Below are 68,376 nucleotides of genomic sequence, written 5' to 3'. Positions count from 1 at the left end.
AGAAGATGATGATGCTGAAGATAATGGTGATGAAGATGATGATGATGATGTGATGAAGATGTTGAAGATGCTGATGAAGATGATGATGGTGATGAAGATGATGATGAAGAAGATGATGATGTGATGAAGATGATGATGAAGAAGATGATAATGATGATGATGATGATGGCAGCAAAAGGAACCAGTTTGCAGTGGTGTAAAGTAACGGAGTAGAAGTACTTCGTTACAGTACTTAAGTAGTTTTTTTGAGGATCTATACTTTCCTTGAGTATTTATATTCATCAGGACTTCTACTTTTACTCCACTACATTTAAAAGAAAAAATATATACTTTTATTCCGTTACATTTTCATTGAACACCTCGTTACTCGTTACAAATAAAAATCTGCATATAATTATAATTGTCTCTCATCGCGATTGGATTATCCGGACTGTGCGTGTTTGCGCGAGAACCGACGGTGTCTCGCGAGGATAACCTGAGGGCGGCACGGGAGATTAGCCGTCAACCCGACTACACCGGAGTAAACCACCATGGCTACCTCATCCACCGCTGATGCTGAAGACACGGCCGAAGAACCAAATCCACCACACCCGTGGCCGTATCTCGCGACCATGTTTGCCTTCGTGGGGATACAAGATACATCCTATCGAATGAAGTGCCTCTTGTGTCTACCGAGGGAGACGGAAATAATGGCGTTTCAAAACTCTCCGTCGAACCTCAAAAAACACATTCAGGTAAGTGAATTAAGTAATGGCAGCCAGAGTCATGTTATGTATTGTGCCAGGAATAAGTGCAAAAGTCTCGCTGGTAAAATATAGTTTGCCAACAGAACAGATACAGTTGAGCATTTTACTTAACATGCTTAACAATGTTAAGCTACAAGTGGGAATAAACAACCGCTTTGGCCACATGTCAACAGACCCTGAAATGGTTGCCGCTGCTGTTCTCCTCCCTAAATTTAGAACTGCATGGACAAAAGATATTGCTACAATCAGAATGGGTAAGACAAATGAAGATGATCAATGTTGAAATTTGTAAACGAAAATAATATGTGAATGTACATGAAATCAGGGTTAAAGGTATTTCAGCTGTACTAATTATATTTTGACCCTCCCTGTATTTCAGGAATGGACTACATCAAGGAGCAGATCGCGGATCCTTCCTTGTCAGGAGAAGCCACCAGATCCAGCTCATCTGATGAGGGAGACTTCTTCTCTTCGCTGAAGAGCTCTCACGTTACTCAAGACAGCTCCAAGCAACTAGATGGATACCTGGCCCTTACAGCAGATCAGATGGATGTACTGAAGACGTTCCCTGCTGTCTGCAAGTTGTCTGTTAAGCTGAACACACCTCTGCCTGCCTCTGCAGCCTGTGAACGACTATTTAGCATTGCAGGACTTGTCTTCAGCCCTCGAAGAGCTCGGCTGGATTCACGCAATTTTGGGAATCAACTTCTGCTAAAGATGAACCACAAGTTTGTTGACTTTTAATAAAGCACTATGACAAATTAAAGTCATTATAGGCGTTTCACCATGCAACTACACAACCCAAACCTCTACCAAAGTTTAACCACTGCGTTGAGTTTTTAGGTCTCTTTATTTCAAAATTGTAAACTTTGGTATAGGTTTGGGTTGTTTAGTTGCATGGTGAAACGGGTCTCAAAATCAGACCTTATCAATCACTGTAAATATAAACAAAAAGGAAAAAAACACTGTTGGGTTTTGTAATTTTATGCATTGTCAGTTCATGTTCTACAAGTGTCGCTTTAAGACCTGTTATATGGCATGGTTGTCATGGCACGGTAACAATACAACCCGACATTTTTTGTTTAAAGTGGTTAAAGTTCTTTGTTAGAAAGTGAGAAAATGTTATTTAATATTTATTTTAAGTTTCATCACTTCCAATTTCACTTGTTCATGTATGAGTTCTATATTATTTTATAAATAATAATTGAAATCAGTTGAAATAAAGTCTGAATAGAACAATTTCGGTTGTTTTGTTTCTGTGTAGGCCTACTATAAAAAGCACTTTACATTTTTAATTTGATACTTGTACTTTTACTTTTGATACTTAAGTACATTTCAACACCAGATACTTTTGATACTTAAGTACATTTAATATGAGCTACTTTAAGACTTTTACTCAAGTCATTTTCTGACTGGTGACTTTTACTTTTACCGAAGTCACTTTCAGGTAAGATATCTGTACTTTTACTCAAGTATGGCTTTCAAGTACTTTGTACACCACTGGCAGTTTGAATGAAGACAACTGACACCCATTCAGAAGGAACTTTATTTTGAAACCGAAAATACAGGAAGTTGAAAAGATACGCTTTTGTGTCTCCATCAAAAAAGAATCAATAACTGATCAATATCTCACTTTAAAATAAAAGTTTAACATTTCACAGAATTAATTAACATGACGGGCTGGGCTAATACAGGCTGTTACATCTGAGGGGCGGGGTTAATATCAGCAGGTTAACAGGAAGTGTTAAAATGTTTTAAACCAATTTTACAGTGTAATGTGACATCAGTCTGTAGAGCAGAGCTTTACTGTGACATCACAGGGATGTAACACCTGGAGCATAGGGTGACATCACAAATGCACTTGTTTTTCATTCCCACAGGAAGAATTATTTTCATCCATTTATTTATAACCATTAAAAAGTAAAATTGTGAAAAATAAAACGTGTTGAATGTTAAATAAAACATTTTAAACACTAACATTAACCCTTGATATCTATTTGTCAGTCAATCTGAAAAATAAATGAATAAATCATAGAAACCTTTTATCACACATTTAATCACCGTGAGGAATAAATAGTTAAATCAGAATTTTAGTAATTTTCTTAAGGGTTAGGGTTATGTATCAGTTTCTTGTTATTGATTAGCTCACTGATCAATACTGATTGATTTACTAAGTAATCAATTTAACTTTGATGTGAAATACTTTTGACAGATTTTATGAAATAAAACTGAAAACCTAGTCACAGTCAGACTGATCAATAATCACAACAAATAATCAACATCTTTATTAAACTCATTTGTCTTATGTCTGATCTGAGTTTGGGATCAGTCTAATATATGATCAAACCTTCACACCAGTCGAATATGTGCGGGTGTGGCTGAGGGGTAGGGCGGTTGCCCTCTTACCAGAAGGTCTGTGGTTTGATCCCAGTTTTCCTCATTTGCATGCTGATAGATGCACTGTATGATTGTGTGTGTGAATTGGTTAATCACAGGAACACTTTACTTGTTGGGGTCTAATATATGATTGTAATTTTTTGTTTTGTTTTGACTAGCATGAGTTGACAATCGTCTGTGAGCTGATTGGTCGAGATATCTGAAGCATTACACTGTCAAATGAAAAGCTGTTACCACACTTCCTCTGAGCTCTTTCCTTTACATCACTTCCTGTGGCGAGATGTCCTCATTGGTCGATTACTGTGCTAGACTAGACGACTACTCTGCACAAAGCCTACAAGATATAGACAGACAGGTAGAGAGAGAGACAGGTACGTTAGAGCAGGTAGAGTGAGACAGGAGGTTAGTATGCAGACGACTACCCTCCGATTATATCCAACCTTAATAAGTTCCCAACCCAACTTTAATAACAACTGATTGTCAATCAGTTGTTCGGATGTTTAACAGATTATCTGACACCAGTTCAGTCAGTTACTGTTCAGCAGCCTCTTATCAATGACATTGATTATAGATATGGATCAACAAACAGAACCGTTGGATCAAATCTGCATTGCACAGTGCCTGGTATAAGACACACACACCCTAGAGGTGAGCAGGTGCATCACACAGGGGTGAAGAGTTCTGTGACATGAAGAAGCATCTGAGTTTAACACAGAGTTTTCTGAGCGTCAGATCTCGAGGAGCTTGGTGGACAAATGATGAGAGAAACCCAAACCCATTTCCTGTCACTAGTGAACTATGTCACCATTTTGAAAAGCATCAAATTGAGTCCAACAACAATCGTGAATCATACATTTTTCATTTTGAAATTCTAATTTTCTAACATGCTTCTTACAAAAGTGTCGAACCTGACATTGACGTTGTTGTTATGCCTACATTAAGTGATTCGGCTGATTCGCTAAGCTGTCGTGTTTTGTTGTAGAAGAGTTTGTGATGTCACTGAGGCACTTGACGAGTTTAAAGTGTCCTCTCACGCAACAGATGTAAAGAACCCTTTGTTTACAGGATTCATCACGTTAATGTCAGCACTTTGTAAACCACTAGAGGACATCATTCCTGATTATGAAGACTCAGTATTGAGACATCTTGATGAATAAATAGACAAATGTCTTTGGTAGTATTGCCACCAAGTAGAAATTCAGACAAATTATACATTTCATCCTCTTATCACCAACAATGTGACCGCTGTCATGTCATGTGACTCAGTGAAGCCTGATGATGAAGAGAAATCCTAGATATTCATAAAACAGCTCTTCAACAAACAAACAAACAGACAGGCTGCTGTAACCACAGCAACCAATGTGTTGACAATCAGAGGTCAGAGGTCACATAGGTCATTAAGGGGGAGGGATCACATTAGGTTGAAATAAGAGAAGGTTTGGGTCGTATACAGGTGGGATGTCATATGCAGAGGTCATTTAAAGGTCATGAAGAGTCAGATGTAGGTCATGGCACCTTTAGCGCTGGTGTCCAGGAAGACTTTGATATAAGAGGTAGGGACATATCCCTCCTCCTCCAGATTCCTCCGTACTCTGGTCCAGCCATCTCCTTTGTCTTCCTCCACCACAGAGAGTAGTTCTCCCTCCACCATTGAAAGAGTGCCTTCGTTCTGACCTGAAGAGGAGCAATAAAATCAGAAGAGAACTTATCACTGATCAGTCAATTAGAGCAAAAGAGTCTTCATCTGCTGGTCAGATGACTAACAGTCACCTGACCCCCTCTGTGACACCGGGTTTATTATACAAATATAGTAAAACAATCAAATACCTTGAAACGGGTACAGAGACCTGCAAGTGGCAATGCTGGGTAACGGTTCTTCATCATCGAAGTCTTCATCAAACTCTGAACTACGAGACTTAAAGTGAAGCTCAGCACTGTGGTCCTCAGTGTAACTGCCGTCGGGACTGAGAGACAGACAGGTAGAGAGATCATCAATAATCATGACAAATTAATAATTAGCAATGATTATCAATATTCATCAATAATATTTGATCTTTAATAATTAACAGTTATCAATGATTAGTGGCGTACCTCTCTCTGCTGGCTGGACTGCGGTTGTCCAGCTTTTTCAAGCTGCTGCTGCCTGGCGTTGTCGCCTGGGAATTTAACCCACAACCTCCACTCTGTCTTCTACTGCTCTGATCAGACAGGCTGCTGTCCACCTCTGACAACCACGCCTACAGTAACATGAACACACATGTAAACACACATGCTAACGTGTACTTTAATACACATGCTAACATTCTCATTGACCAAGAGCTGATGCTCTGTCCCAACACCCTGCGCGTCCTCTACTCGGTCGAATTGACAGAACCTGCAAAGCTGTAATTTTTCCTGTGGACTTTGGCTCCAGGGGTTTTATTCCAACATCCTGCATCAGGCTGCTCACGAATCTGGGGATCAATGGACAAGCCACATGGCTTTCATAGTAATAATAATAATAACTTCATTTATATAGCTCTTATCTAAACAAGGTTACGGAGTGCCTTACAAAATACATGGTCAAAAAATAAATAGAAATAACATTTTGGCTAAAGAAAAATCTGACTGGGTTATGGGTACTACTGGGTTTGTATCAAATACAAATAAAATTTGATTGATGATTGATTGATTGACTGGCAACTGGCTTGTATGGCAGCACTATGAAAGTACTATGAAAGTACCATGAAAGTACTAGGAAAGTCATGTGGCTGCTCAGTAGATCATCAGCTCTGTGTCTTTTTAAACCAAACACTGTCACAGGCAACAGAGTCAGAGCTGTCCCATTTAACAAACTACATCAAATGTGATAGCAAGTCAAAGTAAAATGAATGTTAGTGCTGCAGCTATCGATTATTTTTTTTAATCAAGTATTCTATCAATTATTCCAATACTTTTGCGTGTGTGAGTTGACCCGACATCGTGATGTCCCCCCCTCCTCCCATTACAGACAAACAGCTGCAGACTGCCATGCACAGACGTCAATTTACAGTCTACTATAACGTAGAAATATATATTTATTACTTGTTTGCAGGGATTTCCCCAAAAGCGTTACTCCCCTCTCACCGATCAACAGAAACTAGCCTCGGAGCTCGAGCCTCCGCACTTTGTTAAGCCTGCACAACATATATCTTATGAGTTCAGCTACGTCAGGATAAAATGTGGGGTTAGGGTTAGATGTGTGTTTGTGTTTGTGTGTACATTGTGCGTTAATAACCTGATTCCTCTGCAGCTCGTCGTCAAGTCTTTGAAGATTCTCTTTCACTTCCTCAAGTCGAGAATCTAAGCTGCTCAAATCGCCTTGAGGAGTGTGTTCATACACACTTTTCATCTTCATCAGAGCCGTCCTGACACACACACACAGAAAGAGCATCACACAACTGCAATTCACAACCCTCACATACAATAAACCAGAATTAGCTGTGGTTGTTTTCAGCATTTTTCAGACAGAAAGTTAATAAAATCAAGTCTGTTCGACTTTGAGACAACAGAACATTTGTGTCATTAAGCGCCCACGGGTATGCGTGAAGTGCACAGTAGCATCTCTACTTCCGGAATGGGAAATTTATGCTAACAACAAGCACAGAAATCTAGTACTTTACTGAACACAATCAATCTCTCATCATCATCAGGATGTGCCACAGTCCTTTAAACTAGATATAATCAAACCCCTTATTAAAGAAAACACCCTGGTTTTTAACTACAGACCAATATCTAACCTCCCTTCCTGTCTAAAATCTTGAGAAGGTTGTAGCCAATCAGTTGTGAGACTTTCTCCAGGAAAGTAATGTGAGGACGTTCAGTCGGGGTTTAGAGCCAATCACAATGTCCTGTTATATCTCAGTGCAGCATTCAACACAACTGACCATCACATTTTATTAGAACAGTTCATTAGCATTAAAGGAACCGCCCTAAACTGGTTTAAATCTTATTTATCAGCTCGATTCCAATTCGTGCAAATTAATGAGTCATCTGTGCGCACCAAAGTTAACCATGGTGTTCCACAGGGCTCTGTGCTCGGCCCAATTCCTTCTCATTATATATGCTTCCACTAGGAAACATTATCAGGACACACTCTGTAAGTTTCCACTGCTCTGCGGATGAGATCCAGTTTTATGTATCGATAAAACCAGAACAATGTAATCAATTATAAACATCATCATCTTCAAGGAGATAAAAACCTGGATGAGCTGTAATTCTCTTTTATTAAACTCATATAAAACTGAGGTTCTGATACTTGACCCTAAACACGTTAGAGACACATGATCTAATGATGAAGCTGCTCGAGACGACATCGTCTTTGCTTCCAATGAAACATCAGGAACTTGGGAGTGATCTTTGATCCTGATTTGTCCTTTTATTCTCACTTTAAACTAATTTCTAGGACCGCCTTCTTCCACTTGCGTTATATCTCAAGCATCAGTCATGTCATTTCTCAAAAAGACGCAGAAGAACGAGTCCAGGTCTTTGTTCGATCCAGATGTGATTATTGTAATTAATTATTATCCGGCTCCAGCAGGAAGTCGTTAAAGACTCTGCAGTTTGTCCTAAATGCTGCAGGACGTGTCCTGAAGAGAACCAGGGACAGAGACCACATGTCTCCTGTGTTAGCTTCACTACACTGACTTCCTGTTACATCTAGAATAGAATTTAAAATCCTCCTCCTCACCTACATCAATAATATGTCAGCATCAAACCTTAAAGAGCTCATCGTACCTTATCACCACTAGAGCCCTGAGCTCCCAGAATCCAGGCTGTTGTCCCTAAAGTCTCTAGAGGAGGAGCCAGAGCTTCAGCATCCAGCTCCTCTCTGTGGAATCATCTCAGCTTCAGTTGTGGAGGCAGACTCCCTCTGTACGTTGAGGATTCAAACCTTCCTTTACAATAAAGCTTCTAGTCAGAGCCGGTCCAGGTTTGTCTTAGACCTGATCTCAGTTCTGCTGCTATAGGTCTAGAAGGTCGGAGTCACATGACACATGGAGCTTCTCTTCCCAGCTTGTCCTTCCTCTTCCTTATCCTTATCTCATCAAAGATATTAATATCACATCAATACATGTTACTGACTGGACTTCTTCCTCAGAGTCCCTTTGCCTCATCGTCCACAGATCCACATCCTGGATTATGATGTAGATCGAGAATCAGAACCAAATAATAATAAATATGGATATCAGGGTGGTAGATCTCGGCTTACGTTTGGAATTAAAAAGTGATCTTGGGTTTGAAAAGGTTCTGTCCATCCTGGGAGACCGATCCCCACGTGTCTCTCTGACAGAGGATGTCTCACCTTGTTAAAGCCCTATGCGACAAACTGTGATTTGTGAATATGGGCTATACAAATACACAACTTGGTGTAAATGAAATAGTTTCAAGTTGAATTTGAATCGGGCTTGTGGATACTTGATAACGCCACAGGAACAGTATGGAGGCGTGTTGTGTTTCTGTTGTTTTATTACAATGGGACCATTTTCTGGTCCCATTGACTTCAATTGTATTTGAATATGCTCTAACAAAGTTTACCCCTGTGAAGTGTTTGGTGGACTCAAACACTACTACCCCCCCCCCCCCCCCCCTATTAGTGCTGATGACATAATGAGGGACTTTAGATTTTTGGTGAACTATCCCTTTAAGAGCGTCCTCAGACATCATGAGGACGACCTGAACACAAAGTGCCTCCGACCACTAGGTGTCACTGGTGTGTGTTACCTCTGCTCTCTCTCTCTCTGAATCTCTTCGTTGATGTTGTTGATTTTGGTCTGAAGTTTTTTCCTTCTATGTTCAGGAGAAAGATGACTACAGTCTGCAGGACTTGAGCCCTGAAACAACACAATCAACAAAATGTAACACAAAAGCACAAACACACACGGGTGTAAACATCACGTGGTAACACACCTGAGACAGGTGAGGTACTGACCAGTTTGAGAGACAGCTGTCCACAAGGAGCAAGAAGGAAAAAAGACAACATTAAAACATACAAATATGTGTGTGTGACTGTGTGTGAGGACCATTTTAAGCATAGACCTACAGAGTGAGGACATTTTGACTGGTCCTTCACTTTTTCAATGGGCTTAGTCAGAATTAGGGTTAGGTGGTTAGGGTTAGTGGGGGTTACATTACATTACATTATATTCAGCTAACTTACAATAAGTGCATCAACCATGAGGGAACAAACCCAGAACAACAAAACATTACAGTACATTAGCTTCAAAAAGACAAACTACAACTGCAACTACACAGAATGGATTTTGTAGGGCTAGGGATTGCATTATGTCCATGAGCGTCCTCACTAAGATAGAAGTACAAACGTGTGTACCCCTCTCTTCAGGCTGCGCAGACACTGCTTCCTGGTTCTTGAACCAGAGGTCATGAGGTCATTCAGTCGCTGTGTGATTGGGTCTCTTGAGGCAGGGGGTGGAGACTGTGGACAGTTAACCACGTCCCCAGGTGAAGGTGAGGCTGGGGGTGGAGGGGGGGGCTGCCGGGGGGAGGAGAGGAGGGTCAACAACTGGAGAGAGAGAGAAAGAGAGAGAGATTAAGAGACAGACAGGTTAGGGGGACAGGTATGCCTGTTTTACATACAACTTCACCAATGATGAAGAAAATAATGCATACTTTGTTTTTCCGTAAGAACGGCCACAACTTCCTGCCATGTCTCCGCCCCTCCGTCCGGTTGTCGAGGTAACTGGATTCAGAGATGCTCCTCCTCATGGTGGCGCTATAGTCCTCAAACTCGACATCACCTGGAGGGTCAAACCCCGATTTGAACACTTCCACCACTTGACGGGTGTCCTGCGCACACACACACACACACACACACACAGATGTGATCTCTGACCTTTCATCATCTTCTTCAGTGGTTGTAGAACTCTGTTGTTATGAAGATAGTTTGGTTGTCATAGGAACCTGATTTCTTTCACAACCAGAACCAGAACCTGAGACCGAAACAAGCCGAACACTGAACCACACATCAGAGCCAGTTCCTGATCTGGAACCAGTTATTTGTGTTTCACAGCCAAAGTACTAAAGTAGCATCCACCTGTTGAAAGGGTTAGGGTTAGGGTTAGGCCTGCGTCAGGGGCGGGGGGGGGGGGGGGGGGGGTGTGACCGATAACATCAAGCATGACTTCTTACCACTCTGTGTGTATAGGTTAGAGTGAGGACATTCTGGCTGGTCCTCACTTTCTGACCCACTTTGAATGGACTGGTTGAGGGGTAAGATTTGGTTTTAGACTTAGGGTAGAATTAGGGGACACTTAGGAACACGGACAACAATTTTACGTAATATCTACTGTACGTCGTTTTTATATATGGTTGTATTACGGCCTACGAAGATATCTTAATAAATGGGTTATCGGAAGGGTAGGGTCAGAATGAGGTTTAGATTAGGGTTAGAGTTAGGGTTAGGGTTAGACATTTACAATGTATTACCCCTTGTTAGCACAAATGTTTCTGAGAAAATCAGGCATGTAGACGGTGACATGTACAGTGATGACATGACGTGGTGTACGTACAGCACTGCGTTCCCATGTGTCCGTCTCCGTCCAAACGCAGTAGCATATATCGTCCTTGAGAACGAGCAGAACAATGTGCAGGGACTCGGGTCACGTCTTGTTCCCATGCAGAACCCTGAGTTTCCATATTCAATCATATTAGAACTAACCCTAACCCAAAGTACGTGTGATAAAAAATTTTGACAAAAGTCACAGTTAATTAAAAAACGTCAGTCTCAACACATCCCACAGAACACTCACCATCCTGGGCTGGATGCTCTCCGCGGCGTCCATCATGGCGTCCAAACAGCCACTGACCACAGGAAGAACCTTTCTTTCAGCTTCTGCTGACGAACGCATCGATTCACAGATTCTCTCGATCCGTCGCTCCTCCATGTCCTGGACACGCTAAGAACACGGAACAGAACTCACGTTGAAAAACTGTGCCCTCAAGATATCCATGGTACTGGTACCACTGTGTGGAACTATTGGTTTACCTGGTATATGACTGGTACCAGTGTGTGGTAGTGCTGGTGCTGGTCCTGGTTAAACTGGTTTAAACTGGTCACGTAGTCTTTCCTGGACTCTTCAGCTGCTTGCTGTTTCTGTTGAGCCGTGTGACGAGCCTGAAACCAGCAGAAAACTATAACCACCGTCCTGTGGTTGTTCACCTGGTCTCTGTGACCTTTGACCTTTGTTTAACATGTTAACCTTCATGCTTCTCAATGATTTACAAGAATGAAGAAAACTCACCTTGAGTGAACAACGCTGAGACAGACAGAGAGACAGACAGAGACAGAGAGATAGATAGAGAGAGAGAGAGGTAGACAGAGGGAGAGACAGAGAGAGGGAGAGAGAGAAGGATAGAGAGACAGAGGGAGAGAGGGAGAGAGAGAAGGATAGAGAGACAGAGAGAGAGACAGAGGGAGAGAGAAAGACAGAGAGAGAGGGAGAGAGAGAGACAGCTCAATTTAGTTGAGTTTCATCTGTAATGTTGGATCATACAATACATGTATTGATTGGTCAGCATTAATTATGTATGAACACTCAATTGTTTTGAATGAATAAAGTTAGAACAAACCTTCTGTCAGTCATTGCTTTTATATTTATATAAAATGGTAAAAACCTTTTCTCCGTCCGTCTTGTTGTCCAGGTCGATTCTGTCGGTGACCTGTTGAGCTCGTTCCGCCTCTTTACAGTCACGCTCAAACCGACGTTTACTCTGATCAACAAGTAAACAACAAATCAATGAAGCCATCATTAGTGTTTCTGTCGTTACTTCTGAATCTGAAGAGAGAATACAACATTTTTACTTGTTTCTTCTGAATAAACAGTAAAGGTTTCAACTTAGTTTTGTTTTTTGTTTTTTTACAAGTGGGCGGGTTCATAAAGGTCAGGTATATGAGGGGTCAGAGGTCACTCACAGACTCCAACTGTTTCCACGAGCTCTCAATGTGCTGCTGGGCACGGCGGCCATCTTGGAAATGCTGCAAGAGGATACGAACCATTAAGAAACTGGTGACGTTTGTACTTCCTGTTTGACAACCAATAACAAGCCAGAGATCCACTGACCACCAAAGTAAAAGTCTCATACATTTTCTACCTAAAGTGTCTGAGGTGTAATCAACTTATAAAAAGTCTAAATAAAAATAAAATCTGTGAATAAAACAAATAATAACCTCATTAAACACTTGATCGATTATAAATCAATTACAAACTTTTAATCATATTCTCGTTTTTTATGTTAACCTTGTAATATATTGTCAGTTTCATCTTGTTATTATTATTGAATGCCTATAATGAACATATGAACATATTATTAACCATTTAGTGTTAACCTGTCAACATGTTGTTTACTCACTGTTTTCCTCTCAGTCTTCAGCTCGTGAGTGAATCGTGTCAAATCACAGACGATCTGTGAGTTCAGGTTTTCAGCAAGTTCCTCTCTCTGAACTGCGACTTCACTCAACTGATGGAGAGTCGCAGAGAACGCCAAACACCAGGTGTACCTGTAACAGCCGATCACACACCAGGTGTACCTGTAACAACAGTGTGTGTGTGTGTGTGTGTGTGTTTGTGTTTGTGTGAGTGATGTCTGACCTGCTCTCATCTCCTCTGCTTCTCTTAGGGTGATACTTCTTGGACAGACTCCTGCAGACAGACAGTCAGAAAGAGAGAGACACCGGTTAGGATGGATGATGAAGCCTAAGTTCACTTTTGTGTGAGGACAGATGAGCCCAGGTGACCTCAGATGACCCTCATTGACCTCACGTTACCACATGTGACCCTCATGTGACCCCAGGTGACCTCAGATGACCCTCGTTGACCTCATGTTACCACATGTGACCCTCATGTGACCCCAGGTGACCTCAGATGACCCTCATTGACCTCATGTTACCACATGTGACCCTCATGTGACCCCAGCTGCCCTCAGATGACCCTCATTGACCTCATGTTACCACATGTGACCCTCATGTGACCCCAGGTGACCTCAGATGACCCTCGTTGACCTCATGTTACCACATGTGACCCTCATGTGACCCCAGGTGACCTCAGATGACCCTCGTTGACCTCATGTTACCACATGTGACCCTCATGTGACCCCAGCTGCCCTCAGATGACCCTCATTGACCTCATGTTACCACATGTGACCCTCATGTGACCCCAGGTGACCCCAGATGACGCAGTTACCTGATTTGTTTAGCGTAGCTTAGCTCGATCTCAGCTCTCTCTTTAACAAACTTGGTGTATTTCTCCAGAAAGTCGATTCCCCAGCTTGTGTGTTTTTCCAGATTATCAAACTGATCCTGAAACAATCAGAAATCAAATCAATAAATATTTAAAATAATAACAATAATAAAAAGAACCATTATAATTGTTGTGATAATATCAATAATAAAATTCATTATAAAGATAATCACAATAGTATTAATAACAACAATAATAAGCATCACAATATTAACCATATATTTATATAATCACAGTAATAATAATGTATTTTGATCGCGTTCTGTCCCGGGTCTCGTGCTGCAGCAGCATCATGGAGGACGCAGTGCGCGAGTGGCTGACGTCACTGATCGTGTTGCTATGGCAGAGCGGAGAGAAGCACGAGGGCCTCGCGGCTCTCAACCGGCGGATAACGGGACCGGAGTCCGGTGGTGTGCACGTGCAGCAGGTGCACAGGTGTACGTACCCACAGCTCGGTTCCCCACGAGCTGCTCATCTCTCCGCTGCGCGCGCTGCTCTGCCTCCCGGTACCGACTCACCGCGAGCTGCTGCTGTCCGCCGCGCGCATCCTCCTACACACACCGAGACTGACCTGTCTGTCTGACGCCTCCTGTCTGTCTGACGCGTCCTGTCTGTCTGACTCTGCAGCAGCACAACGCAGAGGACGCGGTCACGCGCGGCACGTCTCCCCAGAGGTTCCTTTGTCATCAGTCAGAAGATGCTGAGAGCGTGCGTGTGTGTGTGTGTGTGTGTGTGGTTACTGCGCATGCTCATTATCAGCCCCGCCCTGCTGTGATACACACACACACACAGATTCTACCAAAAAATGTAGCAATCGTTTCTCTCTCTCTCTCTCTCTCGCTCTGTCTCTCACTCTCTTTCTCTCTCTCTCTGTCTCTCTGCCTGTCTCTCTCTCTCTCTCTATCTCTCTCTGTCTCTCTCTCTCTCTCTCTCTCTCTCTGTCTGTCTCTGTCTCTCTCTCTGTCTCTCTCTCTCTCTCTCTCTGTCTGTCTCTCACTCTCTTTCTCTCTCTCTCTGTCTCTCTCTCTGCCTCACTCTCTCTCTCTCTCTCTCTCTCTCTCTGCCTCACTCTCTCTCTCTCTCTCTCTCTCTCTGTCTCTCTCTCTCTCTGTCTCTCTCTCTGCCTCACTCTCTCTCTCTCTCTCTCTCTCTGCCTCACTCTCTCTCTCTCTCTCTCTCTCTCTCTCTCTCTGTCTCTCTCTCTGTCTCTCTCTTTAGTTGGCAGCTGCTGTAGGTGATGATAGCCTGAAGTTTCTTTTATTGGCCAAGCATATTTTCACATACAGGAAAATGACTTGGTGTGGTTGGTGCAAAATTTGCAAAAGAGCAAATATTAACAAATAGCGAAAAATAAGAGGCAAACCAGTTATTGGAGAGAGGAGTCGTGAATCATGGCTCTTTCCCACCTGTACCCCTGATCCCATCAGCTGTAAATCACAAAACCGGAGCAATTGAATTTGGCTTACAGGGTTTAAAATTCAAGAACGTTATTACACTGTGGAAATGAGTGACATTTGATCTGCTCGTGCCCAGACAGATCTGGTGGGAGCCTGTCGGGTGCTCCACAGTGGACCCGCTGCCTTGGCCGGGGCTGGAGCCTCCATACCGGGGGCGAACAATGTTCACAAGAGGAAAACAGTTAGGACCACCATCAGGAGGACGAGGACTGAGGTCATTCAATGTTTCAAACACTAGATGATATTAAAGAAAAAGTCGGTTTCCAAACTGTCAACCAAAATAAAAAACCCAGAAAACAAATCAAACAAAGTGTCAGATATAAAACCACCGTGTTCTTCCTCTCAGTCAGAGGACAGTTGATGAACACCCAGCAGAACCTGCAGGTGGATGAAGAGAGTGTTTACTCCTTCACCAGAATCCGGACCTTTCTACACGACAAGGGAACAAGACAGGTTAGAGTAGAGAACTTCTTCTTTTCCTCAACTCAGTCAGAGTTTCATGAGAAACACAGAAGGTACCGACCGACCTTCACTGATCAGGAAGTTCTCCTCCTCAGGAAACTCATGTCTAAAATCTGAGCCCAAATGTTCACTTGATGGTTAAACCCGGTCTGTTCCTCTGTCTGTGAGATCCTCTACGTTTGGTTTAACTCTCTCTCATCCTCAACATGTGACATGAAGCTGGGATCTTTAAATATAAATGGTTTCAGAGGAGATGTGAAGAGAGCTGCTCTGTTCAGCCTGTGTAGGATCAGGAAGTAAAATGTTGTCTTTCTCCAGGAAACACAGAGCTGAGAGTGAAGCTGCGTGAGGAAGGAGTGGGATGGGGGGGGGGGGGGTGTTCTTCAGCCATAAGAGCAGTAACAGTGGTGGAGTGGCCATCTTGTTTTCCAAAGACTTTCTACCTGTTTCCTCTGTTACAGAGGAAATTTTTAATAACACAAGCTGTTTTTGAAAATGTAAAAATAACCTTTGTTAATGTTTATGCTCCGACTGTAGGCACAGAAAGAGAAACTCTGCTAAACACTCTGAACTCTGCTGTTAACTCGTGTAGTGGTGAAGGTCACATGTTCCTGGGTGGTGACTTTAACTGCACAGCTGATGCAGCTCTGGACAGGAACCATGCAGTACCTCATGGAGCCTCCAGGAGGTGTCTTGTCAAACTGACTGAACAAAATGATCCATGTGACACCTGGGGCCGGTTTTTCAAAAGTTTAAATCTGGATCAAACTGATCCAGATTTGGAAATCTCTTTTTCTGCTATCCAGGATCACGTAATCCATTTTATTTTTATGCTGGTTTTTCAAAGCAATGTGGGATTGGATTACTCTGATCCGGATTCAAACTTTTCAGGATTACCAAATCTGGATTACCTGTGGTCTAAATTGGACCATCACAATGTAGCTCTGTAAAGAACAACAGGTAGAATAGTGTGGGGTCACTCCAATATGTGTTATTTGAACAGAAAATAGGACTGAACGGAACCGCAAACAAACAATATAAACATCTCTTGGAAACAGGCAGTCCACTCATCTGAGACCTACAACAAATAAATAAATAAATACATACTTTACTCACAAATACATTATGGATGTTTCGAACAGGTTTCTAGAATTGAACTGGATAAAAAAAGGCTTAAATATCCAATACTTAACAAAATGAATTACTTCTTAGTTCTAGTTATGAGTAGTTCTTCTTATGAGTTCTCCTTCTTCTTCATCATCATCATCTGCTTCGTCTGCTGTGGAGAGACCAGCTTGTCCAAGCTTGGCCTTTAGGAGGCGGATCTCAAGTCTGGCCTTGGTTTGCTGCAGTCGGGCAAGAATAAGCTGTTCCTCTGCTCGATGGATCTGTACTTCTGCCCTTTCAGTCTCTTTTTGCAGAAGTACCTTATAGGCGTCATCTTTCTTCGGGTGCTTTGAGCCTCTCTCTGGAGGTCCTGTGGGAACTAGGCCTTCTGGCTCCACCTGTGATTGACCTTCTCCCTCGATTACAGGGCTGAGATTAAGAATAAATGTTTCTGAAGAAGGCTCACTTTCTGCTGTCATCACAGGCTCACCATCCTCTGCAACATCTTGGATCACATGCAGAGCTTCCGACTTTTCACCTCCAATAATATCAAGGATTATGTCTGTGTATTCACCCTCTTATATGGGTTGTTGCCTGTTTGGCTGTTCTTGGCTTCAGCGTGGTCTTTTGTTGCCCTGGCCTTAAGATTCTTCCACCGAAATCTTAGTTGCTCTGTTGTCCTCTTCTGGCCAAACCCCATGGCATTCACATGTGTGATTTCAGCCCAAATTTCCTTCTTCATTTTACTGCTCACTTCACCACCCTTGGCAGAACTAAAAGATCCTACCAATGACCTATAATGGCACCTAACACCCTCCAGTAGGGCGTGGGTTTCAGCAGCAGAGAAATTCTGGCTTTTTGAGTCCATGGTTCCACCGCTTTGATGTAGCAAGCATCATTTTATAGGTCTTGGGTATGATTCCATTAATTGAACACAAGCCAGAGCAATTAAGCTAACAGGTGTGTTTGGGAAGACCAATTTACACAGCCATATGTATATCCAGTCTTTCTCAGAGGACTCAGAGAGAAGGTCACAGAGAGGCAGTGACATGGCAGGTGTTGTCCATCGCCACCACAGGAGAAGATACCGTCAAAGGGTGTATGTTGAGCGTATAGATCCACTGCAGAAATATACCAATGAGGAGCTGTATGCTCGGTTTCGCTTCGGAAGAGTTGATATTCAGTATATTGTGGACCTTCTCAGGCCCAACCTCCAACGTAGAACCCAAAGGAGTCATGGTCTGTCTGTGGAGGAACAGGTCCTCATTGCTCTTCGCTTCTATGCGTGTGGGACTTTCTACCAAGTTGTGGGTGACTACATGGGTATGAAAAAATCAACTGTTTGTGATGTTCTGAAAAGTGTGTCAACTGCATTGGCCAGCCTGATTAATGAATTTGTTTCATTTCCGAAGGATGACCAGATCATCCAGGCCAAGCAGAGGCGAAATGCCCAATACTATTGGAGCATTCGACTGCACCCATGTGCACATACAACCACACCTCATGAGAATGAGTGGGAGTTAGTAAACCGAAAGGGAAGACACAGCATCAACGTTCAACTTGTGGGCAACGCTGAGCTCCTCATCACAAACTGCGTTGTGAAGTGGCCTGGGTCTGTCCATGATGCAGGCATCCTGAGGGAGAGCGCTCTATATAGAGAGCTCCAAACCAACCGACCAAATGGTATCATATTAGGAGACAGTGCCTACCCTCTTCTACCATGGCTGATGACCCCTTTCTGGCTGCAAACACGCCTGAGCAGGCACGCTTCAACACTGCTCATTGCAAAACAAGATGCACCATTGAGCGCTTGAATGGAGTTCTGAAGAGGCGCTTTGCAGGTCTTAACTACTTGAGAGTGGAGCCACAGAAAGCATGCAGCATAATACTTGCTTGCATTGTCCTACACAACATCGCGACCAGGTGCAGAGTCCCTCTCTGTGATGATGTCCCTGATGCACCTGAGCCCATTGGAGACACTGACCAACCTCCGGCATTCTGTCAGAATGAGGGCCCGACTGGACGACCAATAAGAGATGCAATTGTTAGATACTATTTTTGATAAGTCCATGACTGATGATTGTGTCAGTGTGATTAATGTTTAATGAAAAAAGACAAAATTTATTATTTGAGTTCAATATTGACCGCTGTTTGGGGGATTATTTTATGGGGCCGAAATATTTATAATTTATAATTTGCTGTACTGAAAGGTTGCTAGCCTACATAGCCTACCTACTTTATGTTACATTACATTTCATTTAGCTGACGCTTTTATCCAAAGCGACTTACAATAAGTGCATCAACCCCGAGGGAACAGACCCCGAACAACAAGAATCAAGAAAGTACAATTTCTTCAAAATAAAACAAAACTACAAAGTGCTATAAGTAAGTGCCATTTAAGTGCTACTAAAAGTGTTAGTTCCAAAGAGTTGTTAGATTTTTTTTTTTTGTTTGTTTGTTTTTTCCATTCATTCAAGGTAAAGTCGGAAGAGGTGTGTTTTTAGTTTTCGGCGGAAGATGTGTAGACTTTCCGATGTCCGGATGTCGATGGGGAGCTCATTCCACCAATCAGGAGCCAGGACTGTAAACAGTCGTGTTTTTGATGAGTGTTTAGCAGTGAGGGAGCAACCAGCCGATTAGCCGAAGCAGAGCAGAGTGAACGTGCTGGGGTGTAACGTTTGACCATGTTCTGGATGTAGACTGGACCGGATCCGTTCACAGCATGGTACGTAAGTACTAGTGTTTTGAACCGGATGCGAGCGGCCACTGGTAACCAGTGAAGGGAGGGGAGGAGCGGAGTAGTGTGAGTGAATTTCGGTTGGTTAAAAACCAGTCGAGCTGCTGCATTCTGGATGAGCTGCAAAGGTCGGATGGCAGTAGCAGGTAGACCTGCCAGGAGGGAGTTGCAGTAATCTAGGCGTGAGATGACCAGAGCCTGGACCAGAACCTGGACCAGAGCCTGGACCAGAACCTGCACTGCCTTCTGAGTGAGAAGGCGGCGTGTCCTCCTGATGTTGTACAGCATGAATCTACAGGACCGTGTTGTTGCAGTAATGTTGGCAGTGAGGGAGAGTTGGCTATCGAGTGTCACACCCAGGTTCCTAGCAGTGTGAGTTGGGGTTAACACAGAGTTGTCAAAGTTAACAGTCAGGTCGTGGATGGGAGAGTCTTTCCCTGGAAGGAAAAGTATTTCAGTCTTGTCAAGGTTAATCTTCAGGTGGTGAGCAGACATCCACTGAGAGATGTCAGTCAGACAGGCAGAGATTCGTGCTGCTACCTGTGTTTCAGATCGGGGAAAAGACAAAATTAGTTGGGTGTCATCAGCATAGCTATGGTAGGAAAAGCCATGTGAGTGAATGACAGAGCCGAGAGAGTTGGTGTACAGAGAGAAGAGGAGAGGACCAAGGACTGAACCCTGAGGGACCCCAGTAGTGAGAGGACAAGGTTCAGACACAGATCCTCTCCAAGTTACCCTATAAGTGCGTTCATTGAGGTAGGAAGAGAGCAGGGAGAGAGCAGAGCCTGAGACACCGAGGTCCTGAAGGGAGGAAATGAGGATCTGGTGGTTCACTGTGTCAAATGCAGCAGAGAGGTCTAGAAGGATGAGGACAGAGGAGAGAGAGGCTGCTCTAGCAGTGTGAAGCTGCTGAGAGACAGCAAGGAGGGCAGTCTCAGTTGAGTGACCTTGAAACCAGACTGGTGAGGGTCAAGAAGGTAATTGTGGTTAAGATAGGAGGAGAGTTGATTAAAGATAGCGCGCTCATGAGTTTTGGAAACAAAGGGAAGAAGAGAGACGGGTCTGTAGTTATTTACTTCAGACGGGTCGAGGGTGGGTTTCTTCAGGAGAGGATTTACTCTTGCCTCCTTCAGAGAGTTAGGGAAACAGCCAGTTGACAGGGAAGTGTTGATAAGATGGGTCGGAAAAGGAAGAAGGTCAGGGGCAATAGACTGGAGAATGTGAGAAGGGATGGGGTCAAGGGGGCAGGTGGTCGGGGGGGCGGAGGTTACCAAGGTCAGAACTTGATTGGGAGACAGGGGGGTGAAAGAGGAGAGCGAAGGGGATGAAGATGAAGTTGATGGAAGTGTGGTTATGGAAGGAGCATCAGAAAATGAAGAGCGTATATCATCTATCTTTCTTGTAAAGTAGTTGACAAAGTGGCTTGGTAGAAGGGAGGAAGGAGGAGGGGGACTGGGAGGGTCGAGGAGGTTGGAAAAGATGGAGAAGAGTTTTTTGGGGTTAGAAAATGACGATTGAATTGCAGTTTGGTAAAAAGTGCTTTTGGCTGCAGAAATATAGGCAGAAAAAGAGGAGAGAAGAGACTGATAAGCGAGCAGGTCGACAAGGTGTTTAGATTTCCGCTATTTCCTTTCTGATGCTCACATAGTGGCTCTGACGGCACGCACTGAGTCAGACAACCACGGAGCTGGGGGGGACTTGCGGACCTGTCGTGACGTAAGAGGACAGAGAGAGTCAAGAGAGGAGGACAGAGTAGAAAGGAGAATGTCTGTGTCAGAGGATGCATGAGTGAGTAAGAGTCAGTGGAAGGGAGGGCTGATAAAACAGAGGAGGCTAGAGAGGAAGGAGAGAGGGAACGAATGTTGCGACGGACAGGTACAGACTCTGTTGATGTGTTAAGGTTGTCAGTTTGAGATAATGGGAGAGAGTAAGAGATGAAGAAGTGGTCGGAGACATGAAGTGGGGTTACAGTGAGGTTATATGTTGAGCAGTTTCTGGTGAAAATATAGTCCAGGTGGTTACCGGCTTTGTGAGTAGGAGGGGAAGGACTGAGTGAGAGAGCAAAAGAAGACAGTTAAAGTAAAAGGTCAGATGACTTGTCTGTGTGGACGTTAAAGTCACCCAGAAGGATAAGTGCAGGGCTGTTTTCTGGGAAGTTTGACAGGAAGACGTCTAATTCCTCCAAAAAATCTCCCAAAGAACCTGGTGGACGGTAGAGAACAACAATAGTTAGTTGTACCGGTTGAGTAACTGTCACAGCATGAAATTCAAAAGACGTTGGGGTAAATAGTGGAAGCGAGAAGAGAGAAAAACTCCATTTGTATGAAATGAGTAAACCTGTACCGCCACCCCTACCACTGGGTCTGGGTGTGTGGGTGAAGGAGAAGGCAGGAGAGAGCAGCTGGGGTGGATGTGATGTCCGGTGTAATCCAGGTCTCAGTGAGAGCAAGGAAGTCAAGTGATTGCTGTGTAGCAAAGCCAGAGATGAAGTCTGCCTTGCGGGTAGCTGACTGGCAGTTCCATAGGCCCCCTGTGACAAGGTGTTGGGTATGTGTGGAGCGGGTTGGATAGATCAGAGAGGAAAGGTTACGGTGTTGGTGGGAACGAGTGCAAGGCCTATAGTATGTACGAGTAGAAATTCGCACGGAAAGTTTACACACATTCAAAAAATAAAATGCAGCTTAATACTCTGCCTCCAACGAAAGACTCCTTTGTCTTTATCCGCCGAGTCTTCATACGATGACGCTGAAGCTGGCGCTCCAGGTATTTCCTGGTTTTAAACCAGAGTTGACGATGGTTGGCTACAGCTGTGCTGACCACTCCCCCTGCTCATGAGCCAATCAACCACCTGGTGTTAACAGACCCAATAGCAGATACTCAGAGTTTAATACAACAGAAACTTGTCCCTTTAATCAGTGAGTTTCCCCAAATCTCCTATTTGGCAAAAACTGTTTCTAGACAAAAGCTATTTACCTCAAGAGATACAAAGTAAAATACAATTTAGTCTTTAACAGAATTGGAATAAAAAGCAGTCAATTTAACCTTAGCTGGATCCTATTTTAACTCTCAATCACCTGAGTGAAACTAGAAGCAGTGAACAGAATTAATAAACAAACAAGCTCCTGTCTCACACAATTCAAGGTGAGACCAAACAGTTGAAACTATCAATCTAGTTAACCTAAGACAGTAGACACAATAGTAATTTAGCAGAGAAGCTTATTTAAAGAATGTACTTAGCTTGAATTCAAGAAGTCCAGTAGGAAGATAGCCCAGAAGTTTAAGATGCACACTGTACATCTGCACATATGTACTTCCTGTTGAACAATTCAAGTGAAATTGATGAATAAATATAAATACTGTAAAATGCATGATATAAATGTTGTATTATTTAACTAACCAATTTTAGTTACCTAGTTTTATTACTGATATCCACCATGAATCCACCCTTCTGCTGGGATCAGTTTAATCCTGATTTTTGGGATCAAAATGGACCAAAAAGTTTTGAAAACCCAAACTCAAGGTTTGATCCGGATCAACAACAAGATTAGATTACGTGATCCAATCCAATTTCTGAATCCTTTTTTTCTTTTGAAATACCCATTTTCAAGATTTTATCCAATCCGATAGCCGTAATCCGACCAGATTACTTTTGAAAAACCGGCCCCTGGAGGTTTCTTCATCACACTCAGCGTCAGTACACTTGGGTTCATACTAGAGACATCACTCTATCTGTGGTTCGGCTGGACAGATTCTATTGTTTCAAACATCAGGCCAATGCTCTTCAGAGCTGCTCCATACACCCAGTTGGCTTTTCAGACCATTGACTTGGTCAGGTTCCACTTTCTATTAAAATATAAAATGCTGGTCCTCAGACAGTTTAAACAAAGGACAGTTACCTTTGAGCTGCAGGAGAGCGGTCCTCACCCTTCTCCCCAAAAAATGAGATCTTCAGGAGATAAAGAACTGGCGACCAGTGGCTCTGCTCTGCACTGATTATAAAACTTTTGTCCAAAGTGTTGGCCACATGTCATGGTTCTTGTTAAAAAACAAGATGACATCGATATACTAGTTGAAAAAAGTTAAGCTTTAGCAGTGGGAACTGAGGTAGGCAGAGAACTTGTGTTACCGGGGGGGTTGACCTGGAAGTAGGATATTTGGAGAAGATGTGGTGCCACAAACAAGTGTGAAGTTCTGTGAGGAAAGATCAGCCAGTTTGGTCATATTTTGAGCAGAAGTTTTTTTGAAAAAGAAATTTGATTTTTGGATGCTTTGTATTGTTTGTATCTCTCTTTATCTCTCTCTCTCTCCACCTGTCTGTCTCTCAATGAGTCACATTGTTTTCGGATAAAAATGTAACAAAATGGAAAACCTGATTTTAACTTAACAAACTTTATAACAGATGATATGGACAGAGTTTGTCCACAGTATAAATAAAGTTTCCTGATTAAAACAGATCGGTTCAAAATACATAAACAAAACAAACATTAAAATACAAGCGGAATAAAAATAGACATTGATGAGATAATGTAGAAACATATAGAGTTTCTTTTGACTTTTTTATTTGTTCGGTGGAGAATTTTTCTTTTTTACTTTCGTTTATATGATGTTTAACGGTGATGATATTTATATTAATTTCTGATTTGGATATTGTGAAGTATAACTTCAGGAGCTCAGAAGATCATATGAGGACTCACATCAGTTCTGTAATGACTCAGAAAAATAAAACTTATATATAGAAATGTAGGCTATATATAAAACTCCTGCAGTGTTGGTTCTAAACCTGTTTGTAGCTAACGCAGAAGTGATGGATACAAATTTGATGAAACGAGATGAAGCGAAGAAAAGAAAATATGTAAAACTTTATCAATTTAATTTACGTATATTTAGCACTTTGTTTCATATATATTTCATCTATATATAAAATATCATATGAGACAGTAACAATATGAAGGAAATATATTTCAAATAAAGAGCTGTGATATTTATATTAAATAATTACTTCAGTGAGAATAGAAAAGCTAAATAGTATTATTTCAAATGATATTTGAAATAATGACCTTTTATGTTTCCTGTAGGAAACACTCAGCGGTCCAATCACCGAACAGCAGGTCGTCTTACTGGTAAAGGTCAGAGGTCATTAATCAGCTGAATATTAATATTAATGATGAGGTGATGTTTGATTTGTATGATAATGTAATGTGGTCAGACGTTTGCCTCTGATCAATAATTGATAAATGTCAGCGATTATTGGTCTCGGGAGCTTCAGACTCTGCAGGAAACAGACTTCATTAAAAACTCAAGCATCCTTTAAGTTCCTAAGGTTATTGAATATTTGATCTATCATGATATCAGGGTAAACTCTAACACTGTGCTTTGTTGGGACATATTGATCAACTATGAATAAAAAAAAATGGCAACATGACTGAGGATCAGATCTTTGATTTCATTGATGAGACACGAGACGACAGCAACGTGGTGCTGAATGATAAATAAATGACGTAGATAAACAATTTAACTTCCTGTTACTAACAGCACCTCCATCAGTACAGTCATCACTTCATCTCTGTCAGACGTTTTCTTTTTTAAGGTAAACTCTGTCTTTCCTCATCCTAAATCCTGATATTTCATTGATTCTGTTACTCGTGACGTTGGAAACTCCTTCCTGGAGATGGATCCTCTGAGGTTTCTACATTTTCCTGTTAAAGTTGGTTTGGAAGTTGTACTCTTGTTGAAAGTTGAGATCCGACGAGGCGCCTCCTTCAGAGGCTCCTCCCTCCTCACTGAGGAGTTGGCCTCACCTGCTGGCTCTCTGTCCTGATTGGTTTGTGGTTTGCTTGTGTTTGATTTAGTTTTGGTTAAGGATAGTCGATGTTAACAAAAAAACAAAAACTAGTGGCACTTTGTGGTCCGTCTTTCTTGAAGAAAATTGTACTTTCTTGATTCTTGTTATGTAATGTAATGTAACTCACACCTGCAGTTACACAACACCCACAACTCACTACTGATTACTGACCAAACCTACTATGCTTTGCTTAATTTTGATATGATTTCAATGAATCATTGTTTATTAAAATGGCGGCTGTGTGTTCTCTACGTTCTTTGTTGAGCTCTCACACGAGCGGCATAGCACTAGTTATCAAAACCAATCAGTGAAGTGTCGTCTGATAAACTTCATTTAAATAATATTTTTGACACGTCTGTAAAAAATGAAACTTTATTAAAACCTGAAACTGAAACGACACGTGTTTGTTTACATGCGACACGTGTCGTGAAAAGCCTCCAAGGTCCGAAAGTCACGCCACGTCGGAGGAAGTCCGTCCTGCAGGAAACGACCACAACGCTGACATGGCGACTGGAAGAGCTTGATGTAGCTCCGCAACCAGGTCTGGGGGGGGGAGACAGACAGGTCAGAGAGACAGAGACATCAACATTCAGAGAGACAGACAGGTGAGAGACAGACATGTCACAGAAAGTAGGTCATGGGGTTTTAGGTTTCTCACCATGAAGGAACGCACCACGACGTCGGGCATCTGGGGCAACTGGTAATGCAGCAGGGCGGTTGTGGCGTGGTCAGTCACCTTCTGGAACACTTGGTACTGAGACTTGGTCCAGATGTCCAGCTGCAGAGGGACAACAGACACATTGATATGGAGACAGCCAGCAGACGGGTTACCATGGAGACAGACAGGTGTCCAGTGACCTCTCACCTTTCCATCCTCGTTGTAAACATTCTCATTGAATCCTCGAACGACTGTTCGGTCAATGAACAGTGAACGCATCACAACAATCGCTTTTAACACCTTCCCCAGGGTCACCTGAGAGATAGACAGGTGAGGTTAGACAGGTCAGGAAGGTGAGGCAGGTGAAGAAGGTGAGACAGGTGAGTACCAGAAGAACAGCTGATGTCCCGTTAGGTCTGAACAACTCGATGGTCAAATCAGGAAACATCCTGCCGATCCGAGAGATGACATCATCCACGTACCTGTACACAGTATTACGCAGTATTACACAATACTACACAGCACGTATATAGAATAAACTAGGGTTGGCCAATCCGGAATCATGATCTGACATCATCCATTCATAAATAAATAAATGTGATCTTCAGTTTGTGTGAAGAGCGACAGGAACACACACACAGAGCTACACATACTTTTTTAGAGAGTATATATATATAGAGAAGTTTGTATCTTCACTAGCCTCATGTTTTGTGCTTTAAAACGTGTCATAGACTGTAATTTACAAAATAAGGTTTTCAAATCAATATTCCGGCCCCAGCAGTCAGTGTAAGACACACGTCACTGATCTCATTCAGATACACAATGGATCATGAACCGGATCGTTCTGGTCACTTTAATCCTGATGTCCTGGATGTGCACAGCATGTATTGTGTAGCAGATAAACTACATGCACAAATTGTGCACGTAGTGTATCACTACGTGCACGTTGTACACTCTGAGACCCTGACACGGTAAAAGACGACTGGACCTTTAATGTGCGTCTGTCCTGGTCCTGAAGTTGTGCTTGTTATAATTTTGCAGAGTCATCCATGTATGCAACGCGATGCATCAAAAAACGATTAATTTCCCCACCCCTTAAATATCCAAATGTATAAAGTAAAGCAAAGATCAGCCACCTCCTCTGCATGGAGGACATCAAGCTGTATGCTAGGAGTGAGCGAGACACAGTCCAGGACAAAGTGTCAGGGATTCAGATTCAGGAAGGGAAAGCGTCCACACAGAGGAAGAATCGAGCGGCTGGGGCAGTGCACAGGAACAACTGTGGCTTAGAGGAACCGAGTCCTGATGAAACGCACTGTACCACTAAAGGTGTTTGTGAACAACAGAGCTAAGACCCTGTGAGACTTCAGGCTCCGGACAAATAGCTACTAACCAATGAGACACACTGGTGTTGGACAAAGAACAGAAGATGGGAGACAGATGTGGAAATCCGGGCAGACACTAACATCAGGAAAAGGAGCATGACAAGTTCGAGATGTACCAAGAACTGAAAGTACACAACAGATGTGGAAGGTGAAATACAATGTGATCCCTGTGGTAGAGCATTAGAGACTGTGTCCCTCAAACTGATGTCCAACATCTGGAGAACATCTGTCCAGAAGAGCTTAGTCCTAGAAACACATTCTGATACCTCAACTCCCAGAACTCAGGTAGAGAGGAGAGGACATACAACCCCATGTGGTGGAAGGGAGATTATTACACACACACACACACACATACATATATACATATATATAAATAATACTAAATGTAGTGACTCACTGAGGAGGAAGTACCAGAGTACTGGGTTGGACTTTGGGTCGCCTCTTGGCTGAAGCTCCCATTTGATTTGCCGATCGTTTGAGTGACTGTTGGTTCAGCAAACTGGAAGCCAGACCAGCATGGTACTGCAACTACAAACAGATACACAACAGACACACACACACAGAAATATACACAGAGTCAAGACACACATCATCTTCTGCGGATCTGCTGTGTGAGCGTGAAGTGGTCCTGAGATCATGGTAACAAAAATACTTATTAATAAGACTCAATCGTTTTTGTTTTAATTAAAATTATTATTATTAATATTAGTATTCAATTCAATAATCCAGATAGTGAGGGATGTTTTTGTTTAGAGTTGCAGGAAATGTTTTGAATAGAAATGATGCATTTTTTCCCAGTGTCTGACTCTTAACTTAAGTATGAGTTTATTTATCGTAATTCATTTTGTCATCGCAAGATTCAACAATGTAATTACATATCACGTTTTCCTGATATAGTGCAGCCGAATCAAGATGGATACCTTGTTGGACCACTTGTTAGCTGTTAGCTGTTAGCATAGATACCTTGTTGGACCACTTGTTAGCTGTTAGCTGTTAGCATAGATACCTTGTTGGACCACTTGTTAGCTGTTAGCTGTTAGCATAGATACCTTGTTGGACCACTTGTCATTTGACTGACGCTTTTGTCCAAAGCGACTTACAGTATTTATGAGGAGCCATTTAGGGTTCAGTATCTTGCCAAGGACACTTCGGCATGATAGATAGAAAGATTACTTTATTCATCCCCGAAGGGAAATTAAGTCGTCATAGCAGCCGGTACATTTGAATACAATAAAATACAATAGAATAGAATAAAAAATAAAAAATAAAATATAAAATATTGCGGTAGAAAGAATAAAAACAGAAACACAAGATAAATGGGTAGATAAGGTGCAGTGGCAGATGATGGTAATAGTACTGATGATATGATGGTAATGTTATTGTTAGACAGTATATAAAAAATAGTACAGTATATATAGTATATAATATATATTTATATATGAAAGTAATTATACCAATATAATAGCAGTATATAGTAATAATAGCAGCAACAGTATATATAATAATAATAGTAAAATATAATAATAATAATAACAACATGTACAGAGATGGGGAGGAGTGGGATTTGAACCGGCAACCTTCTTGTTGGAGAACCACCGCTCTACCCCCTAGGCCACACCGCCCCGCTGTTGGCTGTTAACATAGATACCTTGTTGGACCACTTGTTAGCTGTTAGCTGTTAGCATGGATATTTTGTTGGACCACTTGTTAGCTGTTAGCTGTTAGCATGGATACCTTGTTGGACCACTTGTTAGCTGTTAGCATGGATACCTTGTTGGACCACTAGTTAGCTGTTAGCATGGATATTTTGTCCGACCACTTGTTAGCTGTTAGCATGGATACCTTGTTGGACCACTTGTTAGCTGTTAGCATGGATATTTTGTCCGACCACTTGTTAGCTGTTGGCTGTTAGCATGGATACCTTGTTGGACCACTTGTTAGCTGTTAGCTGATAGCATGGATACCTTGTTGGACCACTTGTTAGCTGTTAGCATGGATATTTTGTCCGACCACTTGTTAGCTGTTAGCTGATAGCATGGATACCTTGTTGGACCACTTGTAGGCCTGAAGCAGTTGTGAGTATAAAGGAGTTTTGTCCTGAACTGGATCCAGACTGAGGAGACCACTATTATGAAGAGGATGAGACTCTGATGGACGACCCACGAGACCACTGAGACGCTCCAGCTCACTGAGAGACAGAGGTGGGAGACAGGCAGGTCAGAGAGACAGGCAGGTCAGAGAGACAGGCAGGTCAGAGAGACAGGCAGGTCAGAGAGACAGACAGTAAACTGCTCTGATCAACACAGATTTTCAGAAAAGATTCAGCTGCTTTTTCAGGTATGTGTTTACATCTTCTAAACTAAACCAAACCCACTAAATTAAACTGAACTAACCCTATTTCAGCTGAAATGTATCTGTCATCTAGTGGAGACACGAGCTGGTTAAAATATTGTTTACTTTAGTTATGATATGTAATATTAAAATTAAAAAATATTAAAATTGTTTCTATAATAGTATTAAATCAAGTTATGATGTTTAATGTGTATGTATGACATTTCCACAGTAGAGTGTTTCCTAATAATACATAAATCTGCATCTGCCACTCAACATCACGACTGTTTGCTGTTCTGTCTCCTGACGGTGGAACAAGCTCCCCAGTGACATGAGGACAAAGTCCACACGTCTTCCTCTAAAGACTAAAGACACATCTCTTCAGACTCAAGCTTGGATAAAAAATTAAAGAAACTAAGAACACTATATTTGTTGCACTATCACGTCACCTACATGTTGCACTTCTGAATTCATATTTATGTTCCTGGATAAAACAGGAAGACGCTTCCTCTGCATCTAAGAAGTTTAGTCTGTCTGTCTGTGTGTTTGTGTCTGTGTATCTGTATGTCTGTCTCTGTGTGTGTCTGTGTGTGTGTGTGTGTATGTCTGTGTATCTGTATGTCTGTCTCTGTGTCTGTGCGTGTCTGTCTGTGTGTGTGTGTATGTCTGTGTATCTGTATGTCTGTCTCTGTCTCTGTCTGTGCGTGTCTGTCTGTTTGTGTGTGTATGTCTGTTTATCTGTGTGTGTCTGTCTGTGTGTGTATGTCTGTTTATCTGTGTGTGCGTGTCTGTCTGTCTGTGTGTGCATGTCTGTCTGTCTGTCTGTGTTTGTGTGTGTACGTCTGTTTATCTGTGTGTGTGTGTGTGTGTGTGTGTGTATGTCTGTGTATCTGTATGTCTGTGCGTGTCTGTTTATCTATGTGTTTGTGTGTGTATGTCTATTTATCTGTGTGTGTGTGTCTGTCTGTCTATGTGTGTGTGTGTGTGTCTGTCTGTCTACGTGTGTGTGTGTCTGTCTGTCTGTGTGTTTGTCTGTGTACGTCTGTTTATCTGTGTGTGTGTGTCTGTCTGTGTGTGTATGTCTGTGTATCTGTATGTCTGTCTCTGTCTGTGCGTGTCTGTCTGTCTGTCTGTCTGTGTGTTTGTGTGTGTATGTCTGTTTATCTGTGTGTGTGTCTGTCTCTGTCTCTGTGTCTGTCTGTCTGTCTGTGTGTGTATGTCTGTTTATCTGTGTGTGCGTGTCTGTCTGTCTGTGTGTGTGTGCGTGTCTGTTTGTCTGTGTGTTTGTGTGTGTACGTCTGTTTATCTGTGTGTGTGTGTCTGTCTGTCTATGTGTGTCTGTCTGTCTGTGTACGTCTGTTTATCTGTGTGTGTCTGTCTGTGTGTTTGTGTGTGTATGTTTGTGTGTGTATGTCTGTGTATCTGTATGTCTGTGCGTGTCTGTCTGTCTGTGTGTTTGTGTGTGTGTGTCTGTCTGTCTATGTGTGTGTGTGTGTCTGATTTAAACTGTAGATGTTTTCATACATTGATGATATATTGCTGGTGACGGACCGGGACTCACTTCAGGTCTCTGTTGACCGCCTGCAGATTGTCCTGGAACTCGGATATAAACTGCTTCTCTCGACCCTCCAGCGTCTCCCGGTTCTTCATCCCGTCTTTCAGGGACTCGAACACACGGCTCACACTGGAGCGAAGGGCCTGAATTCCATTTATCGCGTGAGAAAAAGCGTCAAGATTCACTCCGACGTTCAGCACGTCCGCCATTTTGTCTGTTTGCTCCTGGCGCTCAGAGATGACGTCAGAGAGTGACTAGAAACGTCCTTATGTACAATTATTTGATCAAATGTTTTATAATAAGTATTTAGTTAAAGATTAATCAAAAGTCAAATAATATATAATAAATAAACATGTTTAATCTGTTTATTTAACTTTTATTGTTGTTTACTCATCAGCCAAATCGGGGGCGTAACCTGGGGTTACCGTGTTCTCATTGGCTCATTGTTGTTTCTCTATAATTTTATTCTATATTTTATTTTATTTGGTCCTTTCAAATAAACAAAAACATAAACTTACCCTAATGAAATAAACCTATGAAACAACCTATATATATATATATATATATATATATGTATATATATATAGATGTAGATACATACACTGAAGAGAGAGGGAGAGAGCGAGCGAGAGCGAGAGAGAGAGAGAGAGAGAGGTGGAGTTGAGAGTGGGGGGAGAGTCAGTTAAGAGTAAGTCCACAAACCAATCAGTTTATCTACAAGAGAGAGAGAGAGAGAGACAGACAGAGAGAGACAGAGAGAGAGAGAGAGACAGAGGGAGAAAAAGAGAGGAGGAGGAGGAGAATACAGTAAAAGAAAAGATAGACAAGATATTATAGAAGAGATGAAAAAATAAGAAAAAGAGACGAAGACGAAAAACAGATTGTGAAAAGGAGGAGGAAGAACGACTGGACGTCTGTTTAATCAGCTTAAGGGAGAGAGAGAGAGACAGGTGAGTAACTCAAAGAGAGAGAGAGAGAAACAGTTGTATAACAACCATCAGTGATTGTATATAAAGATGATCAGTGACTGTATATAAAGATGATCAGTGACTGTATATAAAGATGATCAGTGACTGTATATAAAGATGATCAGTGACTGTATATAAAGATGATCAGTGACTGTATATAAAGATGATCAGTGACTGTATATAAAGATGATCAGTGAGTTTATATAAAGATGATTAGTGACTGTATATAAAGATGATCAGTGAGTTTATATAAAGATGATTAGTGACTGTATATAAAGATGATCAGTGACTGTATATAAAGATGATCAGTGAGTTTATATAAAGATGATCAGTGACTGTATATAAAGATGATCAGTGACTGTATATAAAGATGATCAGTGAGTTTATATAAAGATGATCAGTGAGTTTATATAAAGATGATTAGTGACTGTATATAAAGATGATCAGTGAGTTTATATAAAGATGATCAGTGACTTTATATAAAGATGATTAGTGACTGTATATAAAGATGATCAGTGACTGTATATAAAGATGATCAGTGACTGTATATAAAGATGATCAGTGAGTTTATATAAAGATGATCAGTGACTGTATATAAAGATGATCAGTGAATTTATATAAAGATGATCAGTGACTTTATATAAAGATGATCAGTGACTGTATATAAAGATGATCAGTGACTTTATATAAAGATGATCAGTGACTTTATATAAAGATGATCAGTGACTGTTTTCATTGTGGTTTTGTTTCAGGGGGCGGGGCCTAAAGACCCTCAGTTGGTGTTGACCAACAAATGGATGGTCCAGCTGTAGCTATGTCAACCACCTGTTTAAGTTGGACTAACCTGTGGAAATGTGACTTCCTGTCTAACGTCCTGTTGATCTTCCTGTCTGTGTGACCATCAGTCCACCATGCCCCTCCCCCTGCTCCTCCTCTCCTTCCTCCTGCCGACACCGGGCCGGACTCAGGCCGGACCCCAGTTTGACCTGTGTCGCTCTCTGCGCAGCTCGGAGGCGGGGCCAGGGTGGGAATACTACGCTTGTCAGCCGCCGCCCACAAACATGAAGGAAGTAATGCAGATCAAAGTCGACCCCCCAGGGATCACATGTGGAAACCCACCCGAGAGATTCTGTACACTGGTTAGTAACACACACACACACTCACACACACACACACACACAAACACACAGACACACACGTTTACACATACACATACATAGACAGAGGGAGACAAAAAAAGATCCCTCAAGTTATTGGTAGAATCTGTGTGTGTGTGTGTGTGTTTGTGTGTGTGTTTGTGTGTGTGTGAGTGTGTGGGTGTCTGTGTGTGTGTGTGTGCGTGTGTTAGTGTGACAGTTGGCAGCAGCAGCTGAAGTTAAAGGATAAACCTCTAACACACTAGTGATCAGATTAACATTAGTGTTAATCTGAGCACTAGTGTGTTAGTGGGACACACCCACACAGACACACCAGTAAATCTTGTGTTAAAACCTTTGTGAGGACGAGTCCGAGAACCATTTGTTGATAATCGACATGGGTTCTCAACAGATTCGTTAAGTTTGACATGTGTTTAAAGATAAATGATCATTTTAAATGAAACTAGATCATCAGTTCACATCAACATCATGAAACCACATTTAAATTCACTTGATCTTAAAGAAAGAGGCGGAAAATAATCCAGATCCTCTGATGATCTCATGCTGATGAACGGCCTGTATTAGAAAGATCTGTTTTAGTCTCCATTCAAAGTTCATCACAGTTTTTAGCCATTCACAAGTTCACACTTTCATTCGCACAGTGAGTCTATGGGCAGCACTTTTTTTACTAGGGTCAATGTAGCACACTTCAGCATGCGTAATGGGGAAGACTGGGATCAAACCACTGACCATCTTGTAAGAGGATAACCAGCTCTACCCCTGAGCCAAAGCCACCCCCAACTAACCAATTCAGAGGAAAACATGACATCAATAGCAACAAAGAACATTTATTCTAAAGTTGTTTTTTTATAACATGTTCTGTGTTTTCTGTGTTCTCAGGAAAACCCGTATCTGTGCAGTGATGAATGTGACGCGTCCAGCCCCGACCTGTCTCACCCTCCTCAGCTCATGGGAGACAGGGAGAGGGGAGGACTCATCACCTATTGGCAGACAGTCACATGGTCCAGGTATCCTGAGCCACTATTGGCCAACATCACTTTGTCCTGGAACAAGAGTCTGGAGGTGGTTGATGACATCACCATCACCTTTGAGTACGGTCGTCCAACCAGCATGGTTCTGGAGAAGTCTCTGGACAAAGGTGATTGGTTGAATTAGCTCAAGTCTCACTGATGTTAAAACTGTTTCAGGAGAACTTCCCCTGAGCCAGTCCCAAAACAGAACCTTCAGAACCTTGAAGGACTTCAGAACACACCAGATTAAAGAAATAAATGCTGTTGATGTTATGAGTCTTTACATTTCTATTAATAATAATAATAATAATAATAATAATAATGTTTGTGTTTAAGGACTAACGTGGCAGCCGTATCAGTTCTACGCTGACGACTGTCTTGAGATTTTCGGCATGTCTCCTAAACGAGTGTCTGATTTAACTTGGAGTAATTTAACACGGGTCATCTGCACGGAGCAGTACTCCCGCTGGGTGGGAGCCAAGGTGAGAAACTGCGCCTCAAACTGGTCAAACTGGAACTGGGACTCTACTGTTCATGAATTGATCTGGAAAATAAAATTGCATGATCAATAAGTTTAAAGTATGATTGACAAGGGGCTCTGCTGCTGATCAATAGAAAACTGATTGATACTGTTTGACCAATAGGAAGAGAAGGTCGTGGTGTTTGAGGTGCGAGCTCGTTTCGGGGTGTTTGCAGGTCCGAAGTTGATAAACATGGACGCTCTGTACACCCGAATGGAGACGATAAAAGGTCTGAGAGACTTCTTCACCTTCACCAACCTCCGCCTGAGACTCCTTCGCCCAGCACTCGGAGGGACATACGTCCAGAGAGACAACCTCCTCAAGTACTTCTACGCCATCTCCAACATCGACGTACCTGCCAGGTAACGCATCTAACCACAACCAACCACCACAAACTCAAACTAACTGTAACAAACTCAAACCAACCACAACCCACTGCATACAACTGCAACTTATTACAACTATCTATAACCACCTAAAACTAATCACAAGCCACTAAATGTAACTGTAACCAACTCCAACTTACCATCAGCAACTAAAACCAGTCACAACTAACTATAACTAACTACACCCAACTAACAGTAGCTATGTCCTGTGTGTGCAGGTGTAAGTGTCACCTTCATGCGTCTCGGTGTTTGATGCGTGACGCGACTCTTCAGTGCGACTGTGAACACAACACGTCGGGTCAGGACTGTCAGAGCTGCAGTGACGGGTTCAGATCCTGGAGACCTGGATCTTATCTGCCTTTGCCCATGGGCACTGCCAACACCTGTACGTACACCCACACACACTAGCTCCACCACTGGGTCTGAATGAAGTTCCAGAGTCAAACTAGGGGACAGTCCTAAATGAAAAGTAGATCTGGGCAGATCTAAATGATTGATTCTGATTGGTCGAGGATTCTTCCATCACACAAACCAAAAGGAACAGTTACCATGGATACTATGTGTCAGATGGTAACAGTTTTTTGAGCACGACCTCACATCATCCTTCATGACCAGCAGGGGGCGTATGCTTCATCATCATCATCATCATCACCTCTTCTTCTTCGGTTTAGTTTTAACAGCAGTGACTGGTGCCCCCCCCCCCCCCCCCCCCCCCCGCTCATCAGAGAAACTGCACTCTCATTATTCAATTCTCGTTTGATCATAAACTTTGTTTTTCCAGGTGAAACGAGAGACACAACGGCCAGTAAGTCACCTGTCTATCTGTCTGTCCACCTGTCTGTCTGCTCACCTGTCTGTCCACCTGTCTATCTGTCCACCTGTCTGTCTGTTCACCAGTCTGTCTGGTCACCAGTCTGTCTGCTCACCAGTCTGTCTGCTCACCAGTCTGTCTGCTCACCAGTCTGTCTGCTCACCAGTCTGTCTGCTCACCTGTCTGTCCACCTGTCTGTCTGTTTGTTCAACTCTCTGTTTACCTGTCTGTCTGTCACCTGTCTGTCTGTTTACCTGTCTGTCTGTTCACTAAAGAGACTTAACTCTTCTTCTCTGACAGATGACGACTCAAACACAACATCTGCTGGAGACACTGACTTGACTGTTACTACTACTACTACTACTACTACTTCTACTACTTCTACTACTACTACTACAGACAATATTATATTGCCTGGCGCTACAGCAACTGATGCCACTGCGACTGACAATACGCCGCCTAGTGTCAGTATTTCTACTACTTTGTCTTCTGACCCGGGTCCTCCAGGTAGAACGTCTGCTTTGTTGAACACATGGTCAAGTGGTGCAGTGAACACAGGACGTCCTGGTTTCGATTCTCCTGCAGACACACAACGTAGTTCTACTGTACAAACAAGTAGCAGTGATCCTACACCTACGTCCCCACTAACGCAAACTACTTCTAACACTTCATTCACTAGAGTTAGTGATACTGACAACTCTCCTGCAACTGGTGAGGTATCTACTACAACGTTTCCTGGAACTATTACTGCAGTCAGTAGTACTGTCAGTACTGCAGTCATTACTGCAGGCACACAGGCCACAGTTCCATCTAACAGTCCAGCAGTGGACACAGCAGACACTTTGTTCAAGTTAGCTCCCACAGAAGCAGACTTCACCTCTCCCCGTAACACTTGTAGAACCTCCAGTTCCATCAGTGACAACAACAACCCCACAACCCCTGGCTGCAGTACTGAAGCTGAGGTGTATACTTTTGACCCAGTGACTCCTCTTTCTGACTTCACTTCCTCATCAGACAACACTGACTCCATACTTTTTGGGACTGATACTATCAAACTGATCACCAGCACTTCCCTATTTGCTGATGGCACCAGATCCACCGGAGTACCGCCTCCCACGACCATCCCAGAAATAACCCTTCCCAGTGACAGGACTCAATCTGGAAGTTTTCCATTCACCACATCAGCCCCAACCAGTCCAAACGGAAATGCTTCACCTACAGAGGGAGCTGACACAAGTTCTCCTGTCATTCCTCCAAACAATCAAATAGATATTCCACCCGTGGATGAACCTCCGCCTGATGTACCTCCGCCTGATAAACAACTTCCTGATGAACCTCCGCCTGATAAACAACTTCCTGATGAACCTCCGCCTGATAAACAACTTCCTGATGAGCCTCCGCCTGATGTACCTCCTTCTTATATATCTACGCCTGATTTAAATCCACCTTATGTACCTCCGCCTGATGAACCCCTTCCTGATATACCTCTGCCTGATGTACCTCCCCCAGCTGTACTTTCTCCAGATGCGCCATCTCTAGATGAACCTCCTCCTAATGTATTATCTACCAATCTACTTCCTTCAGATGTTCCCCCAGTAGTGCCATCCTCTAGGACTCCAGAATCTCTGATAGATATAACCCCTACAAATACAGAAACTATAGAGTCTTTGCCATCTCCCTCTGAGGAAGGAGGCAGTGATTCTGCACCAGGAGCAAGCACCTTAGGTCCGACTGACCCTGCTGGTGATTTAGCTCCTGTGGACTTCAACTTCCCATTTCTGGAAGATAAAAATCCAACTAAACCTGGATCAGATTCCGGAGCAGAACGAGTTTCTGGACTAGAGCCTGTCGGTGATCCTGGGATCATTCCAGAGGATTCTGGAGAATCTGTCAATGCTGAAGGATCAGATTCAGTTGATCCTGGACTGAATTACATCTCAGCTGATCCAGGCAAGGGAGAAAAACAGGAGAGTGGACTGGAATCAACTGGACCAGATTCTTCTGAAACAGATCCTGCGAGTCCTGATCTGGAATATGGACCAGATTCTCCTCCAGCAGTGGATGATCCAGGAGTAGGTTTGTCTTCTTCAGCAGGTCAGAAGGAGGGAAAGTCTGGAGAGGATTCAGCTGCTGGATCACCAGGACGACCAGAGTCCAGTGAAAACAATAACTCAAAACAAGAAATAACAAGAGAGCAGGAAAAGGAAAAAGGTACAAAATGAAGAGCTGTGATGGTTCAGATTAGATCTTATGAAACTCCAGTAAACAATATGTTAAATAACTCTGACAGCACATTCAGAGAATCTTGCTGATTTCATTTTACAGCTGTGTAGTTTTTTTTTCCTTTCATTTTTAAGCTAAACAGTAAAAAGAGATATATACTTGCTTCAAAGTTTTCAAACATATAAATTAGTCTTCCCCAACAGGAGTACTTTTATTTGTTTCACTGTAAAACAACATGGTTTCTACATTATAAGGGTTAGGGTTCAAGTCTTTTTTAAGGAAACAAGATTCTTTGCTTGTTTGTGAGTTTGTAAGTTCACATTGTGAAGACACAGCAAATTAACTGTGAGGATAAATGAGGTTTGATGAAGGGTCAAATCAACTCTGTGCATTTCTACACAAATTGATATCCTCGACTTCTTTGTTAAACCAAACAGCTGCTGAGACCAAAGATGAAACAAGGAAAGAAAAAGTGGAAAGACCGAAGGAGAAAGATGACAAAGGCTACGAGAAAAAAGGTAGAAGATGTAGAAGTCTCCCAGTAGAAGAACAAGTAGTATCTGCTCACTTGTTGTGTGTAGTGGGTTCCGATGTGGCTTCAATCAACCGTAGAGTTAGGGTTTGTACCTTGCTCGGTGCCATGGCTACACACTTTTCTTTGTGTCCAAAGCGACCCAGAAGATTCTGATTCCAGGAGGATCAAAGTTCAGTCAACTGTCCAAAATCGCCTATGTCACCTTCCAGGGTAAGACTGCCTCCAACAAACAGAGTCCTCCCCCAAACTATGGCCCCTCCCACAAGAAATGTGTCTCTTCCTCAAAGTGTCTGACTCCTCCCCCTGAGCTTCGCTAGAGATGAGTCGCAAAGAAAAAACACGACACAAGCAAACGTGACAAAGTGAAGGGACGTCACTCAAAGGATCAGCGTTTCCTAACATTACATTGAGTTACATTACATGAAACTGTGTTACATGACAACATGTTTAATGTTTCACTGCTGTAGCTGCAGGTGTGTTTGTGTGTTACTGACGTCAGATATGTGTATGTGTGTGTCTGTGTGTGTTAGAGTGCGAGTGTAACGGACACTCCAACCGCTGCAGCTACATCGACTTCATCAACGTCGTCACATGTGTGAGCTGCAAACACAACACACGAGGACAGAACTGTCAGTACTGTCGCCTTGGCTACTATAAAAACGCTTTGCTGTCGCTGGAGGATGAGAACGTCTGTGTGGGTCAGTCACGTGCACACACACATACACACATACACACATGTAAACTGTCAACACAAAAAACACACGCAAACATCATTACATTTGAAAAAGTATCACTACTGCTATTTCACTACTAATTAATAGAACAACATCAATAATTATATGCTTATTAATAATAATAATTGATCATAATAACAATATTGTCTGTGTCTGTGTCAGAGTGCGACTGTGATGCAGAGGGAAGTATTTCTCCTCACTGCTCTGACTCTGGTCTCTGTCAGTGTAAAGGCGGAGCCACAGGGAGGCGCTGTGACTCCTGTTTACCTGGATACACATGGAGAGGAGGCGGAGCCATCTGCACAGGTACACAGAGTGAAGGGGTGGAGCTTCAGTAACACACCAAACAGTCAGTTCCGGTCAAGCTGGACTTGGTTTGCTGATGTGATCGACCGGCGGCTGCAGGGGTGGAGTTAAAAACACTTTTACTTCTCGTAGCTTCAGAGACGAACGATCGCACAGTGTTCGATTTCCGTTGCAGATGAAACAGATGTTTTTTAAATCTTTGGGTTTTTGAGCAAAGAATGATGAACAGCGATTTAAAAAATGTGTTTAAACTTTTATTAAAGAAAAGAAGATCAACTTATTGGACTATGCACAAACTCATAGATTAAATCGATCAAACAGAAACAGGTGTTTAAATAAACTATGACCCCCACCCTATTCCCTAGGATCACAAGTAAACAATAAATAACAAATAATCCAAATAATTCTCCCAAAACACAAACCCATTACATCTTATATCATAACCAACCAAATAATAATAATATCCTTCTTATTAATCAGTCAATCAATCAAATTTGATTTGTAAAGCCCTATGAGACAAATCACAATTCGTCTCATAGGGCTTTAACAAGGTGAGACATCCTCTGTCCTTCACCCTCAACAAGAGTCAGGACAAACTACTAAAACCCTTTTAACAGGTAAAGAAGGTAGAAACCTCAGAGAGACATGTGAGGATCTGTCTCCCAGGACGGACACAAGAGCAATAGATGTCAAGTGTAAAGGAGGACATCATCAAGATAAAGGTTTTATGGCTCCTACATAAAGTATTCACACAATTATACCTATAATTACATATAATACATACATTTTTTATTACGAACTAAGAGGTAGAAAATGTACCTATGACATTATCAGGTACAAGAAGAGGGTTTGGCTTTTGACACCTTACATTTATGGATATATATGGAGCAGAAAACGCAATAAAAACATACGACACGTTGTGTGTGTCACTGAAATTCAGACAATTGTGTTAAGAATAACATGCATCACGCTAAATCAGCAGCGTCACATCAACACAAACACACGTAGTGTTTAACTGTGTTCAGGTGACCTGTGATGTCACACAGTGACATTTGAAGTAGAAAATAATCAAAAATCAAATGATTGATGAAACACTTCCTGTCTCCTCAGAGAACATGTGCGACTCCGAACGTTTGACTTGTCAAAACGGAGGAACCTGCGTGGACCTGCAGCGCTGCGTCTGTCTGGAGAACTTCACAGGTAAACACACATGGTGTGGGCGGGGTCTGATGATGTCATGGCTCAGATGTTATGGGAGGGGTCTGATGATGTCATCACATGTGCAGGTCCACTCTGTGAGCAGAGCGTCTGTCTGAAGAAGACCGGTTGCCTTGACAACGCTGAGGGATCCTCCCCCCCTCTGACTTCCCACCGGTACCTGCTGGTCCTGGGTCTGCTCATGTCTGCCTTCTGATGACCACGCCTCCTGTGGGTGTCACAATATTGTTGTTTTTGTATTTTTTTACTGAACCTGTGGAAACAGGATATGACATCATAGTGTTATGACGTCATCCTCCTGGGCTGTGTCCGGAGTCCCGCATTTCTTCACCATATAATGTATTTCTGTGTAGAGGAGTAAATACTATAACCGCTGAGGTCACCAGTAAGATGAACAACAACAACGCTACTTGGTGTAAAATCCCACAGTGAATTTTAACAGTGAACTCTTAGTATTAAAACTTTCAGTTAAAAACACGTTTTGCTCTTATCCACGTTTATACGACCCGTCTATACCGCAATGCATGATGGGACAGGTAACCTGGTGATCAGATGGAGATCATGCATTGTGGGAAACAATGAAATGTCACTACATCGTTTGTGTGTCTGTGTGTGTGTGTGTGGGGGGGGGGGGGAGTTTAGTTTTTCATAAATTCAATAAAGACATGAATTAACAAACATTTATCTCTCCATAGTTGTGAGGACACTCATTGACATAATACACTTCCTAACCTAAACCAACACAACTAAATAACTAACCTTTACCTAACAACAAGTCTTACCCTTCAAACAGTCCATTGGATTTGTGATGAGACTAAATGTCCTCACAGAGATGGTATTGAAGCAACTCGGCTCATAACTAAAGACAGACACACACGTTACATAGTGTCGTGTGACGTCATCAAAGCGCGTCAGCAGCTCGTCCAACATGGGGTCGTGGTGTCGGACCGGAGCGACCTTGGTGCTGGGAGCGGGAGTCGGAGCCGCGGTCTGCCGCCTGCTGAGCCTCAGAGGCCGCGAGGAAGAGGAGGAAGGAGCCGGTGTCCTCCACAGAGTCCCGGTGCTTCCGGTACCGAGCGTCCTGGCCTCCGAGCTGACGGTGAGAGAGTGAGGGACAGACAGATCCTAATAACTTGTCTGTGGGGGGGGGGGGGGGGGGACGCAGACAGGGGACGACCGGACCTTTAACGTGTGTCTGATCCTGAAGCAGCGGTGTCCACGTCCCGATGCATCTAAGACACAGCGTCCACCGCCCCGCTTGTTGCAGCCCAGGCTTTGTACACATTGACTAACGGCGCCTGTCGGGTTCGAATGATTCTGATTTACAAGCGTGTGCACGGTGGTGTGCACACGCACGCACTTCTTTAAGAGAGTAAGAACTTGTCTCTGTTATTAGATGAGGCCCATTATCTGTGAGCATAGGAGTGTGTCAGACTGAGGCTCGGTCTCCTGGTCTCGACTCTGGACCTTCATGGTTTTAAAAGTTCCTTCTAGATCCGCTCCATCTTCTCCAGATCACACCAGGTTTTCTTTTCAGGACGACTTCATCCAGCTGCTCTGATTGGTTAACAAGCGGATTGTGACTCACTACAGCTGTCTGATAATCCAGGTGAGTCCAGGTGCATCAGTAGCTGTGATGAAGTATGGCTTCCCCTCATTGGCCAACATCAAGACTCGAGAGTCCTACGTCACCTCCTACGACCCCCGCACACGCACTGCATCCTGGGTGATAGAGAGGCTGAACCCCGCCTCCCTTAGCGGGTCATCAAACAGGAAGAACTGTGAGTTCAGAGCAGACGACAGGTGAGTCCTCAGCAGGAGACAAACTCAAGTTCCGATTCATCACTTCTACTAAGACTTAACTCCGCCCTCTCCAGCGTGCACTTGTTTCACAGGTCGACCAATGATGACTACAGGGGGAGTGGCTTCGACAGAGGTCACCTGGCTGCAGCAGCCAATCACAAGTGGAGTCAGAAAGCAATGGACGACACATTCTACCTGAGCAACGTCGCCCCGCAGGTCTCTCTCTCTCTCTCTCTCACTCACTCACTCACTCACTCACTCACTCACTCACTCACTCACTCACTGTGTGTGTGTGTGTGTGTGTGTGCTCAGAACCCTCACCTGAACCAGAACACCTGGAACAATCTGGAGAAACTCTGTCGCTCTTTGACCAAACGTTACCTGAACGTGTACGTGTGCAGCGGGCCCCTCTACCTGCCCAGGTAACCTCACTCTTCTTCTGTGGTGTCTGAGCGCTCAGTGGGAGGAGCTTCAGGATGACCCCGTCAGCTGTGTGTGTTGCAGGCAGGAGGCTGATGGGAAACTCTACGTTCGTTATCAGGTTATTGGACAAAACCACGTCGCTGTGCCGACCCACTTCTTCAAGGTGAGTACTCGCTATGATGAGGATGATGTCACCTGTCTGTCAGCCAATGACGTCACCTGTCCTGTGTCTCCTCAGGTGCTGATCCTGGAGCAGGCGAATGGTAGAGGGGTGGAGCTTCGGTCATATGTTTTACCAAATGAACCAATAGATGAGAAGGTTCCTCTGGAGCGTTTCCTGGTCCCCATAGAAACCATAGAGCGAGCGTCAGGACTTCTGTTTGTGTCGAACATCCTGAAGAGAACCAGCAGCCTACAGGCTGACCGACCAACTACATTACCCAGAATACACCAGTGACATGAACTACAGTGACTCAGTTCACCTTGTCCTGGAAACAGGAAGTTGAAGAAATCAGACTGAATGTGGAAGTTTATCCAGTGGGGGGGGGGTTGATTTTAATTGTTAATGTATTAATAAACATTGTCTTGTTTGTTCACTGAACTTTTTATTTTATTAGTTTCGTATTTTTCTATATTTGTATATTTATTAACACTTAGGTACCTAAAAAAAAAAGTGATACTAATAGATGCACTGTATTAATGTATGGTTGAATGGAAAACTACTGTGAAGCGCTTTGAGTGTCAAGACCAGAAAAGCTCCATACAAGTACAAACTAGTGGTACTTATACTCGCTCCGTCCACTGCCATCAGTAATAACCTTGACTTTCACCGATGGTCATTGGTGTAGTAACGTCCCTTCTCATATTTGTAACTTTATCAAAGTCAACAGGAACATGTCACACTCCTTGTTCCTTCTGCGACATTCACCCCTGACCCCCAACAAACCAGCCAATGAGAACCTGTCATCCCACAAATTTCAAATCTTAAGATGTAAAACATTTTGCAATTGGGATAGTTTAAACTATACGGTCACATTTATTTTTCACAACAATAGGTACTTGTACTTAACCTTTATTTGACAGCTTACGTTCCATTTTAAACAATAGATAATGCCCCAGTTGTGTACACTGGGAAATATATTGTCTACTCTGCAGTTGGTTGTATAGCAACAGGAAATACAGCAGACGAAGAACAGCGATGTGAAGAAAAGTTTCACACGAACGTTAGACGGTCCAAAGTTCGTTTTTCACATACAAACAACGCAACAGGAGATTCTCTGCTCAGCCAGTGGGACCAGGCGCCTTCACTGGGACCAGGCGCCTTCACTGCTGGTAGATTTTCTGGTGAACTGGCGACTGAAAATTATTCCAGATAAAGAAAAAAGGTCCATGGCGATAGCCCTGTATTCCCAAAATGGGCAACACCCATGGTTGAGTCATCCAGTAGAACGTCAATCAGCAGTGCAGCTCCGAGTTCCTCTGGTTCCAGGAACTGAAGGCCAGATCGCGGTGACTGAGCAGAAATCTTAAGGATCACTTGATTCTGAAAATCTGCTTTGTCAAATGAGCTGTGTCCAGGGATTTCTTCTCCAACAGTAACTAGCATGTCGTTAACATGCAGCTAATATTAAGAAGTGTCTGCGCCCAAATCATGAATTTGGGGGCAGACACTAAAAGTGATAGATTTCAGAGAAAAGAAAATATCACTTAGGTTTATCTTATTCCTTGAATGAATGTTAAACTAAAAATGATGTAGCACTTAAATGTCACTTCCTTACAGCACTTTGTAGTTTAGCTTTCTGAAGAAGTTGTACTTTCTTGATTGTTGTTGTTCTGGGTTGTTCCCTCATGGCTGATGCACTTATTGTGAGTAGTTTGGATAGAAGCATCAGCTAAATGAAAATGTAATATTTACATTTGAACAAAAGAAACACCCTAAATATATTCGTCTAATTTGCGTGTGTTTTATCTTCTTATGTGATCAAACATTTGACAAATTATAAATTTTTAAAGAGCGATTAAAACGTTAATCTTGTCCAACCTGCAGCCCTAGTTCATTAATCCTCCGTCGGACTGGACGTCTCATTTCAGGACCTGCAGCCCCAAAGGAGATGGCCCCTGAATTTAGACACAGCTGAAATGTTTCAGTCTGACAGGAAGTCCTGCCTAGTGGGCGGGGCCTGTTGCTTATGTCGCCGGCTGCTGACTTCACATCCGTCTGTTTCCTGATCGACTGGGATTCACTTCACTGTTGTTCACCTCCTCATAGTCGTCGTCCTGTGAGGTGATGATGTCACACAGCCGGTACCTTTTCTCCTCCTGATCCTGCTCCTCCTGTTCTCTTATGCACTTCTTTAGTTTCTCCTTCAGGACGGGGAGTTCCCTCTGATACAGGAAGTCAATGATGTCTGAGGAAGAGGCACTGACTTGAATTTAAACAACTTAAAAACTTTAACTTTGTTGTGAACAGGAAAGAAAATAGAAACAAATAGAAATACCACACTGCGCTTGTATGCCTCCGTCCAAATTCACAGTAAAGTGAAGTCACTCTGACCTTGACCTTTGACCTCCAGGCACCAAAATCATCAAATGTCATCTTTGGGTCCAAGTGAACGCGAGTACAAAATGTGAAGACAGTCCCTCCATCAACCAGGAGATATCACCTTAACAATGTTTGTGAGGTCACAGTGACCTTTGACCACCAAACTCTAATCAGATCATCTCTGTGGAGATTCTCAGTCATACAGGTCATGGGATCTTCAAGTGAACGTAGGCAACAGGACTTGCTTGAATTTCACCTCTAATCCAAGAGGCTTCTTCCGTTTGAGAATCACTTGAAGTGAATATTTGTACAAATTTGAAGAAATTCCCTCAACGCGTGCTTGAGAGGATGAACGAGCCGAAAACATGAACACATGTCTGAACAGACACAAAGTGAATGAGCTTCCTACAAAGTTATGTCTGACCACGACACTCGACTGGTGGCTTGGTTTAACTGCGACAGATCTGTGGTAGTGAAGAATAATCCTCCTCAGGTCTAATACCATGTCTCCTCCGTGTGCAAGCATCTGTAAACCTACATACTAACCTCCATATGGTGAACTGGTCCAGTTGGGAACTCTGGAGACTTTCAGTCTGTGAAAAGTCTTCTGTACACACACAGTAGTCACCTCACTGCAACAAAACAGCAAATCACTACAGTTACTACACAGTACTTGATATGTACTACATTAGGTCTACAAAGTACTACACCAGTGCGTCATAAGTACTACATCAGTGCCTCAATGAGTCATAACTGACCAAATTAAGTGCTCAGACTCATGAACGGTCACTGTGACCTTTGACCTCACCCAACATTCTGAGCCACCTCGTCCCAGTCAATGTCTGCAGAGTCTTCAACACGCATGTTGTACAATCTGCAAAAAACAGACACGTGATTGGTTTACATTTGGTCAGGTTCAGGTGCAGTCTGGTTCAGGTGCAGTCTGGGTTCAGGTGCAGTCTGGTTCAGGTGCGGTCTGGTTCAGGTGCGGTCTGGTTCAGGTGCAGTCTGGTTCAGGTGCAGTCTGGTTCAGGTGCAGTCTGGTTCAGGTGCAGTCTGGTTCAGGTGCAGTCTGGTTCAGGTGCAGTCTGGTTCAGGTGCAGTCTGGTTCAGGTGCAGTCTGGTTCAGGTGCAGTCTGGGTTCAGGTGCAGTCTGGGTTCAGGTGCAGTCTGGTTCAGGTGCAGTCTGGTTCAGGTGCAGTCTGGTTCAGGTGCAGTCTGGGTTCAGGTGCAGTCTGGGTTCAGGTGCAGTCAGGTTCAGGTGCAGTCAGGTTCAGGTGCAGTCAGGTTCAGGTGCAGTCAGGTTCAGGTGCAGTCTGGTTCAGGTGAGTCCTGGGATCTTACGTGTTAATGAGATGGATTTTAGCCTGAATCCCTTTAGCTCCTCGGTCGAAGATTCTGACTCCTGGAGACAGTTTAAACTTCAACATGCTGAACCTGAAACACAGAGACAGAGAATCTGAGTCCAGGGATCAGGTCTAAGAGAAACAGGAAACAGGGTTTAGAAAGAAATCCAGGTTTTAGTTAAAATGATGCAACAGCTGTCACCACCAATCAAAATCACGCAGAAAATCTAAGTATAAAACTGAAATCACAGGCTGATCCAACTTGTGGGAAATTCATCATGTGACTCAGTGGGTGTGGCCTCCTCCTGCCTGCATGTTCTCCTGACAACATCTGGACATGCTTCTCCTGAGGAGTCGGAAGATGGAGTCCTGGGGGTTCTCCACCCAGATCTGGATCATCAGCTCCTGGACAGTGAACGGACTTGGTGGCGTCAGAGGCTTCGATACATGACGTCCCAGAGGAACGTGTGGGTCGGTCAATGGCATCAGAGCACCAGGAGGAACCCGGGTCCCCAGATGTTACAGCAGCATAACGTTTACCACGACGTCTCGTGCTCAGTGTGAACCTGCTCTCATCTGTGAGGAGAACGAGGCTCCAGTGGGGGACCTGCTGGTCCTGGTGTTCTGAGCGGTGAGCTCAGGTCCCACTAGAGGACGTCGGCCCTCATGTCTCCTCATGGAGTCTGTTCCTGACAGCTTGGTCAGTAACACACCAGTAGTCTGCTAGAGGTCATTTTGTAGAGCAGTGCTCCTCTTGTTCCTCCTACACAAAAGGAGCGGATACTAGCGGCTGGGTTGATGCTCTTCTACTGTCTAGCTCTCCTGGTGTCTCCTGGTGTAACGTCTCCTGGTGTCTTCTTCAGGCTCTGGAGACTGAGCTGGGAGACACAAACCTGTTTGTGACCACAGGTATGGATGTGTCCTCCTGGAGGAGCTGGACTACCTGTGCAGCCTGATGGAGCAGCAGGTAGCTCCTCATGCTACCAGCAGCGAGGAGGAGCAGAGCCCAGCAGTAGAAGGAGTCAGGGTGGAGGAGCAGGGAGCAGCTGTCTGTGGACACCACGTCAAGAACATGTCCTGTTTGGGGCTCGTCCTGCTTCTGTCTCCATTTCACCTGCTGTTACTTTGATTTGCACCAAATCAGAGAAACTGGCTCAGAACCACTGGTTCAGAACCACTGGTTCAGAACCACTGGTTCTTCTGATGGACACGTTGATCTCTGAAGTTTAACTTTATTCTGTGAACATTAAGGTTCCCTTTATTTTTTTGAGCAGTCTAATTCCCTCAGTGCTTAAGAACAGTAATTGTCAGGTGTCATATTTTTATTCTGTGTTGGTTCTGTAATATATCTAATAAATACCTGGATCCAGATATAACACCAGGACCAGTATCAGACCGAGAAGGTGCACTGACCACTTGAGGCGACACTGGGTCCAAGACCTGGTTCCAACCTGCTGACTGATGTCTTTCCACGGCAGGTTGTTGGACAGCTGGTCTCTGCTCAGACCAGCACCAGGACTCTGCTGGACCATGACCTCCAGGTGAGCATTCAGAGCAGACTTCAACCTCGACTCTTCATCTTCACTCCACAACCCATGACCTGCAGCTGTGGAGGAACACACAGAGACACAACAGGAGTTCAGGTAAACCGTTCTCCAACTTTGGGTACCAACAAGTCCTGGTCTCCTTCTGAAGGTCTTCAGAGTTTGGTCAGTGCTCAGTGGTTCCCTTGTTCAGGCGCAGAAACGTTTCTGAGATGTGATTCTGCAGGAGGTCACATAAGGAGAGGTAGAAGACATGTGGAGAATGATGTTCTTTACAACAAGAGAAAAACGTTGGGATTTTTTAACCTGAGCCGTATTTCCTTATTTTCACTTTATCACTTTCTGAATGAACCTGAAGGGAACAGTGTTCCACGGTCAGGGAACCTTCACTGCCAGAACATCTTCAAACACACGAGAGAACACTACAGCTATTAGTGAACACATCTTTTCATCTCGTCTGGTCTCAACTAGAGCAACTTCACCTGCCTCCACCTCAGATGTACTCAGCGCACGTCCAGAACCGATGTTCTCATTTGAGCAGAATGTTCTTATTTAAGAGAACCAGGGTTCAGATTGTTTACCGATGGTGGCGAAGCGTTTCTCCAGAGCGTACACGCTGCGGCCCATCTTCTCAGCAATCGTCTTCCAGTCATTTCCATGAAGGTTCTGTAGCTTGATCAGAGACCTCACTTCCCGCTCCGTGAACCTGAAAGAAGACACAAAGAACATGCTACAGCAGGTTCTACAGGTAGAACATCATGCTACAGCAGGTTCTACAGGTAGAACATCATGCTACAGCAGGTTCTACACGTAGAACATCATGCTACAGCAGGTTCTACACGTAGAACATCATGCTACAGCAGGCTCTACACGTAGAACATCATGCTACAGCAGGCTCTACACGTAGAACATCATGCTACAGCAGGCTCTACACGTAGAACATCATGCTACAGCAGGCTCTACACGTAGAACATCATGCTACAGCAGGCTCTACAGGAAGAACATCATGCTACAGCAGGCTCTACACGTAGAACATCATGCTACAGCAGGCTCTACACGTAGAACATCATGCTACAGCAGGCTCTACACGTAGAACATCATGCTACAGCAGGCTCTACACGTAGAACATCATGCTACAGCAGGCTCTACACGTAGAACATCATGCTACAGCAGGCTCTACACGTAGAACATCATGCTACAGCAGGCTCTACACGTAGAACATCATGCTACAGCAGGTTCTACAGGAAGAACATCATGCTACAGCAGGTTCTACACGTAGAACATCATGCTACAGCAGGTTCTACACGTAGAACATCATGCTACAGCAGGTTCTACACGTAGAACATCATGCTACAGCAGGTTCTACACGTAGAACATCATGCTACAGCAGGTTCTACACGTAGAACATCATGCTACAGCAGGCTCTACACGTAGAACATCATGCTACAGCAGGCTCTACACGTAGAACATCATGCTACAGCAGGCTCTACACGTAGAACATCATGCTACAGCAGGCTCTACACGTAGAACATCATGCTACAGCAGGCTCTACACGTAGAACATCATGCTACAGCAGGCTCTACACGTAGAACATCATGCTACAGCAGGCTCTACACGTAGAACATCATGCTACAGCAGGCTCTACACGTAGAACATCATGCTACAGCAGGTTCTACACGTAGAACATCATGCTACAGCAGGTTCTACACGTAGAACATCATGCTACAGCAGGTTCTACACGTAGAACATCATGCTACAGCAGGTTCTACACGTAGAACATCATGCTACAGCAGGTTCTACACGTAGAACATCATGCTACAGCAGGTTCTACACGTAGAACATCATGCTACAGCAGGTTCTACAGGAAGAACATCATGCTACAGCAGGTTCTACAGGAAGAACATCATGCTACAGCAGGTTCTACAGGAAGAACATCATGCTACAGCAGGTTCTACAGGAAGAACATCATGCTACAGCAGGTTCTACAGGAAGAACATCATGCTACAGCAGGTTCTACAGGAAGAACATTATGCTACAGCAGGTTCTACAGGAAGAACATTATGCTACAGCAGGTTCTACAGGAAGAACATTATGCTACAGCAGGTTCTACAGGAAGAACATTATGCTACAGCAGGTTCTACAGGAAGAACATTATGCTACAGCAGGTTCTACAGGAAGAACATTATGCTACAGCAGGTTCTACAGGAAGAACATTATGCTACAGCAGGTTCTACAGGAAGAACATCATGCTACAGCAGGTTCTACAGGAAGAACATTATGCTACAGCAGGTTCTACAGGAAGAACATTATGCTACAGCAGGTTCTACAGGAAGAACATTATGCTACAGGAGGTTCTACAGGAAGAACATAATGCTACAGCAGGTTCTACAGGTAGAACATGAAGCTACAGCAGGTTCTACATTTAGAACATTAAGCTACAGCAGGTTCCACAGGTAGAACATTAAACTACAGCATGTTCTACATGTAGAACATAATGATACAGCAGGTTCTACAGGTAGAACATAATGCTACAGCAGGTTCTACACATAGAACATTAAGCTACAGCAGGTTCTACAGGTAGAGCATAATGCTACAGCAGGTTCTACAGGTAGAACATTAAGCTACAGCAGGTTCTACAGGTAGAACATTAAACTACAGCATGTTCTACATGTAGAACATAATGATACAGCAGGTTCTACAGGTAGGACATAATGCTACAGCAGGTTCTACAGGTAGAACATTAAGCTACAGCAGGTTCTACAGGTAGAGCATAATGCTACAGCAGGTTCTACAGGTAGAACATTAAGCTACAGCAGGTTCTACATTTAGAACATTAAGCTACAGCAGGTTCCACAGGTAGAACATTAAACTACAGCATGTTCTACATGTAGAACATAATGATACAGCAGGTTCTACAGGTAGAACATAATGCTACAGCAGGTTCTACACATAGAACATTAAGCTACAGCAGGTTCTACAGGTAGAGCATAATGCTACAGCAGGTTCTACAGGTAGAACATTAAGCTACAGCAGGTTCTACAGGTAGAACATTAAACTACAGCATGTTCTACATGTAGAACATAATGATACAGCAGGTTCTACAGGTAGGACATAATGCTACAGCAGGTTCTACAGGTAGAACATTAAGCTACAGCAGGTTCTACAGGTAGAGCATAATGCTACAGCAGGTTCTACAGGTAGAACATTAAGCTACAGCAGGTTCTACAGGTAGAACATAATGCTACAGCAGGTTCTACAGGTAGGACATAATGCTACAGCAGGTTCTACAGGTAGAACATTAAGCTACAGCAGGTTCTACAGGTAGAGCATAATGCTACAGCAGGTTCTACAGGTAGAACATTAAGCTACAGCAGGTTCTACAGGTAGAACATAATGCTACAGCAGGTTCTACAGGTAGGACATAATGCTACAGCAGGTTCTACAGGTAGAACATTAAGCTACAGCAGGTTCTACAGGAAGAACATTAAGCTACAGCAGGTTCTACAGGAAGAACTTAATGCTACAGCAGGTTCTACAGCAAGAACATTATGCTACAGCATTGACATCTGACCTTCCCATGTGATTCCTGTCATCAAAAATCTTCTTGGCTCTGGTGCAAACTTGTTGACATGTCCGAGGGATCCCCTCAGCTGAGAGACAGACAGACAGACAGACAGACAGACAGACAGACAGACAGACAGGAGGAGAGAGACAGAAATACATACAGGAGGACAGACAGACAGACAGACAGACAGACAGGTGGAAAGAGACAGACAGACAGACAGGAGGAGAGAGAGAGAGAGAGACAGACAGTCAGAGACAGACAGACAGACAGACAGGCGGAGGGAGACAGACAGACAGACAGAGAGAGAGCGACAGACAGGGACAGGTGGAGAGAGACAGACAGAAAGAGATAATCATTATATCAGTGTATGATCAAGTTTTTTTCATCAGTGAAGGACCCGAACATTGATCACGTTGTTCATGTGGTACGTACCGATCTTCTCCAGGAAGTGATGTCGTGCCCTCAGCCTCCTGATCTGCACTTCCTCCTCTTTACACCTCTGAGGAAACAGAAGCTGTATGGCTGAGCCGATGCCCGTCAGAGCCAGGAAGTCGGACACATTCTGTCTGATTCCCTGATTCTCCTCCTGAGAGCACCGCCCCCGACGCAGCGTCACACCTGGAGAACAGGGGAGAGGTTTGAGTTCCACCGAGTCGGATCCTCTGACCTCATCAGCAAAAACACAATCACTTCCTTTAAGACTCAGCCCTGGGGGGGCGGGGTTATCTCTATAATGTTAACTACTTTGTGTCCCTGTTAGAATGAAGAGTTGTCAGAACCTAGTCGTTTGAAGTTCCTGAAGCGTTCCAGGTCGTATCTCAGCAGCTTCTTTATCTGATCGACTGATTTATTTTTGACATCTGGAACAAACTCCTGCAGCTCCTCCACCAACGCAGAGTCCAACCTGACAACACAGACACACACACCTGTAACATTACATTTCATTTAGCTGATCAACCACGAGGGAACAAACCAGAGCAACAAGAATCGAGAAAGAACGTTCGCTTCAAAAAGACAAACTAACGTTTTCCAGTTGACGATTATTAGAGAAACATTTTCTTAACCAACGTGTAACGTGTACATTGTTCATCAACATCTTCACTCAGACAAACACACATTCAGACAGCTGTTAAGGATTCAGAGAAGAAGAAACTCACAGATCTTCATCTCCATCTCTTTTGGTCAAACTCTTCTTCTCTTCCCTAACAGCGTAGTTTGTGTCTGTGTTGCTGTGGGTGGTGGTCATGACGATGAAGGCCTCACTTGCTCTCTTTTCTTTCTTATTTTGTGTTTCACAGTTTTCAACAGAGATCTCCTCATCCTCCTTTATCTCCTTCTTTCTCTTCTTCCTATCGCTCTCACTGTTTATCTCTCCATCAGCAGGAGGAAGACCAACCTCCTCTTCCTCCACTCTTGTCCTTTTCTTCTTCTTCTTCTTCTTCTTCTTTTTTATCTCCATCTCCCTGTCCATCTCTCCATCAGCTTGAGGAAGACCAACCTCCTCTTCCTCCACTCTTGTCCTCTTCTTCTTCTTCTTTTTTATTTCCATCTCGCTGTTCATCTCTTCATCAGCAGGAGGAAGACCAACCTCCTCTTTCTCCACCTTTGTCTTCTTCTTCTTCTTCTTCTTCTTTATTTCCATCTCCCTGTCCATCTCTCCATCAGCTGGAGAACGAAGACCAACCTCCAATTCCTCCTTTTGTCTGTTACCTTTCTTCTTCTTCTTCTTCACTCTTCTCTCAGGTGTGTGGATGTCTAAAGGAACAGGAGGTTCCTCCAGACTCTGTCTCTTCTTCCCCTGCAGGGATGAGTTCATGACGGATGGAGAGAGGATGATAGGAGGTTAGGGTTATGATGATGAGTCACAGATCAGTTTGTTGCTTGTAGCTGAAAAAGAAGAATAAACTTGAGTCAGTTCAGATTGAAAGGAGTCAGGTATGTGGGGAGGGTCGTCCTCTAACCATTAGATTTAAGGTTCAATCCCCGGGGATGCACGATATCATGTGAGCCCAGGTAGAGGGAGCACGGCCTGGCCACAGCTCCACCGAGTCCACAAATCAGAGAGATATTGGTATGATTATATATTTAGTATATGTACTTGATTGTTGCTGCTCTGGGTTTGCTCCTCATGGTTGATGCACTTATTGTGAGTCACTTTGGATAAAAGCTTCAGCTCAATGAAATGTAATGTAAATGGTTTTCCAGATTTCTCCTATGATTTCTGTTCTGCTCGTTGTGTACTTCACAGCCTCTGGAGAAAAGAGTACAGTCGTTTATATGTAAACGAACTCGGACTCACTCGGACTCACTCGGACTCACACGGACTCACACGGACTCAACCGTACTCACTGGGACTCACCTGGACTCACCTGGACTCAATGGGACTCACTCGGACTCACACGGACTCAACCGTACTCACCGGGACTCACCTGGACTCAATGGGACTCACTCGGACTCACACGGACTCACACGGACTCACACGGACTCACTCGGACTCACTCGGACTCACTGGGACTCACCCGGACTCACTCGGACTCACCGGGACTCACTCGGACTCACTGGGACTCACCCGGACTCACTCGGACTCACTGGGACTCACCCGGACTCACTGGGACTCACTCGGACTCACATGGACTCACCCGGACTCACTCGGACTCACCGGGACTCACTCGGACTCACTCGGACTCAATCGGACTCACTCGGACTCACTGGGACTCACTGGGACTCACACGGACTCACCCGGACTCTGGTTTTGGATTCACCGTCTCTCTCGTCCCGCTGATACACGTGTAGGCGCCCAGTTACTTGTTTACTTCCGGTTTGACAACAGCGCATGCGCGAGGTTCTTTTTCTTCTTCTCTAGTGTTTATCGGCAGTTTCCCCGTCAGGGCCCTCTGCTGGCTGCTTTGGGTCACTGGACCTTTAGGTCAGGAGCATTGTGACCTTTGGAGCTGTTGGCTGATCACCTGCAGGTGAAGGCAGCAGCAGCAGAAGGCCTCTTCCAGGAGCGGCTCATTTCCCGGCTGCACAGAGCTGAGCAGAAGCTGCTGGACAATCTATGTTTAGTTTGAATTTATGTTTGCTCCTGTTTTACCAATAAAGATGTTGGAACATGAACGTTCTGGTTTCAGAACTGCTTAAAGGAAAAGGTTCTGTTTGTCTTCATGATGGAAGTGATTAGATGTTCTCACAGGAAACACGTCAGCACTAGAATGAACCTTGTTGTTTAAACACACGTTCGTGTGGACGACCGGCTGCGTCGTGAACGATGCACTACGCTTGTTACCGGAAGACACCACTAGAGGGCCCTCCGGAGATATCAGACCATGTGGGACTTCTGGATTTGCATGACATAATAAATATGGCGACACTCGAGGAGGTAACTGTTTGTTCATTCTAAGATCACGGCAGAAAAAGAGATTCTCCACCCAACACCACCAATGTCCTGGGGCACATTTGAAGAGATGATAAAAAGATTGATGAAAGTTTAAAACAGTAATTCTAGATGCTTTGAATCAGTCAATTTCTAGAAGGACAAGGAAGAGAAAGACGATTGTGGCCAAGTAGCAAAAGAGGAATACAGCTCTCAGGATCTTAAGACTTTTTATATGACGGGTTTATTCAAGTAAGACTTGGGACAGTCTTGTTTTCCATTATGATTAAAGATGTGTTGCTCTTTGCTGATAATGGAGTCTTGTGAAAAAGAAGAATATTAATCATATTATGGGAGAAATACAAGAGGCAATTAAGATGTGGGAAATGGTTGTATTCATGGCGCTTCAAGTCATCAGGTTAAAACCTAAAGCGTTAGCGTGCCGGTGTTGATACGCAGCAAAGTATTTACATAAGAATAGAGCAGGCTCCCATGGAATGAACATATACACAAAGTACTGTCCAAATATAAAAGAATAATCAATGTGATGAGAGGTCTAACGGGGTCGGAACTGATCCGGACGTCAGTGATTAATATTCATGTAACGTTAGATCTGTGCTAGATGATCACGTGTAGTTCAGCAGGTGAAACAACAAGAAGTTGGAGATTTCACATCGATCCTGATTTTCAGGTGGAGGTGGAGAAAAGCATTGATAACCATAACCCACACAACTGATGAAGATCAATCTGGATCAATAACCCACACAACTGATGAAGATCAATCTGGATCAATCTTCATGGTCTGAAGAGAAGCATCCAACAACAAAGGTTCTTCTTCCATGTGAGAGTGAAGAGCAGAGAGTTTTACATGGAGCAGATCAGAGTATTAAATAATCAAAGTATTAAAGTATTATAAGTATAGCAAGTATTAAAGTATTAGAGTATTTAAATATGAAAATATGAAATTTAAAAATATGAAAATATAAAAATTAAAAAGTATTAAAGTATCAATATATGAAAGTATAACAAGTATTAAAGAATGTCATCACCTCCCGGCATGTTCCCCTCAGTCTTGCTGATTTCTTTTTTTGGAAAAAGAACGTAAAGTTTTGGTTGAAGATAGATTTCAAACATCATATGAAACATTTGATCCAGGTCCACATTAGATCCAGATGATCCAAAGAACCTATCACAGGAAGAACAGGTTCTGGTTCATTATCTGAGGGAGACAGGATCAGACAGAAGAATATGATCTGGATAACTGTGATTCACACTCCAACACAGTGGAGTGCTGGTGAGGCACCTAAACGTTGGTGGCCAGCTGCCAATAAACTGAACAAAGAAGAAAATGAAGACCATTTATTAAATAGATTTTTGAATAGGGGGAGGGAATTGGACCTTGCTTCGTCTACTCGATGAATCCACCTTGTGATGCAGTTCCTGCAGGAACACCTCAACACAGGAGATAATGAAGAAGAAGCTTTTTCTGTCTATTGGACTTTTAACCTTTTACTCTTTTTTTCCTCAAATGTCACCTGAGCGTATTATTCATTATTAAAAATCTGACCGTTTCATTTCTATTCATGGGAGAATCAAATATGATTCAATTTACAAACGATCCTTTCGTCATGTGGTTGAAGAAAACATGACGACTTCAGGATCGATTGAGACTCTGACACGTTGTTTTAAATATTTCAAACAACAATCCAACACAAGACAGTTTCTCTATGTAAGTTAAAGAACTAAAAGACACAAATACAGGTAGACCTAGACCAGGTCCAGGTCCAGGACCAGGACCAGAAACCCGTCCAGGACCAGGACCAGGACCAGGACCAGGTTAGGGTCCAGGTCCAGGTCCAGTTGATGCAGGTGTGGTCTACCTAACAGATCATGACCCAAGTTATTAAACTGGTCCGTCCTGGACTCAGAACCAGATCCTAGACCTGGAGCCTGGCCACAGATCTAAACATATCAGCACAGTTTGGAACCTGGTTTCAGGAAAACCCTTTCTATGTGCTCTCAGGTCTCGATCTTCATCAGAGATGATGGCGATGGGGGGGAGGAGTCATCCTCATCCTCAGTGTGTGATGTCATCAGCGACGCTCTCTGCTCATCCATCCTCCTGGACTGGACTCTCTGGATCAGACTGAAGAAATCCTCCTGACCCTCTGGAGCTGATCCCACCAGGTCATCCAGGTCATCCAGGTCAGGGGGGGGGCACCGCTGGTCCTCCATCCTGTCGGACTACAGCGGGGGGGGGGGGGGGGGGGAATGAAGGAAGTCGGGGAAAGTTCTTTGTTAACGTTTGTTTATAGAGCGAAGCCGACCACTCGTCTGTGTGTCCACCTCCTGGTGTCAAGTCATGGACATTGTTTTTTCTGTCCTTATGACATCTAGTGGCTGCAGATATGATGTTTTCAGGTTGCCCCCCCCCCCCCCCCTACCGTCCCCCCCACCGTCCCCCCTTACTGACAAGCCGCGACTTAAGAAAGGGAAATGTTCCCTTTTACACTTAATCAGCTGCATTTGAATTATTAACCAAAAAGTGCATCTTAAGGACTCAAGCTAATACAACATACATAACAATTCAGTTACTTAAGTAAACACGTTGGGTTTACATGTTAAAGAAAAACAAGACGAGTCGTCACAGATCAAACAGAATATTTTTCTACCTGGAAGTTAATTAACATGTAGTAGAAATCCACAGTGGGCAGGGGGCGCTGTTCATGGCTGCAGGCTCCACACAAAGGAGCTGGTCCTGGATCAGGCAGGAGACCAACGTTGGCTCTCTGGTCGTCCAGTCTCTGTCCCTGAGACTCCAGGATCAGGTTCATCAAGGCCTCTGGCTCCTCCTGCTGGCTGCGCTGCAACAGAAAGGAAAGTGTTGTGATGTCAGAGGAGTCCTTCAGTGATGACCTCACACATTTGTGATGTCGAGTAAATGTTAGAAGAAGTCATGATGTCAGTCAGAGTTAATAGACCTGAATATGAGGAGCGCAGGTTCTGGTCCTGGAGGTCAGAGCGGGACTCTGTCTGCGAGGTCTGGAGGAGGTGGACCTGCCCTCAGGGCCAGACCCTGGTACAGGACTCACAAGACGCCTGGAGGGTGAGGTGGAGGCTGGGGTACTGGATGCAGAGGGAGGCTGAAGAGCGGGACTCATGGTAACAGGACTCTGACGTCTCCGTCCTCTGTCCAGATGTCCGTTCTGATGAGGAGGTGAAGAAGTGGAAGGAGCCGGCTGTTTGTCAGCCATGATGTGTGGGTCGGGCCAAGGTAGTGATGTCATCAATGGAAAGAGCTACAGAGAAAAAGTCATCAACTCAGGATCATAACACAAGAAGCTGAACTGTCACTGTGTCTCTGAAGCTGCTCAGACATTAACTGAAGATATTCCTGAAGCCCGGAAAATGTGTGGAAGCTTCCCAGTGAGCGAGTGGACGTGTGGACGAGGTTTCTAACACGTGACGTGAAACATGAAGAACACAAACATCTCAGGATGAAGAAGAGGAGCCGGACACGTAGAAGAGGAAGACGTCCACTTGGAAACACGAGGAGGTTCCAGATCTTCTGGTGATGAGGGCCGACGCCGGATGAGATGTAAACAACAACACTGATCTGTCCACAGCAGAGTTTATACGTCATGTCCCGCCTCCTGCTGCTCTACAGGCTCCGCCCCTGCTGCTCTACAGGCTCCGCCCCTCGCCTGATGGTCCCCACATGTTCCTGTTTGAAGGAGTCGGGCCCAACAACCTGCTGCTAATGCTTCACAAACACTAAATACACAACATGTCTGACAGAATGTCTGAATACAACTTTTTTCTCCATCTAGTTTCTGTCAGAAGAATCTATACACACGGTTGGTATGTAACACACAAACACTTAAATCCTCAGAATATTAATAATTAATGAGACAAATCCAGAAAATATTTCACAACAAAAAATCTAGATCCACTTCTATTTATTTTAAGTTTTCTAACTAAAACCTGCAGCTTGATTAAAGGGATAGTTCCTCCATCGGCATAGTGTTAGGGTTAGGGTTCCATCTCCTGTGAGAAGACCTGACTGAGTCTCAAACTGTCAGAATCAGCTGCAGCTGAAGAGTGAAGCTGAACTGAGATCAGTTAAAAACACTAGTTATTAAAAACCAGAGTTTATCTCTAAGATTCAGCAGGAAACTGAAACATGAAGATCTGTTCCAGATGCAGCTCTTCTGGTTCAGGAAGCAGAGGATCATGGGTAATATCAAGTGGGACGACACAGTCAGACACATTGTTTTTTCTACAAATGAAAACCTTCATCACTCAGAGAACAACAGCGTTAATCATTCGATGCTGCAGGGGGCGCTGCTGCTCATCAACAGTTACATTGTGTTGATTTAAGTTCTGTCTTCAACTCTGAAATAAAACTCCACAAATCCAACACACAACAAACAGCTGACATCACGAAGTTTGATCAACGCACTCTGCGTTACTTCACCTCAACATCCCCCCGCTCGTCCACCGCTCGTCCGCCGCTCGTCCGCCGCTCGTCCCCCGCTCGTCCGCCGCTCGTCCGCCGCTCGTCCCCCGCTCGTCCGCCGCTCGTCCCCCGCTCGTCCCCCGCTCGTCCACCGCTCGTCCACCGCTCGTCCCCCCGCTCGTCCCCCGCTCGTCCGCCGCTCGTCCCCCGCTCGTCCCCCGCTCGTCCGCCGCTCGTCCCCCGCTCGTCCCCCGCTCGTCCGCCGCTCTGTCCTCGTTACAGGACAAATTCTCCTCCTTCTTCTTTTTCAGGTCTGTGCTCTGTGTGAAGAGTCTCCGTCCACACACACAAACTGGGACAATGGAAGAGAAAGAGGACAACCCCCCCCCTCTGGGCTTACATCATGGTTACTAAGGTAACCAAAGAGAGGCTCTAAATCCTGTGTCCCTCAGTCCAAACACACACACACACACACACACACACACACAGACACACACACACACACACACACACACACACACAGACACACACACACACACACACACACACACACACACACACACACACACAGACAGACACACACACACACACACACACACACACACACACACATTCCTGCATTGTGGAGAACTATGGGTCCTTGTCCTACAAAGTTCAACATGTCCACGATCTCTTTCCAAGATCCAGATGAACTTAACAACAAATAACCGTCACAGTGGTCACATGACGCTGGTTATCAACTCGTTATGTTTCCTCATCATCATTCCCCTTTCATGAGCATGTGACCAATCACAGACATGGACAGTTTGACTGACAGCAGAGCCTCATATTTCACTACAAGGATCAAACTGTTAAACTGGTTCTCCTTCGCTAACACTCCCAGTACATCAGTACCAGTAAGTGAAGTAGCTGCAGTCTGTGGTACTGGGAGCACTTTACTGGTCAGGCTGGTTCTGTTGGTCTCCAGCAGCTGACAGAGGTTCATCCTCTGAGGAGAATCTAGATCTTTCAGAAGCTCATCAGAGGAGCTCAGAGGATCTTGTGGGTCTCTGAAGACCCTGGTCCTCCTCAGAGACTCGATCCACACCAGCTCCACAGATCCTGTCATGGTTAATGGGAGGTGATTGGTCAGTGGGCGGAGCTTCATACTGTGTGATCTCTTATCTCCAACTTCACCTGGAGCAGGTCAGCTGCTCCAGGTTCATAGAACAGGTTTCATAGAACTGAAAACTCTCCATATCCCCAAATAAGTCAACATGTCAACATGGAGAATCACAACAGTGTCCCAGTTTTATGCTACGACAAAAAAGAACAAAAATAAAAGATCTGAAACAAGTTGAAAATACAGTACAGAAAATATTAGAGATTATCTCTTTGCCTAGCTGGATCAGGCCGGAGACTTTCATCAACTTCACGGGCGATAGCCTCAGTGGCAGGACGACGTGGGAGGAAGCGTCTTGAATGTGGAATCGATCCTGTCACAGCTGCAGAGTCGATTTGGTCACAGGCCTCGTCCGTGGCCTGAATGACCTGAGCCTGGGGCCGGAGGTCGTGAACCCTCCACCGCCATGCAGAGAAAAACTCTTTGACTGGGTTTAGAAACAGAGAGTGTGGTGGAAGGTATGGTACTGTAAACTGTGGATGGTGTTGAAACCAGTTCTGGACCAGAGCAGAGTGGTGGAATGACTCATGGTCCCAGATGACAGTGTGTTGCATCTGGTGCCTGTGGTTCACTGCTGAGACGATGTTGTGTAATCGGTCCAAACATGTGAGAATGTGAGTTGTGTTGTAAGGGCCCATGTTGTCGTGACGGAGGAGGACCTCATTCTGTGTAGTGGCAGCACAAAGGGTGATGTCACCCCCCCGTTGCCCTGGCATATGGATCATAGCCACGTTACTGATGATATTTCTGCCTCTCCTTCTTGATTTTGTCAGGTTGAACTCTGCCTCATCTATGAATATGAATTCATGTGATTTCCTCATCCATCTGTAAAACTCTCTGAAATACAGTGAAAGAGAAGATTGTGTAGTTCAGCATAGGTCTGGAATACAGTACATTTACATTATGAAGGTGATGTGTGCAGTATGAACATCATAGTGCTAAAGTGAACAACACACACCTCCACATACTGCAGCTGTTTGACTCTGAACTCCACTCAAAAGGAACTCGATCAAGTTGTTTCATTTCAACCTGATGTCTTTTCAGGAAGCGTGCCAGTGTTGACTGAGAGACCTGATGCACATGATTGAAAATGACCTGGTCATCGATAATGTTGGCTTGAATTTCTCTGAACATTATAGCATTATTGGCCAAAACCATGTTTATGATCTCTCTTGAGCTGGTGTGAATATGGGCCCCCTTCCTCCGTGTTGTTCTCGACCCTCAATCCTATGTAGAGCAAAATACATGTAACCTACTGTACAATGTCAGGATGGGGTATCAAAGTGCTGATATGGTGCAAACAATAAGCATCTGATACGAATTTCATTTGATAAATTTGATCCTCTTCTTCTTTGAGCCTGTTCTCCCCCTGCTTAAGGTCTTCCTCTTCCTCTTCCTCTTCCTCCACCTCCACCTCGGCCTCCGCCTCCGCCTCAGCCTCTTCCTCTTCCTCTTCCTCCTCCTCCTTGGATTCCCCCTCTCCCCCTCACACTTCTTCCTCTTCCTCTTCCTCTTCCTCTTCCTCCACCTCGGCCTCGGCCTCGGCCTCGGCCTCTTCCTCTTCCTCTTCCTCTTCCTCTTCCTCTTCCTCCACCTCCACCTCCACCTCGGCCTCGGCCTCGGCCTCTTCCTCTTCCTCTTCCTCTTCCTCCTCCTCCTCCTCCTCCTCCTCCTCCTCCTCCTTGGATTCCCCCTCTCCCCCTCACTCTTCTTCCTCTTCCTCTTCCTCTTCCTCTTCCTCTTCCTCTTCCTCTTCCTCTTCCTCCACCTCGACCTCTACCTCCGCCTCCGCCTCTTTACATTTTACATTTACTTTTGTGCACACGTACACTTTAGTATGAATCCTACGCACAGTTTTATAAATGAGAGCCCAGTTCTTTACCTCACTGTGTGTAGGGTGTAGTGTGTGTGCATGTGTGTGTCATGTGTGTGTCATGTGTGTGTCATGTGTGATTTGGAGTGTGCGTGTGTATATGCGTATGTGCCTGTATGTGTGTGTCAGTGTGTGTGTCATGTGTGTAGATGTGTGTTTTGGAGTTTGTGTGTGTGTATGTGTGTGTGTGTGTTTGCGTAGATGTCTGTGTTTGAGTGTGTGAGTTTGTAGATGTGTGTGTGTGTGTTTTCGATTGAGTTATATCAATTCCCTAACCCCCTTTGTGATATTATATATTATTTTCACTTCTTGTCTTTGAGTTTTTTGTTTTCAATTGACTGTTTTGAAGGTTTTGTCTTAATAAATTGACTGTAAATATTTCTTTGATATGAAGATGATTTATTTAGAAGAGTTCATTAAACATGTTTGTCAATAAACAACAGCACTTGGTGATAAAAGGACACATTGACGTTTATTTCACGTTTATCCAGCCAAGACGTGTTTGACGAACTCGGTGTAGTTGATGTGTCCGTTGGCGTCTTCCTGTCCCACCATCAGTCGGTCCACCTCATCCTCTGTCATCTTCTCTCCCAGGGTGGCGAGGACATGGCGGAGCTCCGCCCCCATCACTGTTCCGTTTCCCTCCTTGTCAAAGACCCTCAGACCTTCCACGAAGTCCTCGAACGTGCCCTGTTCTTTGGATCTGGCCACGTGCTGCAACATGGGCAGGAAGCTGTCGAAGTCCAGCAGCTTGACGTTCAGCTCCTCCACCTTCGGCCTCCCCAGCAGCTTCAGCACGTCATCGTTGGTCGGGTTGTGGCCGAGCGCTCGCATCACGTCGCCGCACTGAGCGTAGCTGATCTTCATCTCACCAGCGGGCGTCTCGTCAAACAGCGTGAAGGCGTCTCTGAACTCCTCGACCTGATCTGGAGTGAACTCAACCACCACGCTCTTCAGGTCGACCTCCGGAGGTTTGGTCTCTGGAGCCGCCGGAGCAGCAGGAGGCTCCTCTTTCTTCACCTCCACCTTCTTCACCTCTGTCTTCTTCGGTTCCACTTTCTTTGGAGCCATCGTGCTGCAGAGCGGAGGACAGACGGAGGACGGACGGAGATGGATGAGGTTTTATGAGAGCCAGAGGCGGGGCGAGTGAGGCAGGAGAGAATGACAGAGAGAGAGAGAGAGAGAGAGAGAGAGAGAGAGAGAGAGAGAGAGAGAGAGAGAGATAGAGAGCATACGACCAAATATGGAAAAACTGGAATAGAAACACTCACAGAAGATAAGAAGTTTCCAGAACAAAGAACCAGTTTGAACCAGAATTCAGGTTTAATCAAAAGTCTTTGATAAGTTTAACTCTGACTCTGTTACTATTGCAACAAACTGCCAGAACATAACATCAATCAATTATCACGTTTTAGTTGTAAAGTCCATATTCAGCAATCCCAGTTTGTCTCATATTCCCAGTTTGTCTCATATTCCCAGTTTGTCTCATAGATGTTAACAAGGATCAACTTCCTGTTCTTAACTCAACACGAGTCAAACAGAAACTTAGTGATCAGTGATGAAGCTCAGTCCCATGTGAGGATCCTCTCCCAGGACACACACATGCTGAAGGAACTGAACACATCAACACAACAACACATCAACACAACAACAGGATTCACTACATGAGAAGAACCAGTTTGTAATGTTTAAAGTGTTAATACATAGGATGTGTGTGTTTATGTTTAAGTAGGTGTGTGTGTGTGTGTGTGTGTGTTTGAGTGTGTGTGTGGGGTCTCTATGTGTGTGTTGCTCTTGTTGCTCATCATTAACATTCCCTACTGTGATAAGGACTGTGATTACCCATAATGCTCTTTGTCTTTTAGTCTTTAAATAACTTGACATTGTCCAGAGGTTAAAGATAAATTCAACTGAACTGTCACACACACACTTAGCAGACACACACAAAGACACACACGCACACACACATACATCTGCGACAAATAAACCTACGAAGAAGAAGCAGGAAGACAGTCATCTATCACATTTATTCTTTTTATTAAAAAACTAGACACGACTAAATCTGAATAATCTGCTAACTCTGTGTATTCACATTTAGAACACAGAGTGCACACATGTAGTACTCTGTACACATACAAAGTACTTTGTGTACTCCTGGGAGAGGATTCTCACTTGGGACTGAGTTTATTCACTGATCACTAAGTTTCTGTTTGACTCTTGTTGAGTTAAGAACAGGAAGTTGATCCTTGTGAACATCTGTGAGACAAATAACATGTGGTTGATTGAGTGACATGTAGTACCCTGTGCACACATGTACTACATGTGTACTACCATGTGGTACCATCTGTCCTCTCATGTTGTTCTGTGTACTCATGTTGTACTATCTGGACACACATATGGTACTCTGTGTAACATGTGATACTTTAATCTCTATATAGTGAATCTGCAATTTTGTAGCTCTGTCCAAATGCTTAGTGAAGTTTTTGTACCCTATACAGGGAACTCATTGTTTCCCACAATGCATCATCGACAACTGATAGTCAATGTAGGGGCCAAAATGCATATTTGGTCTGTTTGTTTATTGTTTATTTTGAAAGGTTAGTCACACTGTTTTGGATCATGTCACTTCCATTTGATTGACACATGGGTGTGGCTTAATCTATATACCTGGGCAGTCAGATCAGCGGAGGGGGGGGAGAAAGGGGGTTAGTGGCGCACCTGATTATATTTTCTGTTTACCGTCGTCGTCGTCGTCGTCGTCGTCAAACAACCATGTTTTCATTCATTAATTGTCATTCGGTCTACAGCAATAAAATTCTCAAACTATATTCATCACCAGACTTGGATTCATTGTACGACGCGTAACAGCCTGGAGCCCACTTAAGCCTCTTAGCGGCCTTTTATAGGAAAACGGACGCTATAGTCAATCACCAGGTAACATATCCCATCATGCATTGCAGTAAAGAAGGTTCGTATAAATGTGAATAAGAGCAGAACATCTGAGACAAACGTGTTTATTTCTACATTTAAAAATTCAACGTGTTTTAAACTGAGTTTAGTTTTAATACTAAGAGTATAATAAACATTTAAAATTCAGTGTGGGACTTTAAAAGAGCTACATTGTTGTTTCATGTTGTTGTTAGTGATGCTCCTGTGAAAATTAATCGATGCAGAGAATATGAAAAATATATAGCATATAGTCCTCTACACAGAAGACATTATATAGTGATGACCTAAATATATATATATGGTATATAATCCTCTACTGCTAACTTTAATATGCCATTAGCTCTGCAGCTATCTGGTCATGTGGCTACAGGATACATCCGTAGGATTCATCAGCTGGGAACATGAATGTTTATATTCACAACTAAAAAATAACTCGAAGTCAGAGCAACAAGATGCAGCCTACAGTTACCATCATGCACCTGGAAAGATTTCTTCCTCTATTAGAAAACCTTACAGCCAATCAGATCATCAGATCTGAACTTTGAATGAGATCAGTTCCCTCTTCACTTTGATCCACTTCCTGTTTCTCTCATGATTGACTGACAAACCCAGCTCCTCTATGATTGGCCAACTGGGCATAAAGAAGGGACTGTAGGAATCGTGGGTAACTGTCAGTCTCCATTAGACCAAAAATCTGATCCTGGGCCAACTGGAAGGAGGCGGGGTTAACTCCGAGAAGCAGGCTCTGATTGGTCGATTCTCTGACAGTTGAGTCCAAGTTGACCTACAAACAGAGGTAAGGGAAAATCACATGACCAATCACAGGACAGACAGACAGACAGACAGACAGACAGACGGTACCTGTCTTGCTGCAGTGGTAGAAATAAACTCCTCATAGATTTTCATAGCTCTGACAGCCATGAGGGGGCGTATCCTTTTGAATCTCTCTACAGCCAACCAGAAATCCAGATTTTCCTCGCTGAACTCTGACCTCAAGAAGTGTCGGAACACTGCCAGACCATCTAACCAACGGAAAAAGAGACGGTTCAACCAATAGGAACACACTGTCATTGTTCAAGCTCCTCCCCTCACTGACAAATAGGAATTAGAATGCCTTACACTGATTGGTCAGCAGAGCCTCCAGACTCTCTGCCCACCTCAGCACTTCCCCTGGAGATGGTCTGAAAAACAAACGCACCTCAGACATATGAAACAGTAAAGATCCAATGGACTCACATAAAGCTGAGCAGCTAACCTGCTGCAGGTAAAGTTTGAGATAAGAGATCAAACGTGATAGACCCTAACCCATAAATATTTATTTGGGGGACCGATAGTTTCCAGATTTACCTTGTGATAGCCCCCCTCTTTTTATATACAAGTCTATGTACTTATACTTAAGTAAAGAAAAAAAAAGCAAAGAGTACTTTTGCCACCTCTGGTTTGTCTACATCATGTGATTCTAACTTTTCTGGTCAAGAGGCTTCTTCACTTCCACTCGTCTTGTTAGTAAAACACACTTTCAGATCTCGTGGCCTCGAGTTATTTATCCCGTTCTCACACGTTATTTTATCAAGGACACGTGATGTATTTTTACCAAATGTAACCAGGGAGCGCTGTTACTTACACATTGACACCATCAGATGTTTTAACAGCTGTTACTGTTTCTTTTATTCTGGATGTTTGTTCTCCTCTGATTTTTATTATACCACAGTTTGATCCTCAGCTCTGCTGTCAGTCAAACTGTCCATGTCTGTGATTGGTCATATGCAGTAAACCCCGCCCCTTTCATGTTCATGCGTTCAGATCTTGATCTTGTATACCTGAGTTAAATTAACAAGTTGATAACCAGCGTCATGTGACCACTGAGCCAGACTGTGATATTTAAGTGAAGTTCGTCTGAATCTCAGAAAGACATCCTGATTGGTTGGGTTAGGGTTAGGGTTAGGGTTAGGCTTTGAACAGTGACCAGGCTTTAGAGGCCAGGATGGGTTAGGGTTAGAGTTAGGGTTAGGGTTAGGTTTAGAGTTAGGGTTAGGGTGTTCCTACCTGTTGTTTCTAAGAGCTTTCTCCAAGCTGTTTCCATGGAAGCGGGTACAGTTTTCTTGAAGCCGTAGAAATGAGCGATTACACCGAACATCTGGATCTCTGAGGAGACCAGTCAACAAGTGAGGCAAACAGGAAGTGTAAACAAAAACAAAAACAAAGTGTGTGTTTACGTACAGACTCTCAGTCTTGTTCGTTAGGTGAAGGTTCCTGAACTCAGAGTCCTGAACAAACAAAACAACAGATGGTCAGACTCTGATAGAACAGGTTCTATCAGGTTCTATCAGGTTCTATCAGGTTCTATCAGGTTCTATCAGAGTCTATAAGGTTCTATCAGGTTCTATCAGGTTCTATCAGGTTCTATCAGAGTCTATCAGGTTCTATCAGGTTCTATCAGGTTCTATCAGACTCAGTCTGGATCAGGGGTCTCATTTATAAAACAGAGCTCAAGATTCATACTAAAGTGTACGTGTG

General features: G+C 43.8%; 8 protein-coding genes across 14 annotated transcripts in view; 2 read left to right on the top strand and 6 right to left on the bottom strand.

The window, feature by feature from the left end:
* Nucleotides 1–3,448: 3,448 nt before the first annotated feature.
* Nucleotides 3,449–13,892, bottom strand: fnbp1a (formin binding protein 1a). Its single transcript, XM_053421219.1, has 18 exons — nt 13,863–13,892; nt 13,361–13,476; nt 12,770–12,820; nt 12,531–12,678; nt 12,094–12,156; nt 11,796–11,891; nt 11,423–11,437; nt 11,167–11,295; nt 10,931–11,077; nt 9,792–9,968; nt 9,493–9,684; nt 9,094–9,108; nt 8,886–8,995; nt 6,400–6,529; nt 5,235–5,380; nt 4,971–5,107; nt 4,659–4,817; nt 3,449–3,477 (listed from the first exon to the last, which is right to left on the bottom strand). Exons 1-18 carry the CDS (start codon nt 13,890–13,892, stop codon nt 3,449–3,451), a joined length of 1,890 nt encoding a protein of 629 aa, XP_053277194.1.
* Nucleotides 13,893–25,380: 11,488 nt separating this feature from the next.
* On the bottom strand, nt 25,381–31,204 carry med27 (mediator complex subunit 27). The gene is made up of 7 exons (XM_053420237.1): nt 30,958–31,204; nt 29,109–29,253; nt 27,463–27,593; nt 26,069–26,162; nt 25,888–25,995; nt 25,681–25,800; nt 25,381–25,565 (listed from the first exon to the last, which is right to left on the bottom strand). Exons 1-7 carry the CDS (start codon nt 31,158–31,160, stop codon nt 25,431–25,433), a joined length of 936 nt encoding a protein of 311 aa, XP_053276212.1. The 5' UTR covers nt 31,161–31,204; the 3' UTR covers nt 25,381–25,430.
* A 323-nt stretch (nt 31,205–31,527) lies between these two features.
* LOC128437934 (uncharacterized) lies at nt 31,528–41,425 on the top strand. The gene is made up of 14 exons (XM_053420229.1): nt 31,528–31,901; nt 32,672–33,058; nt 33,956–34,214; nt 34,423–34,568; nt 34,731–34,969; nt 35,212–35,378; nt 35,775–35,798; nt 36,105–38,015; nt 38,465–38,545; nt 38,698–38,772; nt 39,093–39,260; nt 39,459–39,602; nt 40,713–40,802; nt 40,889–41,425. Exons 2-14 carry the CDS (start codon nt 32,831–32,833, stop codon nt 41,014–41,016), a joined length of 3,660 nt encoding a protein of 1,219 aa, XP_053276204.1. The 5' UTR covers nt 31,528–31,901; nt 32,672–32,830; the 3' UTR covers nt 41,017–41,425.
* On the bottom strand, nt 36,037–54,906 carry LOC128437935 (transcription termination factor 1). Of its 4 annotated transcripts, none has more exons than XM_053420233.1 (11): nt 54,763–54,864; nt 53,201–53,930; nt 52,823–52,947; nt 52,476–52,661; nt 52,050–52,128; nt 49,060–49,184; nt 48,348–48,540; nt 46,933–47,025; nt 46,397–46,462; nt 46,135–46,220; nt 36,037–39,695 (listed from the first exon to the last, which is right to left on the bottom strand). In XM_053420233.1, the coding sequence occupies exons 2-11, from the start codon at nt 53,857–53,859 to the stop codon at nt 39,628–39,630; spliced, it is 1,680 nt and encodes a 559-aa protein (XP_053276208.1). In that variant the 5' UTR covers nt 53,860–53,930; nt 54,763–54,864; the 3' UTR covers nt 36,037–39,627. The 4 variants fall into 4 exon arrangements, with proteins under 4 accessions (XP_053276208.1, XP_053276206.1, XP_053276207.1 ...); XM_053420231.1 differs by lacking the exon at nt 36,037–39,695 and adding an exon at nt 44,063–45,454 and having other exon boundaries at nt 54,783–54,906; XM_053420232.1 differs by lacking the exon at nt 36,037–39,695 and adding an exon at nt 44,063–45,454 and having other exon boundaries at nt 54,773–54,890.
* Nucleotides 41,739–43,642, top strand: endog (endonuclease G). Of its 2 annotated transcripts, XM_053420236.1 has the most exons (6): nt 41,739–41,919; nt 42,430–42,623; nt 42,698–42,839; nt 42,936–43,045; nt 43,128–43,209; nt 43,285–43,642. In XM_053420236.1, exons 1-6 carry the CDS (start codon nt 41,749–41,751, stop codon nt 43,501–43,503), a joined length of 918 nt encoding a protein of 305 aa, XP_053276211.1. In that variant the 5' UTR covers nt 41,739–41,748; the 3' UTR covers nt 43,504–43,642. The 2 variants fall into 2 exon arrangements, with proteins under 2 accessions (XP_053276211.1, XP_053276209.1); XM_053420234.1 differs by having other exon boundaries at nt 42,698–43,045.
* Nucleotides 54,907–55,788: 882 nt separating the features above from the next.
* On the bottom strand, nt 55,789–59,900 carry gpsm1a (G protein signaling modulator 1a). Of its 2 annotated transcripts, XM_053421775.1 has the most exons (4): nt 58,800–59,900; nt 58,398–58,715; nt 58,089–58,280; nt 55,789–57,660 (listed from the first exon to the last, which is right to left on the bottom strand). In XM_053421775.1, the coding sequence occupies exons 2-4, from the start codon at nt 58,701–58,703 to the stop codon at nt 57,436–57,438; spliced, it is 723 nt and encodes a 240-aa protein (XP_053277750.1). In that variant the 5' UTR covers nt 58,704–58,715; nt 58,800–59,900; the 3' UTR covers nt 55,789–57,435. The 2 variants fall into 2 exon arrangements, with proteins under 2 accessions (XP_053277750.1, XP_053277749.1); XM_053421774.1 differs by having other exon boundaries at nt 58,398–59,900.
* A 3,463-nt stretch (nt 59,901–63,363) lies between these two features.
* On the bottom strand, nt 63,364–64,032 carry LOC128438982 (myosin light chain 4-like). The gene has a single exon (XM_053421773.1). The coding sequence runs from the start codon at nt 63,979–63,981 to the stop codon at nt 63,394–63,396; it is 588 nt and encodes a 195-aa protein (XP_053277748.1). The 5' UTR covers nt 63,982–64,032; the 3' UTR covers nt 63,364–63,393.
* Nucleotides 64,033–64,210: 178 nt separating this feature from the next.
* Nucleotides 64,211–68,376, bottom strand: part of LOC128438652 (regulator of G-protein signaling 3) — a 13,155-nt gene continuing 8,989 nt past the window's right edge. For both annotated transcript variants that reach the window (XM_053421272.1, XM_053421271.1), the window contains exons 13-17: nt 68,080–68,126; nt 67,906–68,004; nt 66,979–67,040; nt 66,721–66,881; nt 64,211–66,643 (exon numbers count right to left, since the gene is read on the bottom strand). In XM_053421272.1, the coding sequence (XP_053277247.1) occupies nt 66,449–66,643; nt 66,721–66,881; nt 66,979–67,040; nt 67,906–68,004; nt 68,080–68,126 (564 nt within the window). In that variant the 3' untranslated portion in view covers nt 64,211–66,448. The remainder of the gene's footprint in view (nt 66,644–66,720; nt 66,882–66,978; nt 67,041–67,905; nt 68,005–68,079; nt 68,127–68,376) is intronic.

This window comes from Pleuronectes platessa, chromosome 4 (assembly GCF_947347685.1).
Source record: "Pleuronectes platessa chromosome 4, fPlePla1.1, whole genome shotgun sequence".
NCBI classification, from domain to species: domain Eukaryota; kingdom Metazoa; phylum Chordata; class Actinopteri; order Pleuronectiformes; family Pleuronectidae; genus Pleuronectes; species Pleuronectes platessa.
The sequence above is the reverse complement of the archived record's forward strand: the minus strand, read 5'-3'. Positions and strand labels throughout refer to the sequence as shown.

Bases quoted from the DNA above. Each gene is read 5' to 3' on its own strand.
- fnbp1a (XM_053421219.1), bottom strand. From the start codon at position 13,892: ATGAGCAGCTCGTGGGGAACCGAGCTGTGG. The intron at 12,821-13,360 runs GTAACTGCGTCA...GTCTGTCTGCAG, and splicing joins AGCTACGCTAAACAAATCAG to GAGTCTGTCCAAGAAGTATC. The intron at 11,078-11,166 runs GTAAACCAATAG...CCGTGTTCTTAG, and splicing joins TGGTACCAGTCATATACCAG to CGTGTCCAGGACATGGAGGA.
- med27 (XM_053420237.1), bottom strand. From the start codon at position 31,160: ATGGCGGACGTGCTGAACGTCGGAGTGAATCTTGACGCTTTTTCTCAC. The intron at 27,594-29,108 runs GTATCCATGCTA...ATCTGTTTGTAG, and splicing joins CCTACAAGTGGTCCAACAAG to TTGCAGTACCATGCTGGTCT. The intron at 25,801-25,887 runs GTGAGAGGTCAC...GTCCCTCTGCAG, and splicing joins TTTACAACGAGGATGGAAAG to CTGGACATCTGGACCAAGTC.
- LOC128437934 (XM_053420229.1), top strand. From the start codon at position 32,831: ATGCCCCTCCCCCTGCTCCTCCTCTCCTTCCTCCTGCCGACACCGGGC. The intron at 34,215-34,422 runs GTGATTGGTTGA...TTTGTGTTTAAG, and splicing joins GGAGAAGTCTCTGGACAAAG to GACTAACGTGGCAGCCGTAT. The intron at 39,261-39,458 runs GTCAGTCACGTG...TGTCTGTGTCAG, and splicing joins GGATGAGAACGTCTGTGTGG to AGTGCGACTGTGATGCAGAG.
- endog (XM_053420234.1), top strand. From the start codon at position 41,749: ATGGGGTCGTGGTGTCGGACCGGAGCGACCTTGGTGCTGGGAGCGGGA. The intron at 43,046-43,127 runs GTAACCTCACTC...TGTGTGTTGCAG, and splicing joins GGGCCCCTCTACCTGCCCAG to GCAGGAGGCTGATGGGAAAC. The intron at 43,210-43,284 runs GTGAGTACTCGC...GTGTCTCCTCAG, and splicing joins TGCCGACCCACTTCTTCAAG to GTGCTGATCCTGGAGCAGGC.
- LOC128437935 (XM_053420231.1), bottom strand. From the start codon at position 53,859: ATGAACTCATCCCTGCAGGGGAAGAAGAGACAGAGTCTGGAGGAACCT. The intron at 52,662-52,822 runs GTTCTGACAACT...CCTGTTCTCCAG, and splicing joins CAGGAACTTCAAACGACTAG to GTGTGACGCTGCGTCGGGGG. The intron at 47,026-48,347 runs GTCAGTGCACCT...TCTGTGTTTCAG, and splicing joins ACCCAGTGTCGCCTCAAGTG to GTTCAGCATGTTGAAGTTTA.
- gpsm1a (XM_053421774.1), bottom strand. From the start codon at position 58,703: ATGACATCACTACCTTGGCCCGACCCACACATCATGGCTGACAAACAG. The intron at 58,281-58,397 runs GTCTATTAACTC...TTTCTGTTGCAG, and splicing joins CCTGCGCTCCTCATATTCAG to CGCAGCCAGCAGGAGGAGCC. The intron at 57,661-58,088 runs GTAGAAAAATAT...CCCCCGCTGTAG, and splicing joins ACATGTTAATTAACTTCCAG to TCCGACAGGATGGAGGACCA.
- LOC128438982 (XM_053421773.1), bottom strand. From the start codon at position 63,981: ATGGCTCCAAAGAAAGTGGAACCGAAGAAGACAGAGGTGAAGAAGGTG.